Genomic DNA, 72,089 nt, shown 5'->3' with positions numbered 1-72,089 from the left:
AATAAAAATATGTTTATTTTCATATTTTTTAAAATAAGAAAAAAATTATAAAAAAATTCAAGATCGCAAAAAATTATTTTGGTTATTTTTATTTCAGACGTGCTGAAAAATTCTAAAATGTAGAAAATGCTATAAAAAAAATGTTTTTCAGCAATATCAAAATAGGCATTTAAAATATAAAATAAAAAATAAATTCAAAACTCAAAACTTAAAACTAAAATATAAAGAGAACAACTCTTTATATTTTGATCACAATCAACGTTACTATAAATCAAAAACCAAACTGCTCACTCCTATTAGGGGTGTTAAAAAAAATCAACAAATCGTAAAAATCAATCGCATCATATCACGCAATTTTTTTAAGGAAAGGTTTGAGATGGGGAATTCTGTTATAGCTAGAGTTGTCAAGCGATTTGAGAAAAATAGATTTAGCTCAAAATCGAATTGCTCGCATAATATTCTAATAATATAAAAATTAAAAAATAGATATTATAAAACATTAAAACAAGCCCTATTCCTTCATTGTTTTGTTCATTTCTCACACCCATTCCCAACCCCTGCCGCATTGAGAGTCATTTCTACCCATCCACACCTGGCAGTCCTCTTCACCTAGTACCCACCCAACCCCTGTTGCATTCTCGAGGCCAACAACATTCTTCCTTTTCTTGTTACAAGACTTGAGGTTGAGGCGCTCTCAGGAATAAGGATCTCACAAGATCACCAAGCGATCCAATCGCCAAGCTATCGACAACATCGTGTAGTTGGAGGCATCCAAACGCTGTTGGAGGAGATCCCCTTTCAGCCTTTCTCATTTCCCTCAGCCTCTGCACTATCGTCTCTTCTCAACGCTTCGTCGAAGACCGCACCAGGGCAATTAGTGGATTAATATTAGGCATGTTTTGGGCAAATTATAAAAATCATACCGAACCGCACCGCATTTTTTCGGTGTGGTTTTCACATACCAAACCAAATTGCGATGTTTGATTTGATAAAAAAATCTCTAAATGAAATTTGACATATTAAAAATATCAAAAACTAGCCAAATCGTACCGTGTATGTAATACTATATTTAATCTATTATTCATATTTAGGTTGTTTATGATATATTTAATATTTACTGTTAAATTTTTAAGATCTAGTCTAGAGTTAGTCAATGGGCAAACATAAGGTCGTCAAGTCACCTCTAAAATTAATATTTCTATATTTAAGTTTAATTTTACACGTTTATAATTTAAACTTAGCATGGGATTACTTAACTATGAAAAGAAAAACAAAGTAATGTAATAAAAGTTTAGCACTAAATAATACTGTAACACATTCTGTATCGAGCGACATGAAGAATCGAATCAACTTACCTTGATAGGCCTATACAAACTTCCCAGAGGTCATCAATCATTGAGCTACCCTAGTTCAAGCACGTTTAACCCGAAAGTTCTTTATTTACATTCAGCTCAAAAAGTATATAATTTGTATTGTTTTCTTTTTTACTATCCTCAATATATATACTAGTTTCTCTAAAGTCGTTTTTTAGACTTACCTTGGACTCTGGACTCTCGGAATATTACATTCTCCCTTCTTTGAGCACAAGACGTCCTCGTCATGTGATCTTACAATTAGTTCTAGATTTTTTCCCCTTTGGGGGTTGCCATCCTAGAAGTCTGCCAGGAGTCACTCCTTGTTCAGGCCCTTGCCCCTAGGCGCCACTCCCGGCCCTCATCGAACCATCTTTTTTAAGAGTCGGTTCTGATACCACATATAACATTCCGCATTAAGCGATAGAAATGACCGAATCAACTTACTCTGATAGGTTTACGCGAACTTTCCAAGAGTTACCCATCCTTGAACTACCATAGTTCAAGTATGCTTAACTCCAGAGTTCTTTATTCACATTCAACCCAAAAATTATCCAACTGGTATTGTTTCATTTTTTACTATAGTCGATAGATATACTAACTTGTCTAAAGTTCTTTCTTGGATCTGATCTTGGACTCTTGGGGTATTACAAATATAAATTTTTAATTTTTTAAAAATAAGTTAAATTGGATATTCAAAGTGAGTTAGTCATTAATTAATTTTAAAAAATAATTTAAATGCATTGGGCATTGTCTAAAGCATTATGCATAGGGTAGTGACGTGAGAAATGAAATGTCAAATGACGTAACATGCGAAGACTATCAAAGGACCAATCATAATTTATTCTCAATTAAAAATATTTTCGGTCAATTTTATTAAGTATTTATTTAAAAAATTAATAATAATTGTTTAATTATATATAAAAAGAGTTATACCTTATATAACCAATAAAAAACATATAGCATTGAAATACAAATTAATTAAAAAGAAATTAAGAATGTGAATTTTCTCTCTCTCAATATAAAAAGTCCTTTGTTGTGTACAAAACCGATGGCATTATTATTAAATAAAATGAATGGTGCATCAAAAGCCACGTCAGTACCAAAATGCTATTTTAACATCCAGCTATGCTATCTTTAATACTATTAATAATTAATAATTAATATATACATATTATTAATGATATAATGTTTAAATAATATTTTCGTTATTTAGAATATTACTTCAATAATTTAATTGGATATTTTTTAATACAAAAATATTGCTTAAATAATTAAATTTGACATTTTTACTAACATTTTATATTAATATTTAAAAAAATTATTTGTTTATTAAGCTTGGCATTGGCGATGACGTCAGCATCCCCGCACCAGAATTATATGGAAATTATTAGGCACGTGACACAACAAAAAAATTTGAAAAGCAAGCAACTTGCACCCACTTGCAAAACCTGGAAATTTCATCGAACCCACCCTACAGTATTTGTTTATTTCAACACTTACCCACACAGGGTGCATGAATCTCCCCCCCCAATATAAAACATGCTCCCCAAATCCTTCCCCCTCAAATTCTTCATTCTTTCTACACTTTACCTTCAAGACCCAGAAACACCGATCTCTTTGATTCCAAAATTACCTTGAAATGTATCGAAACGAGGGTATTCCGGCTTCTAGTTCCGGCGAGTTCCCAGTGTATGGCCGGAGCTCGAGTTTCAGTAGCCTCATCTCGTGCCTGACAGAGACGTGGGGCGACTTGCCGTTCAAAGTCGACGACTCTGAAGATATGGTTATCTATGGGCTGTTACACGACGCCGTGAGTGTGGGCTGGACGCCGTTTAATTTAGCGGCGATGGACGTTAAGGCCGAGGCGGGAGAGGGAATGGAGCCGGATGCGACTACGCCGATGACTGACCGATTGGCGGCCCCTCTGGTGGAGGCGGCGCCGGCGGTGGCGCAGCAGAGGTGGAGGCATTATAGGGGAGTGAGGCAGCGGCCGTGGGGAAGGTTTGCGGCTGAGATAAGGGACCCAGCAAAGAACGGCGCGAGGATTTGGCTGGGGACGTACGAGACGGCTGAGGAGGCGGCCCTGGCTTACGATAGAGCGGCCTTCCGGATTCGTGGTTCCCGGGCTTTGCTGAATTTCCCGCACCGGATTGGCGCCGACAATCCGGAGCCGGTTAGGATAACAGCTAAGAGGCGGTCGCCGGAGCCCTCTGCGTCGGCTTCGAAGAGGAGGAAAGGGTTGAGTGCGGCTGAGCCAGCCAAGACGGAAATGGAGAGCCAATCGAGTGGGTTCCAATCGGTTTGCAGATTGGACAACGATTGCCACTTGGCGAGCAGCTACTGGTCAGATAGTTCTGTGTTGCCATTGATTATAGAAGGGCGAATTAATTACACTGTTTGTGCCCATAACAAAGGATAACAATAATCAAGAAACTATCTTGTCCAACAATGGAAAATTCCATTTTAATATTAAATTTATTTAAAAAATAGTAAATACAATTTATGGTTAACAACAAAAACACAAAAGAAGAAGAGAATTAAAAGAGAAGATTGTGGGTTTAAAAATTTTACTCATACTTTTGCACTCTTCTTTTCATATATAGTTAAGGTTGCAAATTCAATTATAGTTAAAAAATGACAAAAAAGAAAGAAAAAGAGAGGAGATGAGATAATTGTTGGGCAAGAGCTTCTCTCTCTTGAAAGAGAAGTCATCTATCCATGAAACATAAATGGTGTTTTAGAATTATCGTTCTTGTGCGATCTTTCTTCGCTTGTATCTTTAATTTCGACAGATGAGATAAATCGCAAATGAAAGATTTATTTTACTACGTAGAATAATAAATCGAATCCATCATCTACAAATCCAATCTTATTGTGGCACCATTACTTAACTTGTATTGTGAGAGCAACATAAAAGGGTCTTTTGGAGAGAGAGAGAGAGAGAGAGAGATAGATCTTGCTAAATTCCTTTTATCAAATTAATTAATAGGTCAATGAGCAATGATCGCTGACCCGCTTCATTCAAATCAGGACGAATTTGGACTCGGTGAGTGATGGGCCTGTGAAGCAAGTGTCCCCAGTTTTTGTTTCGCAATCTAGCATATACCCACGCACTAAGGCCCAATACATACAAATCAGTCTGGTTTGATTTTGAGTTGGATTTGGACAGGGCCCAAGTAAGCCCACGTTTCAGCCTTTGGGTTAGTTGTATGAGAAGGCCCATTGGGTATTGAGCTTTAATTTACTTGGAGCACATTAGTTACCTGACAAGTTCATTTTTTTTTTTTTATAATAAATTACACTTGGCACAATTTTTTTATTTTTTATTTTTCCTAGTGTAATCGAGGAAACGAGCATCGGTATCATATAAGGGTGATCATTTCAAGTTTAATTTTTTTTATTTAAAATAAATTACACTTGGCACAATTTTAAAATTACGATGATCTCTCTTTTTATAAAATATAAAAATTTACAAGAAATATTCATGTCAAAGAGATTGAAAGGTTCATTCATACTCATGTGACTTCATATTTATCCCCTTAAAAGAAAATAGGCTATCCAAATTAAACAGTCATGTTTAACTTTCTCAGAGTCTAAATAGTATTTAATTATAGTGATTTCTCTTCTCATGCCCCCTTAATTAGATATAATTATTCCCATAAAGCATCACTTAATACTTATGGTAATCCTGATTAAACAAACAGCGTGCACGTGTGAAAGGCAGACCTTTGGGTTAGTTCTATTAGATGGCCCATTGGGTTGCTGCATATAGTTATTGGGCCTTCATTTATCTTGAGTTTTTAGGTAAATTATATTGAATGGTATTTTAATTTTTTTTTATTTCGTAATAGATTTGTTATTGTACTTTAATTTTTCTTATAATTTAGTCATTTTTTTTCATTTTTTTTTATCAAATTTTGATAACAAAAACTAATATAGTATACATTAGTATATAAACTTCAAAATCACTTAATTGTGGGGTTTGTATTAATAATAATATTAAATAATTTTAAATTTTATATTAACATATATCACCTCAATTTTTGTTACCAATAATTTGATGAAGGATCAAAAACTAGACTGAATTATAATAAAAATTAAAATTTAACTACTAGTAGCTCATTTTATTATAATATGATAATTATAAATGTTTCATTAATTTAGATTAATTAATTATAGTAGAAGTTGAGTCGTGTTAGATTCAAACTACTATATATATATAATTAATACATAAAAACCTAAAATTATAACATGCATTACTTGCCAATTGCTAAAATGCATCAGTAAGGAATTTTATTAAAATTTACTCCATCTCTTTTTCTTTTCACAATTTCTTTGAGACTAGTTTCTTTAAATTTATTTTTTTTTCTTATTTTATTTTTATAAATAGATAGTTTTATTAGTCTTACGTCAAAAAGTTGTTAGTTCAGACTAGTCGGTCGCAATTGAAGTTGAGTCGTGTTAGACTCAAATAACTAGACACGTAGCAGCCTAACTGTATAACATGCATTGGTTGTAATTTGCTATAAATCATTGACTCAAACAATACAAACTTCACAACATCTTTGCTCCATGGTCTTATCATAATTTTTTTTTATTTTTTGAGTAAATACCTTGATCTTATCATGCTATCAATTCTTTCTTTCCTACAGTCGTGCAATCACATTAAAAATGACGTGAAGGAGGAATCAAGAAGTAGAGATCTTCTTAAAGATCGAAATCATAAAGGTATATATATATTTCAATCTCAATTCCTTATTAAATTAGCTTTCCCTAATTTTTATCTAATATTGGTTGAATTTATTGAAGATACTTTAACTATGGATGCACAATTTATCTCACACGGAAGGAAAACTATATATTTGTACTAATAATAATATTAAGAAAATAAAGTTACTTTTTTGATCCTTATTTGTTTTTCTCTTATGTCTTCTATTTGATAGACTTCCTTCTCTAGTTTTCATTCATTGTATTTAATTAGTGGGAGAAAAATGTTTTTCTTAATTAGTTTTTAAATATTTTCAAAAAGGTTAATTTATTTATTAAAGTAAATTTAACATTTTTAGAAAAAATAATGATACACGAATAATTTTAATAGAAGTATTTGTTGTTCGTATTTATTGTTCCTTAATTTGAGTAAAAATTTACATGCATATTTATTTGTACATGCTATTATGTCATATATTAATATTCATTTGTTCAGTTTTTTTTTTTTTTTAAATGTGATTAACTTAAAAGACAGGGCCCATCAGGCCCAACAATTAAGAGCCCAAGCATATTACCCGATCCGATCCAGCCCACCAAGCACCTATACAGCACATTTCACAACGAAACCAAACCAGCAAAACCCAACACGCACCAGGCCCATTCATTAATTAGCTTAAAAATATGTCACACATTCTATTTATCTATTTTTGCAGGAAACATGGATGAATCCATCGTGGAAACAGTCTCATTGCAAAATAAGTACAGAAACACAATCTTTCTTGGACCCTCACAAAATGGGAAGTCTCGTGTAATTAAGAGATTTATGTAGCGAGAAATCTCGTTACAATGTGGGGGTAAGAGAGAAGGTAAATTGTTCTATCTATTCTATATTTGAGATCGTTATATCATATATATATATATATATATATATATTAATTACTCTATTTTTTTTTAAATTTTGGTCAGGTTTTATATCTTTAAATTATCAGTATTTCTTCAGTCTAGGATCGTTATATCAGATCCCTTCTTTTTTTTTTTTTATATACATATATATATTATATTCCAAAAGGTACGCTTCGTGATTCATATAATCGGTGCCTTCTTTTTTTAAATTTTGGGAAAAAAATAATAGTAAAATATAGCTTCCTTATCCCAGTCCCAGACGATTAGCCGACCGCCCGGCAGGGGTGCATGGCCATGCACACGTGTAAACTGGCCATCGCCATCTGTTTGTTGCTATATGATTGCTTCCCTCAGCAATTTCTTTTCTCCGTTCGGTCGCCGTTCAGGTTCTAGGTTTGAGGTCCGATGGTGGGTTAACTTTTAACCCCGGTCGAGTTACTTCTGCCGTTATAAATATGCTATAGCTTCTCCTCTTTGCTTCGATCTCTTCTTCTCCCAAAATTAATTTTGATCACTCTCTCCCAGCTTTTGCAATCCCATTTGAATACTCGATCCTTCTGAAATCTTTCCATTGCATTGAGATCATTTTAAGCACATTCCTCTCAGACTGTAGATTAACTTGCAGTATTTCATTCCAGAAGCTTAATTTAGTTCCTCTCTCTTTGTATCTGTATATATATATTGATATGATGTCACAGCAGATGTTGAACTCTGACAACCCAGCTTTCTATGAATTCTCTGAACAGGAGCTTGCCCGGATCGACCCTCGTCGGTACCCCTCTCTCTTTGACAGGACCATATACGAATCCGATGAATTTCGGATGTATGGTTTTAAGATTAAGCGGTGTCCGAGAACGAGGAGTCACGACTGGACACAGTGTCCCTATGCCCACTGCGGCGAGAGGGCTCGCCGCCGCGACCCTCGGAGGTACAATTACGCAGCCGTGGCCTGCCCAGATTACCGCGAGGACGGAGATTGCATAAGGGGCGACGCCTGCCCGTTTGCTCATGGGGTCTTCGAGTACTGGCTACACCCCGACAAGTACCGTACTCGCCCATGCAATGCCGGTGAGTCATGCGAGAGAAAGGTTTGTTTCTTCGCGCACTCACTAGCCGAGCTCAGGCACCGCCGCAATGGGCATCGCCGACTCTTAGCCATTGATGAACCAGAATTGGGAAGAAGTCGGCGCCAGAGAAGAGAAGCCTCGGCGTCATCAGTGGCAGAGCAGCGGCCAAGTGAGGGTACTTCTACGCGGGGAAACAACCCTGATTTTCTTGCGAGCTTAAGTGGCTTGACGATCAGGCGAGGCTATCATCAAAGGGCTAGGGGAGTTCAGTGCCAGTCCGAGCAACAAATGATTAATGCTCCTGATATAGGGTGGATAGCTGATCTCCTGAATGAATAACCATTAGAGATAGATATTTTCAGCCCTGATTATTTGGTTGTTGTAATTAAGAGTTAAACCATTCATTTTGCCCAAATTAATGATGCAAAATTTGATAGCATATATGCATCTGTACGTAGTACTGTGTATAACTTCAAACTTCTATAATCCATTAACTAATATTGCAAAATCAAATTGGATTTTAGTGACCGCTTTTCTTTTAAAATTAATCTCATAAAAGCACAGCAAATAAAATAAACCAAACGAAAAATAAGAATAAGAATAACAATAATAAATGAGATAACACAACAAGCAAGCCGTAAGTTTACGCCTTGCAAACTTCATTATCTCCTTAACCTTAAATCAATTTTTCTCTAATTAATGCAAGAAGCTTGTTCATCATAATGTATTTACTTTTCTCATTTTCTCTATATAATGTGTCACAGCATTTATGTACAAAATATGATTAATTATATATATTTACATTAAAGTAAATATAAAAAATAATTAACTCATGAATGTGTGGTTGCCACCTGACAAGGAAGAAATCATTTTCCATAAAACAATTAATAACAACTACCTTTTTCACCAAGCATAAAATAAAATAAAATAAAATAAAAATTTCATGTACCAGTAATGTTATATATATAAACTCTTTCATCTATAGCGAAAAATATATTTCTAATTCTATATATTTTAAAATTTATAATTTTTCAATGTAATTAAGTATATATTTTGATTATTTTCAAAACCCATGAAATATTAATATGAGTGGAACAAATTATTAAAACTTGTACATGAAAGCTTATCTTATTATTATTATTATTATTATTATTATTATTGTTTCTTTTTGTTAAATACGTAATATAACTATCTTAATTAAAATTTGGAGTCCATTCTTTGATTTCTAAAAATTTGGAACCTTTCGGTAATTTGAAAAAAAGTTTTTGGGGCTTCAGTTTCCAAAGCTTCGAGTCTTTTGATGATTTCTAAACTTTTTAAGGATATTTCTGCAATTCTCTAAACTCGGGTAATAATAAAAGTTACCCATAAAAGTTAACTAAACTCGGGTCTGGCCCATATATTTGGACCCTTATTGGGTCAGCCCAAAAAAGCATTGGGGTTGCCCCAGTTTGGCGGAAATCGATTTGTCCATGGCAATGGGCTCAGATTTTGAAGTTTATTTCCATGTAGTTCTGGTCTTTCCTTCTAATGCTTTTTGCATATTCCGGGTTCAGAGCACTCTGATTTTATTTGAAACATCAATTAAGACATACCTAATGTTTTGAACCAAATATGAGGTTATTTTTACTTCTCTATATATATTTGTTGATTTTATTTTATTTCTCTAAATTGAGTAGTTCATTTTATTACTCTTTCGTCATAATTTTTTTGCTATTTAGCACTATTCATCACGGTAGAAATAAAATCATGTAGGACTCAAATTACTCATTGCAGCTGGCATGTGAAAAGAAGCTTAAATACATTATATGCATTCATTATCGACTGCTGAAATATATTATTTGGAAATTTTATTAAAATATTCTCCATATTTTATTTTTTCACATTTTTTGAACCTGGGTTGCATACAATTAATTTTCATTCTTATTTTATTTTTCTAATTTGAGTAGCTTATTTTTTTACTCTTACGTCATAATTTTTTTTTATCAATTAGCATAATTTGTTACAATAAATATAAAATCATGCGAGATTCAAATTACATATTGTCATAAAAGCCTAAATGTATGACATGCATTCATTATCAATTGCTAAAATGTATCATTAGAAAATTTTATTAAAATAATCTCATCTCCTATTTTTCACACCTTTTTGAGCCTGAGTTGCGTATATTTAATTTTCATTTTTATTTTTATTTTTCTAAATGAGTAGCTTACTTTATTAGTGTCAATTTTTTTTTTTTGTTGGTTAACAGTATTAGCCACAATAAAAGCAAAATCGTGTAAGACTCAAACGCAGTGACACGTAAAAGGCCAAATGTATGACATGCATTCATTATCAATTGTTAAAATACATCATTAGGAAATTTTATTAATTAAATTCTTCTCCATTGCTTTTTTTTTTTCATGCCTTTTTGAGCCCGACTTGCATATAGCTAATATTTTTTTTGTATTTTTTTTTTCACATTGAGTAGCTTAGTTTATTAATCTTACATCATAATTTTTTTTTGTCAATTAACACTTATTTGCCATAGTAAAAGTAAAATCATGTGAGACTCAAATTATTTATTACAATTAACACGTAAATATCTAAATGTAGCTCCTATTTTATTAAAATGCATTATTTGGAAATTTTATTAAAATTAATATTCTTCATGTCGTATTTTTTCACACCTTTTTAAGCCTGAGTTGCAAATTTATATTCTTATTTTATTTTTCTAAATTAATTAGCTTATTTTATTACTGTTAAGTCATAATTTTTTTTTTTTTGCTGATTAGCACTATTTGAAAGTAAAATCATATAGAACACAAATTACTCATTATAGTTGACACGTAGAAGCATAAACATATGATATGTATTCAATTTCAACTGCTAAAATGGATTGTTGAGAAATTTTATTAAAATCTTCTCCACATCTTATTTTTCACTTCTTTTTGAGCCTGTATTGCATATAACTAATTTTTTATTCTTATTTTATTTTCATAAATTGAGTAACTCACTTTATAATTCTTATATCATAAAAACTTTTTTCTATTAGCAGTATTCGCCACACTCTAGAAGTAAAATTGTGCGAGACTCAAATTACTTATTATCGTATATGCCTAAATATATGACATGCAATCATTATCAATTGCTAAAATGCATTGTTAGAAAATTTTATTAAAATATTCTTCATCTCCTATTTTTTCATGACTTTTTGAGCACGAGTTTGCATGTAATTAATTTTCTTTCTTATTTTTAGTTTTCTAATTGATCGAGTAGCTCATTTTATTACTTTTATGTCAATTTTTTTTAGTTGATTAGCAATATTCACCATAGTAGAAGTAAAATAGAATGGGCTTCAAATTATTTATCAAAGTGACATGTAGAAGACTAAATGTATTATATGTGTTTATTATCAATTGTCAAAATGCATCATTAGGAAATTTTACTAAAATCTTCTCCATGTCCTAATTTTTCACACTTTTTCGAGCCCAAGTTACATATAACTAATTTTCACTCTTATTTAATTTTTCTAAATTGGGTACGTAACTCATTTTATTACTCTTATGTCCTAATTTGTTTTGTGTAGAACTCAAATTACTTATTGTAGTTAACACGTAAAAGCCTAAATGTAGCTCTTATTTTATTAAAATGCATTGTTTGAAAATTTTATTAAAATTAATCTTCTCCATCTTGTATTTTTCATGCCTTTTTGAGCTCGGGTTACATATAGCTAATTTTAATTATTATTTTATTTTTCTAAATTGAGTGGCTTATTATATTACTCTTAATTATATCATAATTTTTTTTTTTGCTAATTAGCACTATTCACTGCAGTAGAAATAAAATTGTATAGGACTCAAATTAGTCATTATGGTTGAGGTTGACATGTAGAAGCCTAAATATATGATTTGTACTTATTATCAATCGCTAAAATGCATTGGTAGTAAATTTTATTAAAATCCATTCGCTGTCTTATTTTTTCACTTTTTTTTGAGTCTGGTTTCATACAACTAATTTTCATTATTATTTTAATTTTTTAAATTGAGTAACTTTATCATTCTTATGTTATAATTTTTTTTGTCAGTTAGCAGTATTAGTCACAATAGAAGTAAAATCATGTGAGACTCAAATTACTTATTGCGATGAACACTAAAAGTCTGAATGAACAACATGTATTAATTATCAATTGCTAAAATGTATAGTTAGGGATTTTTATTAAAATTTTCTTCATCTTCACTTTTTTCGTACCTTTTTGAGCTGAGGTTTCATGCAACTAATTTTCATTCTTATTTTATTTTTTGAAATTGAGTAACTCATTTTATTTTAAAACTTTTGTCAGTTTCAACCGTTTTATTACAACTGGAGCTTAGTTGTGCAAAACTCGGACTAATCGACACATAAAAGTCTATATATATAACATGCATTGGTTGTCAGCGACTAAACTCGGACTACTTGACACGTAAAAGTTTAGATGTATAACATGCATTGGTTGCCAATAGCAAAACTCGGACTAATTGACATGTAAACGTCTAGATGTATGACATGCATTGGTTGGCAGTGAATATATATTTATTGTCTCAAGAGACAAACTTAACTTCACCGTTTCTTTGCTCTTATCGCTTTATCGATTATTTTCCCTACTTTTGGGCTGTTCAAAGAACATGCTCTTTCTAGGGTTGCATAGCTACATCAGAAGTGACATGATGGAGCAATCAGAAAGTAGAAATCTTCCTACAGATTGGAGCAACAGAAGGTACTTCTCATTTTTCTTTTTTGATAAATATAGAAGAAATAAGTTTTTAACATTTGACAATGTTAATTCATGACCATTGTATTGTGCATGATGTCTTTATGTGCTTTTCTTTATAGGGAATATAGATTGTCAAAAAATGAGGAGTCTTGTGCACAGGGGATTAGCAAATGGATTAAGAAGCATTGTGTTTTGTCCCTTGGCACACCTGCTCGTTTTTATATCTTGTTAAGATCTCACTTGCAATGTCATTATCCTCACCAATTCAATTCATTGATCAACTGGTGTAGGGTCACCCATGCATTTGCATGGTTGGGATCGAATCAACGGCTGAGAAGAAAAAGCAAGTAATTAACATTTTCAAACTCTTATGCTACTAATTAAGCCTTATTAGTTTTTTTCCCCCTTTTGTTTGGTCAATTAATTAGTTTATGGGATTGCAAAAGAGAGAGACTCCACGTTTCAGCAGAATGCGCAAAATTCAGTCAACAAAATTTCAATTTCACAACATCTTTTATGTTCTTTCTTTAACCCAAATTAATTAGTTTTGATATGTGTATGTGTATATATCATGTAGGCACATCCGAGAAGGAGAAGCTTGTCGCTTCATTCTACTTATCTCGCCGCCACAGCCTTCAACTTCCCGTAACGTTCGCTTTTATTCACTAATAATTATAGTTTCTGTTGTCCAGCGATGAATGGGCTGATGGATTTGGTTTTTGAACGCAGCTAGGAGCAAGGCGGAGTACTTGGCGTGATTGCGGCAAAGAAGAAACGGCTTCGCCAGGTAAATTATCCAATTCACGCCGGCCACCTAGAACCACCACCGGCGGTGGAATAAGGTGCTCGTTCAACCAAGACCCACAATCTTGGCTGTGTCTGGTTTTAGTAGAAAAAATCTTGAATTATGAATTAGTAGACAAACTTTTGTTCATATACTGTTATGGTGTTTTACAGGTGCCAAATGAGTGGAAGAAAACAATTTATGCCTGGGACTTGCGGTAATAATTGTTATGGATGCTGTATATTGCTTAATTTTTGTTGATTTAGATAAACTTAGTTCTATACTCTTAAAATTTGATGTAAATACAAATAGTATTCCTTACTTCTCGTAATCCTTTATATACCGTTCAAGAATATTATGTCACGACATTTTATTCTAATTGCCTTCTTCGTTATTCATTTCAGTCGTTGCTATAAAGATTGGACGAGTTGCTGGTCTTGCAGTTTAATTAACCAACAAATATTTATGCAATAAATATATGTGGGTGTGATCATTAATGTAAAGATTATTGTCCGGTGAGTATTGGGTTAATGCAAGTAAGATGGTTTAATGGGTTAAACCATTCATTCCGATAAAATGCTGAAAAATAAGAAATTCAGTATATGTGGTAATTTAAAGATTTTTCTGTAATTAATTATTTTATCCATGAAAATGCAAATAGAATGTGTATACTTTTACCCTTTTTCTCTTTTACTATACAAGTGGTGGTTTGTCTTGATTGTTTGATTAAAGACAAGTTAATTGATGCTATCCCTCAATGCGTGGCATGGGTCAGAGGTGTTGAATAACCTTTGATTTGGGAAATAAAATTATAAGAATTAAAGACTTGTAAAATTATTTAAAATTATTGGTAAGAGATCCTCAATCCATCCATATTAATCTGAGTATTTTTTTAACACAACCTTATTATAATCCTTAACTACATAAGAAATGCTTTTGAATTTCTTTTTTACAAAAATGATTAATCCCTTTGCCATATATGATTGTTTGATTCTTTTCTATATTTTTATAACTGTTGGGTTTATGTTTCCTAACGCGGCCCAAGACTGTGACGATTTTTCGAGTGAGTTTCATCTTTATAAGCTTCGGCCCGGTATTAAAGAACTCAGGTCTGTCACTACTTTTAGGCAGTCCATTTTAGAAGTTGGGCCACAAGCCCTAATCCCACTTTGGAGGAGAAATGAGCCTCAATCTATTTGCTCAAGTGGGAGAAGCCCACTATTCTAAACCCTAAAGCCCACATATATAAAGGCCATTGTGTGGCCTCTCTCTTGGTGTTTCCCTCTCGTGGCCAAACCCTAGTCTTTCTCTTGTTTCCTTGCTTGGCCAATTGTTTCCTTCGTGATTTTGCTTTTGTGGCTGATTTTCCATGGCTCCGTTTCCATCTCGGTCCAATGCCTCTTTCCATGTTGAGAGGCCTCATCTTTCCTTGGTGATCTTGGCTGATTTGTTGATGATGGGTGTGCCTTATTGAGGGGGTTTTTTGATCATCATTTCTCGATAAGTTTTCTTTCTTGGCTTTGTGCTTTTGAACCACTATCTTTGTGATCGATCTACCTTTTGTGATGACCTATTTTGTGTGGCTTTGATCGTTTTGAGGAGAGAGAGCTTCATTTGTGTTCGATCGAGAGGTGTTGGGGTTTTCTGGGCTTTCAATTTGGGGGCTTCTTTTTGGCTTTGTGGTCCCTATTCGTTGGTGTTACCAAAGTGATGAATGAACACTAGATCTAAGCCTTGAACGATTTAACAAGGAGCTAGAAAAATAATTCTAGATACTAGAAGCTACAACATAATTTCAAGGACCAAGAACCATTTATATGTATATATATATTTCCGAAGATACTATAGATTAATATGTTTGATTATAATAACCTTGAGCAATGTGCAAACAGAAGGGGGAAGTGTGAAGAAATTACTTGCACCGATAGAATTCCCAATGATAGAAGTGACATATTACTTTTTCACTCCCAGTGACTTCACTTAAGAAATCCCCTTCAGTAATCTCTCTGTACTCTCCATGTCCTCAGTTCTCCAATGTTTGTCTCTTTTCAGCTTCTTTCTAGAGTCAACTAAATCAAACAATCAAAATTTTCCAACTCAGCGATGTTTCCAAACTTAAATAACAAACCGAATGAAGGTGATATTAGTAAGACTAATAATATCTAACTTTTCATATGGAAAAAGAATGAAAAATCCTAACCTTAAGAGTGGCAATCCTTTCAGCGTGCAATTTTTCCAGCTCAGGATCCTAATATGACCCAAACCTAGTAAAGCAATTTGGATACACATTGATAAGTGAAAATGTTTGAAGATGCAAAATTCAACTTACATCCATCAATTCATCAAGATCAACCTCCTGATTAATTGATGCGGAAGCCTGTGCCTTTTCTTGAGCTAACAATTCCTATAGGATCAGTAAATGGAACCATAAGAAGCAATAACGATTTGCCAAACTAGTAGCCACATAACAATTTATTAGTATATTGTTTCATTTTTTAGATTCTTTTTTTGGCTTTATATAAAGAACAAAACTGTATCACTACATCGACCATGCAATCCTTTTAACTTCTAAGAAATATCCAATAATATTAGGTAAGCCTGTAAGGTAGCTACTTTAAAAGAAATCAGTGCACTCCAAAAGTCCTCTCGTATCAGACTATCATTAGTTTTTTTTTTTTTCTTTTTCTTTTTCCATGTTCCTTTGAGATGGCTATAGGTTAAAGTGATTAGATCCAAGATGAAATAGATTTAAAGAACTCCAACCTAGATGATTACATCTCTCATCATCCCAAGTTTGAAGGTTTAGAGACAGACTGAACTCAATAAACAAACTAACAACAAATGAATGAAAATGGACAAACTAAAAATATCAAATATAGATTGATTCGAATTAAATTGAATAAGCAATATAATTAAAAACAAAAAAGAACAAAGACGATAACATAACCAATGAGAGAGATAACCAAAAACCCACTTTTTGGTAGTCACGAGTTGCTACTGCCATAACATTTCAACACAGAATACATATACACACACATAGAATATATATATACATATACCTTTGAGGCGGTGGAGGCGAATCTCACAGCGACGGAGGCGGCGGCGACGAACAGATGCGGAAGAAAAGGCGATGACAGGAGGCGGAGGCAGCAACGACATGAGGCGGAAGCAGGGGAAATGATAGGAGGTGGAGGTAACGGCGGATGAGTCGACTGGGAGAGTAGTTTAGAAAGAGAGAGAGAGAAGGGGTCAGTTAGGGTAAAAAAATTGGGGATTTGGGGAAGGAGGTGGGGGCATCTCTCGCCCACAATTTTTGTTTTTTTTTTTGAAATATTTGTTTGTTAAATAAATATAAAATAATTTATGAAATAATATTATTAATTATTTAATTAATAAAAATAAAATAATGTATGATTATGATAACTAATAAAATAATAATATAAAATATGGTAATAAAATAATTTAAATTATTGCATCAAATTAATATTTATTTAAAAATATAATTATGTTATAAATCTAATAATTATAATAAATAAGTTAGATATATTATAAATCTAAAATTAATTTTTTATTTTTTTATTTTTTGGTATTTAAACGAATATTAAATAAAAATGTCACAAAAATAATTTAATGCATTAAAAAAAAATATAAGAAAAATAAGATTAGGGACAAAAATGTTTAATGAAAAATAATTTGTATGTGTTTAATATCGATTCAAAATATATGAAAAAAAATTAACTTTAATTTTTAAATCTTGAACAAGCTAATTACACCATAAGTCCAAAACTTAAAGACATATGTGAAACAATATTCTTCTTAAGAAATTAAAATACAAATTGTACAAATGCAAAAGTACAAAATCGTTAGTCTTACTTACAATTTATTGAATGAATAGTAATCCAAATTATAGAAAATGCATTTATTGAATGAATAGTTTTATGTGAGAGAATGTCTCGATGAAGATTCAAGAGAGTGTCTCTTGGCATTTTCAAGAGGCTTGTAAAGAAAAAAACAAGTTTAGGGCGCGAATGAGATCACCTGTAAACATTTTGATACATAAGTCAATTTTGTGTTTGAAGTGAAATTATAGTTTCACTAAAATTGTAAGCATATCTTAGTTTAACAAAAAAAAAAATTATTTATAAAAAAAAAAGAAACTGACAAGATAGCCCCTAGACTTATTTTTATATAATATAATCTCTTAATATTGTTTTATTTTTGTGATTTTTAAAATTTAAAATAATAAAATTTTTAACAATATTATGATTTTTAAACTTTTTATTTATTTTTCAAATGTAGTGTTTGTTTAAATTTTGTACACATTTAATAAATATTACCAATAGTTAATTATCATACATTTAATATATTTTATATTTTATGCACATAAAATATATTAATTAATATATTTAGAATTTAAAAATATTATTATGTTTTTTAAACTTAATATATTTATTTAAATTAAAATTTTAAATTTTAAAAATTAATTTTTTTATATTTCATGTTTAAATGTATATTTAATTTTAAATTTATTTTAATTTTTTTATATTTATATATTAATATATTTATTTTTTTTATAAATTTTAAATATTCATCCAAGTTTAAATATTTATAAATTAATTGATTAAAAAATCAAAAAATAAAAGGAAAATTAAAATTTGCGATAGTTTGAATATTCTGTTGCTAAATCAGTGACGGATTTGGGCTAAAATTATTTATTTATTTTTTCAATGTAGCTATGGACACTAATTAGAAAATTTATTTTGAATTTTTTAAAAAATAACTACAAAAATTTATTCTGTAGCAAAATTTAGCGATGGAAATAATAATCCGTTTTGTAAAATTTAAAATAAATAAATTAATTTTAATATTTATTTAAATAACAAAAAAATAAAAAATAAATTTTAGTGACTGATTTGGAGAATCTGTCGCTAAAAATAACAATGGAAACCATATTCAGTCGCCAAATACGTAAAAAAATTATTTTTTTAAAACTTTTAGCGACGAACAATTTTCCATTGCTAAAATTAGCGACGGATTTAATATTCCATAGCCAAATTAGCGACAAAATGAAATTTTCGTAGCTAGATTTTTAAAACATTTTGGTTTTTAATTTTTTTATTACTTTAGCTACGAAATAATATTCCGTCACTAATTTGCGTCGCTAATCCATCGTTGATCCGTCGCTAATTTTACAAAAAAATTTTCCCTTACTCTGTCACCGATGAAAACTTTTGTTACTAAAACTTGAATTTCTTGTAGTGTATAAGAAGTGAGTCCTGAGACTCAGTAAAAATAATATGTAAAATAACAAATTATAATTCATAACAAATATAGAATATAGAATAAAACATGCATGTAAGCCTGCCCATCTCATCCATCATAAACTCTTGTAACCCCATATAATTTTTCTTGGGACCCTAACACGAGCTTTGTTCGGTCAAAAATTCATAGCCTCATGCCTAAGCGTTCCCCTGTCATCACATACAAGTCATGACACTATAATTTGCATAAAAAACATATTAACTCCTGCAGAATTTGTTTACGATAGCTTGGTAGCCCTCTTTTGAAATATTTCTTTACAACATTGAAATTACTAATTATTATTCCTCAAAATTCTTCTAACAAAAATTAAACATAATAAGATGAGAAAAAATTACTAAAATTGAGTTTCATCTAATTTCAGATGTTTTGCACTTATCTTGCTACTAAAGCTCACATTACCTCTTACTTCTTCCCCTCACGCTGCCAATCTTCTTATTTATAGGGAATTTGATTCAGGTGGTATAAATATAATAATCTCCACTCAAGTTTCATCATTGCCCACCTATTCTTCTTTATTTACTTAATTTGCCCATTTATTCTTCTTTTGATGAATTATTCTGCCCACGTAGTCCTTCTTTCTGCAACGCAAGCTCTGGCAGCCAACCTAACTCCGCACGCTGGGCCCGTGCCACACATGGCCCCGCATGTCGCGCCCGTTTCCGCATGGCCACGCACGGCCGCTTTCATGGCCTCACGCGTGTATGCCTCCAAAAATAATTCTAGCGCGCCTCTCCTGGACTCGAACCCAAGACCCGACCGCCTGAGCTGCCAACACCTTTACTATTATATTTGCACCAACTAATTATATACTAATCTTAGTTCCCATTTTTCGAAATTATACTTAAACCCCCAAAATTTTACAAACTTACAATCACAAGAACACTATAATTATAATTTCTCCTATTAAAATTCTCAAATCCATAAATAACTAGTAAATTATAAACAATCATTTTAAATATAAAAATTAATTATTTTTCAAGATACCAGGATGTTACACTTTATCACTTTTACATTATAATTTTTTTTTGTCAGTTTGCAGTATTAGTCACAATAAAAGTAAAACAGCGTGGGACACAAATTACTTGAGGTTGAGATGCAAAAGCCTAAATGAATGACATGTATTCATTATCAATTGCTAAAATGCATGGTTAGGGAATTTTATTATAATTTTCTGCATCTTTTTTTTTTTTACACCTTTTTGAGCCGAGGTTAGTTACAGCTAATTTTGATTCTTATTTTTTTTTTCAAATTGAGTAACTCATTTTTTTATTCTTACGTTTTAAAGCTTTTGTCAGTTTCGACTATTTTATTACAATTGAAACTTAATTATGCAAAATTCGGACTACTTGACACGTAAAAGTCTAGATGTATAACATGCATTGGTTGTTAGAGACTAAACTCGGACTACTTGACACATAAAAGTCTACATGTATAACATGCATTGGTTTTCAGCAGCAAAACTCGGACTAATTGACACATAAATGTCTAAATGTATGACATGCATTGGTTGACATTGGTTATATATCTATTGCCTCACGAGACAAACTTCACTGTTTCTTTACTTTTATTGCCTTATCGATTGGTTTTCCTTCTTTTGGGTGTTCGAAGAACATGCTCTCTTGGAGTTGCACATCTACATCAGAAGTGACATGATGGAGCAATCAGAAAGTAGAAATCTTCATACAAATCGAAGCAAAAAAATGTACTTCTCAATTTTCTTTTTTATTAACACTTGATAATATTAATTCATGATCACTGTATTGTGCATGATATCTTTATGTACTTCTCTTTGTAGAGAATATAGACTATTAGAGAATGAGGAGTCTCGTGCACAGGGGATTAGAAAACGGATTAAGAAGCATCGCGTTTTATCCCTTGGCACACCTGCCTGCTTTTACATCTTGTTAAGATCTCACTCGCAATGTCACTGGCCTCACCAACACAATTGGATGCATTTGCATGGTTGGGGGATAAAATTAACGACCCCATATGAAGAATCAGGTAATATTTTCGAACAGTTCTGCTACTAATTAAGCCTTATTAGTTTTCCCCCTTTTTTTTTTCAATTATTTAGCTTATGGGATTGCAAAAGAGAAAGACTTCATGTTTCTGCAGATTCGAATGCACAAAATTCAGTTAACAAAATTTTAGCTCTGCCTGGTTTTAGTAGAAAAAATCTTGAATTCTGAATTAGTCCACAAACTCTTGTTCATATACTGTTATGGTGTCTTACAGGTGCCTTGCCGACTATAGTTGGGAGGCTAGAATCGGCCAAACAAATGGAGGAGAACAATTTATATACCTGGGGACTCGTGGTAATAATTGTTCTGCATGCTACATCTTGCTTAATTTTTGTTTATTTAGATAAACTTTATTCTGCACTCTTAAAATTTGATGTAAATACAAATAGTATTCCTTACTTCTTCTCGTAATCTTTTATATAATGTTCAAGAACATTATGTGACGATAGTTTATTCTAATTTTCTTATTTATTATTCATTTCAGCCAATGCTATAAAGATTGGGCGGGTTGCAGATCTTGCAGTTTAATTAACCACCAAATATTTATGCAATAAATATATGTAAATGTGATCATTAATGTAAAGATTATTACCCGGCGAGTATTGGGTTAATGCAATTAAGATTGTTTAATGGGTTAAATCATTCATTCTAATAAAGTATTGTAAATTGGGAAATTCAGTATCTGTTGTAGTTTGCAGATTCTTTTATAATTAATCCTTTCATCCATGAAAATGTAAATAGAATGTGTATACTTTTACCCTTTTTCTCTTTTACTATACAAATGGTGGTTTATACACTTGATTGTTTGATTTACGACAAGTTAATTGATGCTATCCCTCATTGTGTGGCATGGGTCGGAAGTGTTGAATCACCTTTGATTTGGGAAATAAAGTATCTAATTTTAAGAATTAAACACTTGTAAAATTGTTTAGAATCTGACAACATAATCTCTTTTTTCTTTTAGGAAGTAAAATTTATTGATAACTTATCGTTACAACTTTGTTAATTGCCATATTGGTTAGAGATCCTCAATCCATCCTCGTTAATTTGAGTATCGTTTGACGCAAACTTATTATAACCCTGAACTGTATAATTAAGAAACACTTTTGAAATTCTTTTTTAAGAGAAAAATTAATCTCTTTGGCATATATGATTGTTTGATTCTCCTCTATGTGTTTATAATCTTTAATTTACTATTTTACGTTGATTCAACAAATTTGTGTTGAGTTTAGTTCCTTTCTATTTTTCTATTTTCTTCTTTTTTTTCTACAAGGATTTTACTTTTATTAATAACCAATAATGGGAATTAATGACAAAAATAATAATATTTTATCAATAACAAAGGAGATACATGAGCTCGGGCACCACCGCAATGGATGTCGCAAACTCTTAGCCATTGATGAACCAGAATTGGAGAGAAGATGACGCCAGAGGAGAGAAGCCTCAACTTCATCAGGTGCAGAGCAGCAAGCAAGTGAGGGTGCATCTATATTCAGAGCCGGTCTTGGGTTTTCGAGGGCCCGGGACAAATTTTTTCAAGTGTGCCACTTTATACAAATTAAATAAAAAAATAAAAAATATTAATTAATTAATTTTATTAAAATTATAAGAATTTATAAAAGATAAGAAAAAATAATTTGGAGCCTCATTAAAACCTTATTTGGGAAAAATCTAATGGGACAAAACCCCAAATGAAGAAAAAAGAGTACCTTGCATTATAAATATTGCATTAAAAAAACGAAAACAACAAATTTGAGTCTACATACTTCCTCCCGAATCTCCGTAAGCATTTCTTGATTTGATCAATCTTCCTTTCACCGAGGGTTGTTAAAAAATATCCAAAAATCGGTGAACTGGAACAAACCGGATCGAACCAATGAACCATGCCTTTTGGATTAGTTCTATGGTTCAATGGTTAGGTTCTAATTCTAAAAAATTAAGAACCAATATATTTAGTTTGGTTACTGATTTTTTTTTTCAAACCATGGTTCGAACCGGATCGGAACTGACATTATACTTATATATATTATAATTTTTTGAGTATATATATATATATGCATAAATAGTATCACTTCTTAGGAAACTAACGAGATTCATGAACTCTTTTATTTCTAACTTTTTATGCGCTATTGCTATACTAAATGGTCGATGTAATCTCATTTGATGAGATAGTCTATGAATTATTTTGTTCTACTTTTACTTTAAGACTTGAAGCATTAATGAAGTTATGGGTTTATTTTAATTAACAAATTTGTTTGTAATTTTATATTTTATGAAAATGTTTAGAAGTTAAATGTTAATTGGATAAAATCGAAATCGAACTAAAATCGGTCCAGTGTGACGGATTGGTCATGGCTTGGTTTTATATATGTAATGGTTCGGTTACGGTTCTTATTTTTTCGGAACCTTTAAAAATAGTTCGGTTACTGAATTCTTATAGAACTGGACCAATCCAAACCATTGATACCCCTACTTAATTTTATCCTCCACAATTAATTGAAGTAAAAACAATCATCACATGTACTAACAAAATAAAAATAGCAATAAAATCTTCTTTTGACAAGGTACAAGTGATAACTTTTTTTTGTTAATTTTTTATACACATATAGATAAATTTAAAAAAAAAAATTGTACCCCCCTTAATTGTGGGCCCTGGGTTGTGGCCCTAGTAGCCCTGACCCAGGGTCGGCTCTATCTATATTGGGAAACAACCTTGATTTTCTTGCCAGCTTAAATGGCTTGACGATCAGGGTAGGTTATCAAAATGCTAGGGGAGTTCATCACCAATCCAAGTAGCAAATGGATGCTTCTGATATAGAGTGGAAAGATAATCTATTGAGATGGTGTTTGTTAATTAAAACATAAAGTAAAAAAGTAAAATATGAAAAGTATTTTAGACTTTTATCTTTTCTAATATATTTGTTAAACTTATCTGACAAGTTTAGGAAAAGAAGTCACGTGATTTCTTATATAGATTTTTTCATATATGCTTATCTCTCCCCCATCTCAAGATATCCTTAGAGATAAAAAAAATATGACACTTGTGTATTCTAAAAAATTTAACAAATAATTTAATAAAAATCTTGTAATGCTTTTCAAGCTTATCTTGACCATTTCATATATTGGTCTGAAAAACATTTGAACCTTATCTTAAAACAATCTTATTTTACTCATTTAACAAACACTACCTAAATGAATAACAATTAAATATTTTCCTTCCAGATTATTTGGCTGTGTTAAGATTTAAACCATTCATTTTGGTAAAATTAATGTTGCAAAATCTGATAGCATCTGTAGTGTGCATGGCTTCAAACTACTATAACTATTAACTAAATTTTTAGAAATCAAAAGAAAGGTCTCCAGATTTTAATTAAAATAGTTATATTACGTAGTTAACAAAAGGAGACAATAATAATAATAAAAGAATATATAGAAATATATATTTCCCTAATTTTTTTATATAGATGAAATATATATTTTATTTTTTTCTTGGTGAAAAAGTTAGTTGTTACTGATTGTTTTATGGAAAATGATTTCTTCCTTGTCAGGTGACAACCACACATTCATGAGTTAATTATTTTTTATATTTACTTTAACTATAATTATGTATAACTAATCATATTTTTGTACATAAAATGTTGTGACACATTATATAGAGAAAGTTAGAAAAGTAAATACATTATGAACATTCTATACGAGAAAATGAAAATTTTCTTCTTCCTCATTGTTTGAGCTCATCTTAAAAATACATCATAAACAATGTTCTTACATTAGAGAAAAATTCAGAAAGATTAAAGAGTTAATGAAGTTTGCAAAGCGCAAACTTACGGTTTAATTGGTGTGTTATATCTTTTATTATTGTTATTATTATTATCATTATTATTATTATTTGTCATGCTTTTATGAGATTCTAAAAGAAAAGCGATCACTAAAATCTAATTTGAGTTTCCAAACTTCGAGTGTTGATAATTTCTAAACTTTTAAGGATCTTTCGACAATTCTCTAAAGCTAGAAATTAAGGATCTGAAGAATAATAATAAAAGTTAACTAAACTCGGGTCTGGTCCATTTATTTGGACCCTTATTGGGTCAGCCCATATAAGCATTGGGGTTGCCCCAGTTTGGCGCAAATCGATTTGGGTCAATCCATGCCAACATTGCCAAGAGGTCTAATCCATGGCAATGGGCTCAGATTTTGAAGTTTATTTCCTTCTAGTTTCTGCTCTTCCTTCTAATTCTTTTTGCATATTCCATGTGTTCAGACCACTACTGTGATTTTGTTTGCAACATCAGCTAAGGCATACTAAATGTTTTTGATGATGCAGAGTCGATCACCTTCTTCTGTCTCGGACCAAGTACCTGCAAAAAGAGTGGGGACTTGCTCCCCGTGATCCCTCCGACGCTCAAGTCAGTTCATAGGGTTTTTGAGGAGTATAATAGTAATAGAAAAATAATATATGAGTCCCTTAAGAGTCAGCTCCCCATACCTGTAGAGGTTGCCCTCTATTTATAGATGTCCCGTGGCCTTTCCCTTAGGAGATAAGATATATTTCAAAAGGAGAGGTTGATCCCCTTTCCATGAGGAGAAAAGATAATCTTCCCTAATAGAGATAATTCTTGGGATATTTAAAGATATCATTGGTTGACTTAATCTTCTTCTTTATCTCTTTCCAGTTCAAAATCATAATAAAGATTATAAAGATAAGCGAAGCTCCTAAGTCTTGACACGTGGCGATCGCATATTAGTCTTTACTGGCACACATGGCTCCAAGTTAATGGTAACCTCCTAGGGGTAGTACAGTAAAATTGCCCCCTGTAAATATTCCCTCATCAGTTTTGAACCAAATATGAGATTTTTTTTACTTCTTCAGATGTGTTAATTTTATATTATTTTTCTAAATTGAGTAGCTCATTTTATTTTACCCTTACGCCATAATTTTTTTTTCTGCTTAATACTATTCACAATGGTAAGAAGTAAAATAGCGTGAGACTAAAATTACTCATTGTAGTCGGCAAGTAAAAAGAACCCTAAATACATTATATGTATTCATTATCGACCGCTGAAATACATTTTTAGAAAATTTTATTAAAACATTCTCTATATCCTATTTTTTCACATATTTTTGAACCCGGGTTGCATACAACTAATTTTAAATCCTATTTTATTATTTTTATTGTTTCTTTTTATTAAATATGTAATATAACTATGTAACGACCCATTAGTGGGTCTAGGCGTTATTGGTAATTTGTTTCTGGTATTTGAGTTTTTGCCTTAATTAATTGTGGAAAATAATTTATGTGTTTATAAAAGAAACTTAATAAAAATAAAAATTTTATAAGATAATAAATGTAAGGAAAATTAAAATTTATAAGCCCATATAAATAGAGTTTATATGTGTGGAAGAGTCTAAGTTATGGGCTAAATGGGCTTGGAGCCTAATATGAGTGGACTCTTGATTTAGGCTTAGGCCCATATGGGTATTAATGTGGGTTGGTTAAAGAAATAGGAAAAGAAAGAAAATAGGTAAAAAACTCTATAATGGGCTTGATCTTTATTGTGTGTATGGGTTGTGATGGGAGGCATAATTGGAAATTTGGCAAGAATGAGGTGGTTGGAGTGGGACGGCAGCCGATCTCCCCCCCTTTCTTCTTGCTTCTCAAACAATCATTCTTCTTCTCTCTCTCCATTCTCTCTTGCTCTCCCTCTCGTTCATCTATTCTTCTTCCTCTTCATTTCCTTCTTCTATTCTTTTCATTTATTGCTCTTGGTTAGAGTTTTAAGTAGAGATTTGCAGATTTTGGAGTGTTTTTCATCTCTTTGGAATTGCACCATTTAAGGCAAGTTCTCTTGCACTTTCTTTTAATGTGTTTACAAGTATTTCCTTCATTGCTTCTCCATTTCATTTCAAAAAACTTCAATTATAAATATTGTAATATTTTTCATGAAAAATGTCTGGTTGTTTCCATTATTGTATCTTAGTGGATCTTTTTTGTAGGTATGAAATGGGTCTTGTTGGTGTTTTGTTGGGGTTTGTTTACCTCATTTTTACTTCAAGGAATGACTTTGGTGGATTAGGAAATTAGTGGTGGTTGTTTTGGGTTCATTTCAGGCTTTCTGTGTGCGTCTAGTCGACTTAGCAGATGTCTGTTTTCTCATATTTTAGTGCCAGCCCTCGGCCCAGTCGACTAATCAATTTTCTTAATCGGCTAAGAATTAGTTGGCTAAGAATTTTTTTAGTCGACTATTTCCTTTTTTTCAGCGCATGTATGTTACACCATTTTGAGCATAACTCTTGATGTAGAAGTTAAAATTGAGATCCATTTGGAGCGTCATAAAATAGACTTTAAGGGCTTCGATTTTATATAAATATCATATACTTTGGTTATGATTTGAGTTGGTTAAGGCTTTTCTCAATCCAAATTAAACATGATTGTTGATCTAAATTGCTATTAATTACTTCCACTAGCATCACTCAATCCTCTAAAATACTAGGATGTGATTGAAGATATATATATATGTATATACATGGGCTCATGAATGAATATGTTACTGAAATGTTTAAATGTGCATGATGTGTACATTTTTATAATGGAGCATGTATGTTATACTTATGTGAGACCCTATGAGCATTGCATGGCATTATTATTTGCGCCTCTATCACTATTATTTTGGCGCGATGATTATGTTTCACAGATAAGAAAAGAATATCCTATGGAGAGCCTGATGTGGGTAAGGTAGCCATATAGCCCGGTAGGCGATTCTCAAGCCAATGAGTGACAAATTGATTTATATATATATATATATGTATGCAGGGTCGGCTTAAGGCATAGGCCAGTGAGGCCTATGCCTAGGGCGCCCTAAAAAGGGGCCCCAATAAATTTTTTTTTGCCAAGTTCAATAGTAAAAATATTTAAATATTTTAGCATTAAAAATATTTTTTACCCAAAAGGGGCTCAATAAATTTCTAATGATAAATATTTTAATATTAAAAAAGGGTCCCAATAAAATTTTCATATTTTTTATTATTTTTTAAAGAGACTCCATATTTTAAATGGCCTAGGGCCCCCAACTCCCATGAGGTGACTCCTGTATGTATGCATTCATACATGTGAATAAATGGCTTTGAGAGCCTAGGTGATCCATGTATATAGAAGGCCGTGTGAGCCAAGGTGATGTATGGAGATCTATGTAATTATGGGAAATGAAATGCTACATAAATATAAAATGATGATGGTATTAATAATGAGAATTGAATGATGGGTTGAAATTGTCTTTGGGGAGTCGGGGGTGTACTCTATTTTAGTTATTCATCCCTTCATTCTTGATTACGTTATTAATATATACTTGTTGAGTCTTATAACTCACCTTGTTTAATCTTTGTTATTACAGGTAAGGGTAAGGAGATCGTTGGGGGCGAGTCTAGTAGGGTTTGAGCCCAAGTTTAGAAGTGTATAGAGACATTCCCAACAAAAAGGTCCGTGTTGGTAGTTTTGCTAAGAGCACGTAGTGAAGAGATTTTTATTTTGTTAATTCCATTAGTGCCCTTGCATTCATTTTGTATAGGCCCTAATGTCATGTAAACTTATATCATGGCTTTCGCTGATAATATCAACAGTTGAAAGTTGTGATATTAAGTTATATTGTTCTATATTATTTTTGTGACAACCTTTTTTTGAATGTCTTATGCTAACGGGATTATCTAAGAGAGGGTCACTACAAACTATCTTAATGTGTTCTGACTACTATGATTTTATTTAGAACGTCAACTAAGATACATTGAATGTTTTAAACCAAATTTGAGGTCATTTTTACTTCTTTAGAGTTGTCGATTTTATTTTATTTTTCTAAATTGTGTACCTAATTTTATTACTCTTACGCCATAAAATTTTTGTTGAAATACATTTTTTTTGCTAATTAGCACTATTTGCTATAGTAGAAATAAAATCGTGTAGGACTCAAATGATTCATTATAGTGGACATGTAGAAGTGTAAATATATGATAAGTACTTATTATCAATTCCTAAAATTTTTTCACATCTTTTTGAGACTGGTTTCATACACTTAATTTTCATTATTATTTTATTTTTCTAAATTGAGTAGCTCTTTCTATTACTCTTAAATCATAATTTTTTTTGTCAATTAGTGAAATTCGATACAATAAAAGTAAAATCATGTGAGTCATCACATGTTGTCGAAAAAGCCTAAATGTATTACTTGCGCTCATTATCAATTCCTAAAATGAATCATTATAAAATTTTATTAAAATCTTTTTCATCTACCTATTTTTTCATGCCTTTTTGAGAATGAGTTACATATAGTTAATTTTCATCTTATTTTTATTTTTCTAATTGAGTAGCTCATTTTTTTATTATGTCAATTTTTTTTTATTGGTTAGCAATATTAGAAGTAAAATTATGTGGGACTCAAATTACTTATCACAATGACACATAAAAAGGCAAATGTATGACATGTGTTCATTATCAATTGCTAAAATAAATGGTTAAGAAATTTTATTAAATTTTTCTCCATATCCAATTTTTCCTTCCTTTTTGAGCTAGACTAGCATATAGCTAATATTTATTTATATATTTTTTTAAGAATGAGTAGCTTAGTTTATTACTCTTACATCATAATTTTTTTTTTATGTCAATTAGCACTTATTTGCCACAATTAAAGATGGGAAATGGGCCGGCCCAGTCGGCCTGTCTCATAGCTCGGCCCGCTACTGTAACAGATGGGCTGGGCTAGCCCGCCCAGCAGAATGCGGGCCGGGCCGGGCCAGGGATATTTGACCCGTAGCCCGGCCCACCAAAATGGCCCATGGGTCGGCCCGTCGAAATGGCAGGGCCCGGCCCACCAAAAAATAAAAAATATTTAAAAAATTATGTTTATTAAATATTTAAACATATGTTTAAAAAATATGTTTAAACATATTTTAAATATGTGTTTAAATATAATAATTAAAATTATACAAACATAAAAATTATACATATTTTAAAAAATTATAAAAATTTTACAAACATAAAAATTATGTTTAAAAATTTTAAATAAATGGCCCATGGGCCGGCCCAGACAACCAAGCCCATGGGCTAGCCCTTCCTAGCAGGCTCGCGGCCTGGCCCAGTAGGCCCATGGCCCGGCCCACTTGGCCCATTTATTAAGGGTCATAGGACTATGCCGGGCCTCAATATTCATTGCCTCGGCTCGACCTGTCTTCCTCACAGGCTAAATTCGGCCCGGCCCACCAAATGGGGGGCCTGGCCGGGCCGGCCCGCCCATTGCCCATCTCTAACCACAATAAAAGTAAAATTATATGGGACTCAAATTACTTATCAAAGTTGATAAGTAAATGTCTAAATGTAGCTCCTATTTTATTAAAATGCATCGCTTGGAAATTTTTTTAAAATTAATCTTCTCCATATCACATTTTTTAACGACTTTTTGAGATGGGGTTACATACAGCTAATTTATATTCTTATTATATTTTTCTAAATTGAGTAGCTTATTTTATTACTCTTACGTCACAATTTTGTTTTTGTTGATTAGCATTATTTGCAAGTAAAATCATGTAGGAGTCAAATTACTCATTTTATTTGACACATAGAAAAGTAAATATATGATATGTATTCAATTTCAACTGCTAAAATGCAATGTTAAATTTTTTTATTAAAATCTTCTCCACATCTTATATTTTACATCCTTTTGAGCTTGAAATGCATATAGCTAATTTTTATTCTTATTTTATTTTTATAAGTTGAGCATCTCATTTTATAACTCTTATATCATAAAAAGAAATTTCTATTAGCAGTATTCGACACACTAGAAGTAAAATTGTGCAAGACTCAAATTACTTATTACTGTAAATGCCTAAATGATGACATGTAATCATTATCAATTGGGAAAATTTATTGTTAGGAAATTTTATTAAAATATTCTCCATCTCCTATTTTTTCACAACTTTTTTTAGCCTGGAATGCATGTAGTTAATTTTCTTTCTTATTTTTATTTTTCCAATTGAGTAGCTCATTTTATTAGCTTTTATGCCAAAAAATTGTCGTTGATTAGCAATATTCACATAGTTGAAGTAAAATCGTATAGGATTCAAATTACTTATCACAGTAACATGTAGAAAGCTAAATGTATATCATGCATTCATTATCACTTTTTAAAAATGCATCGTTAAGGAATTTTATTAAAATCTTCTCCTTATCCTATTTTTTCACACTTTTTCGAGCCCCAGAAGCATACAATTAATTTTCATTCTTATTTTGTTTTTCTAAATTGAGTAGCTTATTTTACTATTCCTACGTCATAATTTTTTTTGTCAATTAACACCTATTTGCCACACGTGCAAAACTCAAATTACTTATCGGAGTTGACACATAAAAGCCTAAATAGAGCTCTTTTTTTTTATAAAAATGGATTGTTTGCAAATTGTACTAAAATTAATTAATGCCTTTTTGTGCCCAAGTTTCATACAACTTATTTTTATTATTATTTTATTTTCTAAATTGAGTAGCTTATTTTATTAATTACTCTTATGTCATAATTTTTTTTGCTAATTAGCACTATTTCCTACGGTAGAAATAAAATCATGTAGGACTCAAATGACTCATTATAGTTGACATGTAGAAGCATAAATATATGATAAGTACTTATTATCAATTTCTAAAATGTATCAATAGGAAATTTTATTAAAATCCATTCAATGTCTTATTTTTTCACATCTTTTTAAGCCTGGTTACATACACCTAATTTTCATTATTATTTTATTTTTCTAAATTGAGTAACTCACTTTGTCACTCTTACCTTAAAAAATTTATTGTCAGTTGACAGTATTAGTCACAGTAGAAGTATAACAGTATGAGACTTAAATTACTTATTGCAGTTAACACGCAAAAGCCTAAATGAATGACATGTATTCATTATCATTTGTTAAAATGCATGGTTAGGGAATTTTATTAAAATTTTCTGCATCTTCTATTTTTTCACACCTTTTTTAGCCGAGGTTGAATACAACTAATTTTCATTCTTATTTTATTTTTTCAAATTGAGTAACTCATTTTTTATTCTTACGTTTTAAAGCTTTTGTCAGTTTCGACCATTTTATTACAGGTGGAGCTTAATTATGCAAAACTCGGACTAATTGACACGTAAAACTCTAGATGTATAACATGCATTGGTTGCCAGCGGCTAAACTCGGACTACTTGACACGTAAAAGTCTACATGTATAACATGCATTGGTTGCCAGCGGCTAAACTCGGACTACTTGACACGTAAAAGTCTACATGTATAACATGCATTGGTTTTCAGCACTAAAACTCGGACTAATTGACACGTAAAAGTCTAAATGTATGACATGCATTGGTTGACAGTGGCTATATATCTATTGTCTCACGAGACAAACTTCATCGCTTCTTTGCTCTTATCGCCTTATCGATTGCTTTTCCTACTTTTGGGTATTCGAAGAACATGCTCTCCAGGAGTTGCACATTTACATCAGAAGTGACATAATGGAGCGATCAAAAAGTAGAAATCTTCCTACAGATCAAAGCAACAAAAGGTACGTCTCATTTTTCTTTTTTATTAAATATAGATGAAATAAGTTTTTAACACTTGACAAGGTTAATTCATAATCACTGTATTGATATCTTTATGTACTTTTCTTTTAGAGAATATCAACTGTCAGAAAATGAGGAGTCTCGTGCACAGGAGATTAAGAAGCATCATGTTTTATACCTTGGCACACTTGCTTGCTTTTACATCTTGTTAAGATCTCACTCGCAAAGGATCACCCATGCATTTGCATGGTTGGGGATCGAATTAACGACCCCAGATGAAAAAATAGGTAATATTTCCAAACTCTTATGCTACTAATTAAGCCTTATTAGTTTTTTCCCTTTTTTTTTTTCAATTATTTAGTTTATGGTATTGCAAAAGAGAAGGACTCCACGTTTCTGCAGAATGCACAAAATTCAGTCAACAAATTTTGGCTCTATCTGGTTTTAGTAGAAAAAATCTTGAATTCTGAATTAGTAGACAAACTCTTGTTCATATACTGTTATGGTGTTTTACAGGTGCCTTGAGTATAGTTGGGAGGCTAGAATCGGGCAGATAAATAGAAGAAACCAATTTATACCTGGGGACTTGCGGTAATAATTGTTATGGATGCTATATATTGCTTAATTTTTGTTGATTTTGATAAACTTCGTTTTGCATTCTTAAAATTTGATGTAAATACAAATAGTATTCCTTACTTCTGGTAATCCTTTATGCACTGTTCAAGAATATTATATATGTCACGACAATTTATTCTAATTACCTTTTTCGTTATTCATTTCAGCCGTTGCTATAAAGATTGGGTGGTTTGCTGATCTTGCAGTTTAATTAACCAACAAATATTTATGCAATAAATATATGTGGGTGTGATCATTAATGTAAAGATATTATTGCCCCGTGAGTATTGGGTTAATGCAAGTAAGATGGTTTAATGGGTTAAACCATTCATTCCGATAAAATGTTGTAAAATGGGGAATTCAGTATTTGTGATAATTTGAAGATTCTTTTGTAATTAATCATTTTATCCACAAAAATGTAAATAGAATGTGTATACTTTTACCCTTTTTCTCTTTTACTATACAAGTGGTGGTTAATTTGTACACTTGATTGTTTGATATTAAAAATTGTAGGTTTTATAACGTAACCTATTACTCGGCCAAACAACAGAACAAGCGTAAAAAACTGAAAAACCAAACACGAAAGATTACAAACACAACTCACACACAAAATAACGACACAACAAGATACGTGGTCGGATCAAAATAGATTTTACTCACGGCAAAAGCTTCGCCTCTAGTCAATCCATTAATATCTCAAAGTTACAATCGATTACAAGATCTCAAACGGAAGTAAAACAGTATTGCAAAACAACAACTGAAAACAAAATCCAAAACAAGAACAAGTATAAATCTGTTTAGACTGATCTCACGATCAAGGTCAAGGATCTGCTCTATCAGTATACCAATCTCTCACACCTCAGGGGCTTAAACACAATAGGTGTAACGCTCCGTTTTCCCAGGCGCGTTATGACTTGAGACAATTCTGGGACAATAATTTTTTTCTTTCAAACTAATGCTAAATCACATCATTCCTCGAATCCGTCCTAGAATTCCCATACATAAATCTCGAGAGAGAATCATCAAATGCGAAAGCAATGATAGAAACCTGATATTTTAACATTAATCATAAATAAATTCTTACATCTTCAACATTCCTCAAAACGTTCAGAATTCAAAGTAGCAGAACTTAAATACATGGGCTACATACATTTCACATTCCTCATGCACTCTGCTATGTGCCATTTCATGCCTCATTTACCCTCGTATCTGTTACAATCTCCACCTGGAACGTTTGAATATTCCAGGGGCAAAGCCCAAGTTAGATGATGAATCATCTAAGTAAGGATATATAATGCTATATCATGTGTGTATGCAATGTCTTTCCTCGTAGGTGTCAACTGCATCCCTTATGCTACCTACCATTTTTGCGGCCACCTCTTTCGAAATCGGGGTGTATGGGTGCACCCTTGGTAAAGCAATGGTGCTAGTTCGTACTCCCTACGGCCACAAGTGCGCGTGATCAATGATATCAACGTATACATATGCATTTCATAGTCATGTCATGTATGCAGTCTACGTGATGTGTACATATTAGAGTATGTTAATATGATGAAAACATTTTCGAGGAACATAAATCACTTACAAACCAAGCATTTTCCATAAAACTAACTTTAATTGGGAAGTACCACTTACGTTGATATTCGTGCATTGCCTCTATTTGCGTGCCAACCTCAAAATTCGCACAAATCATTTCAACTTAACCCTCAAACCATCCTAATCACCATAATTATTTAAATAAACATTAAAACCTATTTTTTCATAATTTTTGGCATTTTCTTTAATTTTCTTTCTATTTCTTCCTAATTTTCCTCAATAAATCCAAATTTAAATATTTTTCAAATATTTTACTACGAAAATTCATAAAATAATATTCTTGAATTTCTAAAATTTTCTAGAGAATTTTGCTTACCTTGACTTTGCCTCTCCAGCTTGCTCGGTATGCGTGCTCTATCCTTGAAACACGTGTCTGGGCTGTTTTTCTCGCCAAAATCTCCGGGATATTACCGAAATATAATTTCCTATTTTCTAAGATTTTTCAGGATTTTTTTTCCATTTTTCCTTTTCTTCTCTTTTTTCTTCTCCTTCTTCCTCCCACCTCCCTTGCTCCTGCAACTCCTTTTTTTCTTTTTTCTTTTTTTTCATTCTTTCTTCATCTTCTTCTTTCCCTCATTCTTCCTCTTCCTTCTTGCGCGAACAGCCCTTGCCATGCGCACACAGCGCTAGTCGCCGCCGCCCGGTTCTCCCGTCGCTTGCTGCCACCTTCTTTGCTGCCCATGGGCGTCTCCTCCGGCCTCCCCGGACACCACCGCGACCCTATATGGGCCACCTCCGCTCGCTGGAAGCTAGCCACGACCGCTGTTGACCGTGGCTGGTTACTTCATCGCCGCAACAGTTTGCGGCCATGGCTGCCGCTTGTTGTTGCGGCTTGCTTCGACCTTCCTCAAGGCTGCCTTCGACCACCAACAGCTCCCTCTCGATCTCATAAGCTCTCTCTCTCACATCTCTCGGCCGAATCTCTCATGGCTCACTCCCATTTCTTACTTCATTTGCTTCCCTCAATCTCTCCATTCTTAGTCTATTTATAGGCTCACACCATAACCCTCACGCCTGCCTCGGCCATTCTCTATTGCGTGTAAAATCTTCCTTGCGTGCAAAATCTTCCAAATCATGTATGGCTTGGGGATTTGAAGTTGCAGGATATGGGAGAACATTGCAAAGGGTATGGGGTTTGAGTGGCATGGCTATTGCTTGCCTGAGCACGCATATATATATAATTATATAATTATATATTGTATTCTTAAAATTAAAAAATTATATATTTAAATTATATTTTTAACCCTAAATTTATTGAAATAATTTTCTAATTGCAATAATATCCTCAAACAATGAATTAATTGGCATTACGATACCAAAAACACAAAATTAATAACTTGAAACTTAGTTAAAAAGGACGATTTCACCCCAATGTCCTTACTGGGCTGTTGATTCATCTCGAAACCACTGAAGGGTTGATCCTAACGCAAAATCGGAGCCCCCCTAAGGTTCCGTTGATTTTTCGAAAGCCTCCTACAATGATTCGATTTTGCAGTCTAAATGGCAACTGCATTTTAGCTGTACCGAAAACTGTTCTCAATCCAATTTCTTTCGATACCATAAATCCTATCTTAGAACGCTTATCGAAACCATATTATTTTCTTTAGACAATTTCACTCTGAGACATTCCTTGTAGCCGATTCGGTACTTATAACTACTATCAAGCCAATTTTTTGGTATTCTAAACTTATTAAAATTATGTGGCAACCTTATACAAACATAAGGTATTACAATAGGAATTAAAGCAACACCTTACTTACTGAACGATCTTACAATAGTAACAAACAATCGATTGAACGAGAGAAGGATTCACAGGAAGTGTCTTGCTTCAAAAGCGCCGATTTAGGGTTTCAAAAAGTGAGAAAATGAGATCTGTAGAGATTAGGGCATCGAACAACCCTTTTATAGCAGCATCGAATGGGATTGAAATTGGGCTGAGCCAACAGCTGATTGCAACACAAAAAGGCATATGGTTTTAGGCTTGGCCCAAAACTAATCTCAACCCACATAATCAAAAACTCATATGATATATATATCAACAGAATATACACAACATTTAATATTCAAACAAAAATGAATATAAATGAATCTCAATTTCATATAACAACATGCAATCATATTGAAAATCAAAATATAAATGACAAATCATTTAATCAATTTTGAATCACACAAAATCAACAAAAACAAGTGAATTGATGCTATCCCTCAATGTGTGGCATGGGCCAAAGGTGGTGAATTAAAAACTTGTAAAATTGTTTAGGATTGACAACTTAATTTTTTTTTCTTTTATTGACAACTTAATGTTAAAACCTTGTTAATTAGTTCCTATATTGGTAAGAGATCCTCAATCCGTCCATATTAATCTCAGTATTGTTCAACAAAAGCTTATTATAACCCTTAACTACATAAGAAACACTTTTGAATTTCTTTTTTACGAAAAAAGATTATTCACTTTGGCATTTTGATTCTTCTCTACATTTTTATAACCTTTTGCTAGTTTATGTTGATTCAACAAATTTGTGTTGAGTTTAGTTCCTCCCCATTTCTTCTATTTTCTTTTGTTATTTCAATTCTAATATTCTTTTTCTCTTTTTTGTCATAGAATATGAGCATTTTAATTTATTAATAACCAATAATAGGAATTAAGAGCAATAATAATAATATTTTATCAATAACAAAGGAGAGATATATGTCGAAATGAGAGTATTCATCTAGAGGTGTCAAATGTAATTTTTAAATTGCACGTGTTTAGGACAAACCACTTAAAATTGATCGTGTGAACAAAATCTAAACTCGTAACCTCTCACATTTAATTTAAAACCAATTATATCACTACATTCAAACTCATCTTTATATAAATATTACTTAAAAAAGATTAAAAATTAAATTTTAACTATTAAATATATATTATAATTTACACAAACATAGTAGGTGACTCCTAACTCATTTTTCAAGCTTCACTTCATAGAGTTTAGGTCTATTTAGATAGTTAATTCATAGCCATAGTTAGTGGAACAATGAACTTTGGAGATCAAAACTATTTCATTCCTCCGATCCAAGCTTTTACTGTGCACGTGTACGGATCCAATTCGTGACTGCTGGATTCAGTAGTTTGTTATAGTGGGAGATGCTCTAAATTAAAGGCTAAAGCCCCTTTCTTGCTCTTTGTGCTCTTTGCTATCTTGCTTTGGAGTAGGCCCAACTCAAGGGCCTAGGTCCCTAGAAAAGAGGGGCCCTAATTTCCCAGAGGCTCCTTGTAAATTTTATATAGGATACAATTGAGTATTAGAATTAGAAGTTAGAAATGAGGAGGAGGCGGGTGGGGCGCTGTATTAATCGGGTGCTTTCATGTCATGTCATATTCATATTCCCTTCCATTTTTGCCCTTTTGATATTAATATTTCTACCATCTTTCAAATGAATGAATTTCACAAATTTTTATAATAAATTTGATATTATAAATTTTTATAATAAAAATTTGTGAAATTCATTCATTTGAAAGATGATGGAAATATCAATATGAAAAGAGAAAAAATGAAAGAAAATATGGATGAGAAAGCGCCCAATTAACACAGCCCTCCCTTCCCCTACTTTCTAAGTTCTAACACTCAATTGTATCCTATATTTGGTGAATTCTTTATCAACTCACAATAAAGGAAAGATATTTTTATTTCAATTTCATAAAATATTATTAATCAGAAACTTCACTGCTTCAAAGGTAAAAATTACAGCAGCCTTAACCACATGTTAGGACTAAATTTTATAAAAAATATAAATTCTTTTCAAATGCATGTAGAGTCTATAAAATATTATTAATCATTCGTGTTTTTAGTTTTTAGTTTTTTTTTTTTTGTTTAGCTTTTGTTGTGCTTCGGGTATGCCCTGGTTTCTTTTTGTAGGCATTATTGGTGCTGATTTTTTCTTAATTCAATTTTTATTTACAAGAAAAAAAAACTCAACAAACAAACTTTACGACAACTTTGCTATTAAAGCCTTATTGATTGTGTTTTCTAATTTGGACTCTTCAAAGAATTAGATTATACATAAATAAAAAGGGAAAACGAATACAATACTAAATAGAAATGAGAAAATGACATTTTACAAAAAGTAAGAAACGAAAATGTGGAAAAATTGAGTAAATAAAAAAATATAAGGGGCTTTTTAAATATAAAAAAATACTTATTTAATCTAAAAATAAATATAAATTTCATAATGCATTCAAATAAATTTTAGAAAAAAATTAAGAATTTTGAGTTAGAGACAAAAAAATCCATCTCCTGACTTCTTCACAAACTAAAATGAATTTTCAAATTAAGAACATGTTTCTGATATTTTTTTAATACTACGAAATAATCCCATAACATTTTTGAAATTGAAAAAGCTATCCAAAAATGTTTTTTTTTTTTTTTTTTGAGTTTTTTGGCATTTTGAAAGTAGAAACATTTTGAAAACGGCTCATTTGAGATATTTTTATGCATCATAATCAAAGAACATGTGGTCTAGAATTGCTCAATTACATTGGAATCAGTGTGAAACAGAAATTTTAAAAAAAAAAGATATGGAAACAGTAAAGGGTATATCTCAATTTCCTTTCTTATTTACATTCAATTGATTATTTTTTCATACAAAATTCTACTTATTCGTCGTGGTACCAGGTCAAAATATTTGATCTATACTAATGCACTCGATATAAATCGTATATATAACTTCAAACTCGAGTCTATATTGATACGTGGTAATTATGAAAATTAGTTGTAATTAACTTTTTTATTGAAATTGTATTTTGTTAAATATAGAATAATTATTATTATTTGTATGTATTGCATGTGTGGTTATTTGAAAAATCAAAGGTATGACAAATTTATAAGGTAAATGCTTTAAATGTGCAATATATTAATTTATTTGCTTAAAAACGTCACATGAATGCATTGTGAAAAGGCCTATTAGCACGAAAAATTTAAATCTTTTTGCGTTTTTATGATTTTATTCAAAAGTTTTAATTTTCACAATAAGATCTTGATTTGATCAATTAGTTGCAATTTTATCCACAAGTCTGATCCGATTTGAGAGGCGTCTGCAACTCGTTGACATGGTATGCCACCTGGCATTTTAAAATATTTTGAGTGAGTCCCACAAACACGTGCAAAAAAATAAAAAATAAAAAATAAAATGATGTTAAATATATATATATGTTATGTATAAATATGTGCACAGAGAGAATGAAGTAGGTGAGTGAAGGACAGTGACGGTGACGAAGGAGAACAGTGATGGCGATGACTACAACGGTAAATGGCGATGGTGACGACGGATCTGGAAGTTGGAGGCCACAATTGATTTGGCCTTCCTCCTGCTCATGACGATGACAACCGACATGGAAGTTGGACCAACCATCGATCTGGGTTTTCTCTTGCTCAAGCCACCTCACAGAAAGCGGCCAACGACCCTCTGTCCTTATCGGTAGATGACGTCCTTAGTGAACTACCTCACTGTCGATCGCTTAAGCAGGCGCCATCGACGTCAATGATCGACCATCAAGTTTCTAGGATCGGCCTCCATCACCACCTCCAACTTCTAGGTCAGTCGCCGCCTCCAGCCCAACATTGTCGCCTGTCGTCATTGTCGTCCTCTATTATCGCCGTCCCCATCCTCCGCCTATCCTTCTTTGTAAATATATCTATAACACACACACACACACATATATATAACATATATATTTAACATTATTTTATTTTTTTACACATGTACTTCTGGGGCCCACTCAAAATATTTTAAAATGACAGGTGGCATGCCACATCAGCAGGTCTTGGACGCATCTCAAATCGGATTTAGGTCATGAATAAAATTATAAAAAATTAATTAAATCGAGATCTTATTACCAAAATTGAAATTTTTGGATAAAATCGCAAAAACACAAAAAAAAAATTGAATTTTTTGTGCTAATAGCCCTGTGAAAATGGTTTCTTTAAAAGAAAATGTAAAGAGAAATTGTATATAAATACATCTCTTCTTAAACGCTGGCAAAATGAGAAGCCTCTATCCGATGACAAAACCATATATATACAAATTAATTCGGCAAACCAACACTAGGAAAAAGATGGTGCCGCCACAGAGAAGCCTTGGCGTGGTTTGCGTCGGTGAAGCCGAGTGAGGCTACTTCTGCTAGGTTAACAATAACCCAGACTTAGCGGCTTGACCATCAGGGGAATTAGTGATCAAACGACAAGGGGCGTACAGCATTGGTCCCAGCAACAATCAAATATATATTTAACTAGCGGCACCCAACTGAACATTGAACCTCCATTGTGTGTTGGGGTCAGTTCAAAATAATATTCAAAAATTGCCTCACCTGCTTAAAAGATTAAACGGCTTATTGTGCAACGAAACAGATGTAAATTTGTTGCTCACTCATCTATTCACTCAGTTCAGCACAAAATCATCCATGTTATCATCGATCAATTGGTATGATTTTCCAGCACCCATTCAAAGGTTCGATCGAGAGCAAATGTCTATATCTTCATGAGTATGGGACGATCTTAAGAGTTAATTATAATGTGAGGGTGAAAGAATAATAATATGATAAAACTAGCAAATAAACAGTTTAATTTGGAACCATATATTTGCAAGTTATGGACATTTAACTTGGTTGTGTTTTTTAAGTGTTCCATAAGTAAATTAATTTCCTCATTACCATTTGTTTCATTTGTTATAAGGTTGTATATCAGTGCAGTAATCAAGAAAATCTAAAAAATTATAAATAAACGAAAAAGACAGCAAAAATAACTGATAATAAAGCAAGGTCAGTTTTACTTCTTCAGATTTGTTGATTTTATTTTATTTTTCTAAATTGTGTACCTGATTTTATTACTCTTGCACCATAATTTTTTTTACATTTTTTTTGCTAATTAGCTCTATTTGCTATAGCAGAAATAAAATCATGTAGGACTCAAATGACTCATTATAGTTGACATGTAGAAGTGTAAAATATGATAAGTACTTATTGTTAATTTCTAAAATGTATTGGTAGGAAATTTTATTAAAATCCATTCAATGTCTTATTTAATTTTCACATCTTTTTGAGACTGGTTTCATACACCTAATTTTCATTATTATTTTATTTTTCTAAATTTAGTAGCTCTTTCTATTACTCTTAAATCATAATTTTTTTTTTGTCAATTAGCGAAGTTCGATACAATAAAAGTAAAATCATGTGAGAGTCAGATCACATGTTGCTAAAAAAGCCTAACTGTATTACTTGCATTCATTATCAATTCCTAAAATGCATCATTATAAATTTGTATTAAAATCTTTTTCATCTCCTATTTTTTCGTGCCTTTTTGAGAATGAGTTACATATAGTTAATTTTCATCTTATTTTTATTTTTCCAGTTGAGTAGCTCATTTTTTTATTATGTCAATTTTGTTTTATTGGTTAGCAATATTAGAAGTAAAATTATGTGGGACTCAAATTACTTATCCCAATGACACCTAAAAGTTCAAATGTATGACATGTGTTCATTATCAATTGTTAAAATACATCGGTTAGAGATTTTATTAAAATTTTCTCCATATCCAATTTTTCCTACCTTTTTGAGCTAGACTTGCATATAGCTAATATTTATTTTTATTTTTTATAAGAATGAGTAGCTTAGTTTATTACTCTTACATCATAATTTTTTTTTTTTTTTGTCAATTAGCACTTATTTGCCACAATAAAAATAAAATTATGTGGGACTCAAATTATGTAATGACCCAAATTTATTTATTAATTTATTTATTTATCTGTTATTATTATTATTATTATTATTATTATTAATTGAAAGCATTCCAGCAACTTTTGTTACCCACCTCCATTTGTTGCAAGTTCCCAAGCCACTTTGTGAAGCCGATTGAGGCGGTGGGTTAGTAGAGGTTGAGTGGGAAGAGCGAGAGAGATTAGAGCTCGACCATTGTGTAGAAGAAAGAGCCAGTGAAGAATAGAGGAAGCTGAGGAAGTTGCAGCAGCGAAGAAGAAGAAGGAAAATCAAGGGAATCGTGGCTGCTTATTGATTCCAACAAGCATTCTCAGGCAAGCCTTCTTCTCTTTTCCTCCTCCTTGACCCACTGTTGTCTTCCGGTGAGAGTGTGAGCTGGACTTTGAATGGTTGTTTGTTGATATATATATATACATTTACATGCGCAAATGCAGAGCTTCCGTTTTGGCCTAGGGTGTAGCTGTGGGCTTCGGGGGTTTTATATATGTTTGCATATACGGTTTCGATGGTTTAGTGCAGTGAACAAAATATATATATATTTCAAGCGGTGGATTATACATAAACAGTTACAGCAAGGGGAGGGGGTCCCGGTGAATTCTATAAGCGGTATAGTGGCATCCAGCAATGATATATATATATATATATAACACTACAAGAATTTCAAGATTTAGTGACGGAATATTTCCATCGTAAATCCAAAAATCCATCGCTAAATCGATTTAGCAATGGATCAGCGACGGAAAAAGTCTGTCGTTAAAGGCTTCATCGCTAAAGTTCTTCTGCGACAGATCCGTCGCTAAATTGGTGATAGATTTGCGACGGAAATATTTTCGTCGCTATATATAATTCTTTTAAAATTTCACGACGAAAGTTTCCGTTGCAAAATAAAGATGGTTTAGCGACGGAATATTCCGGCGCCATTTTTTAAAAAAAATTATTTAAAAAATAAGAATTTTATAGTAGCGACGGAATATTCCGTGGCTATATTTTAAAATTTTTAATAAAAAATATTCTGTCGTTAAAAATTTTATTTATTAAAAAGTAAGAATTAATTTTAGCGACGAAAATTTTCGTAGCTAAAATTAATTCAAAAAATTTAAAAATATAGCAACAGACATTTCCATCGCTAAATCCAAAAAAAATTTAAATTTTTTTTAATAAATTAATATATATCTTTATTTTTAATCATAAATAATTATTAAACTAATATAAAATAAATTAAAAAAATAATTATATAAAAATTCTAAAATTCATATTTATAATATGAAAATTAATATTCAAACAAAATACTAATAATCGTTTGTTACATAGTAATCATTACACAAAAATAACTACAAAAACTAATCATCTAAGTCGTCACTAGCATTAGATGAGTCAGGCTGGTGAGAAGAAGAAAGAAACATGCCACGAGTAGATGCAGTAAGTTGTTCAACCAAAACTCGCATCTGTCACATTTGTTGTCGAACATCGTTAAGCTTCTAAGCCTACAAATTTATCTGCTTTGTCTGCAATTTTATTTTTTCTGTCATTTCTTTTATAACCGGATTTTCATTAAGACCAGATGAGATAGTGGATGAGCTGCCAACATCAGAAAATTTCAATTGGGATAAGGATCCCATGCCATAAATCCTCTTCTTCTTATTTTTCCCACCAGTAGCATGAATGAATATCTAATCACAATCTAGCTACTAAGGCTCCTCAGATCCTTCATCTGGTTGAGTGGCTTGCTCCAGCAACTGTTCGTACGTTTCTTGCGACAATTTAATGAAAAAAATAGAATAAATCAATTACAAATATTAAATCTTATGTTAATTATAAAAATAATATTATTTATAATTAAAAAAAACTTACAGCGACGTTTGCAGAACGTCTGTCGATGTACGTCCTCTATCCTTCCTCAGTTTTTTTAGAATGAGTTCGTTCAAAAAGTTCAATCAATGTGGGCTCCCTCCCAAACTCCCGTGTCTAAAAAATAATAATAATATTCAATTAACAATTTTAATAATAAAAAAATATAAATATTAACAAATTAAATAAAATAAATTTCTCACCATTCGTCTTTTATGCTCCACTGAGGATATGGAGCCCCCTGTATGGCGAGAAGAACCAGTGCCAGGACCACCTGTCTCAGTCAAACGATTCAACGATACTTGTGCAGACCGTTTCTTGAAAGCTTCATCTTGTTGCCATTTCTGCATCCAACGATTCTGTAATATCCCATGTTCGTATGAAGTTGCCAAGTAATTTCAATGAGTTTAGGATACCGAAAAATTGACTTAATAGCAGTTATTAGTATCGAATCGACTGTAGGGAATGCCTCGGAGTGAAATTGTCTAAGGAAAATTACATGGTCTCAATATACGTTTCGAGTTAGGATTTATGGTATCAAAAGAAATCGAATCAGGAACAGTTTTCGGTACAGCTAAAATACAGCTACTAATTAGGCTGTAAAACCGAATCGTTGTAGGAGACTCCCGAAAAATCAACGGAACCCTAGGGGAGCTCCGGTTTTGCGTAATAAGCAATCCTTTAGTGGTTTCAGGATGAAACAATAGTCCGGTGAGAACACTGGGGCGAACTGTCCTTTTTGACTAAGTTTTGAGTTATTAATTTTAGATTTTCGGTATTGTAATGCAAATTAATTTGAAATTTAAGGCCGTAGTTGCAATTAGGGAATTGCACTAGTGTAATAAGGATAAAATTTGGAGTTTAATGTATAATTTTTAAATTAATTATGCAATTTTTAAATTAATTATGCATGTGCGTAGTAGGCGCTGTAAATCCACCCATGCCCTGTAAATCGGCCATGCTTTTTGCACCCGCGATTTGCGCAAATCCCATGCCTCTGCAAATCCATGGCAGCCAGTTGAGTGTGTCAGACGCAATGAGCTATGGCCTTAGTGAGGTGAAGGAGCAGCCGAACGCCTATAAATAGAGATAAGAGTTGAGAAGCAAAGGCAGCCATGGCCCGAGTTGAAGAGAGCATTCGGCCGAGAGAGATTGAGAGAAAGCTGAGGGCGAGCTCGAGAGAGAAGGACCGAGAGCTCGAGGGAGAGAAAGCAAGGCCGAAGATGGCCGCATAGCCGCGGCATCCATGGACGAGCAAGGCGAAGTAGAGCTTCCAGCAAGCTCGAATGGCCGACAAGGCGCAGCGACGAAGGCTCGGCAGCAGCGGCCGAGGCGCATGAGAGGCCAGAGGTGGTCTCAATGGGCAGCAACCGAGGGGGCTTGGAGAACCAGCAATGGAGGTCGGTCGAGGCAGGGCTCGGCAATGGCCGACGCGAGGTAGCGCGCTGCAAGCTTGAGCGTGAGGCAGTGGTGGTTGCAGCTAGCGAAAAGTCGGTGGCGGAGGCCCAAGCGGCGGTTGGGCATGGTGGATGGGCCGAGTTGTAGGGGAGGCGCGGGTCTCTGCAAGGAAGAAGATGAATAGTGAAGAAAAAAAAAAAGAAGAAAGAAAAAAGAAAAGAAAAGAAAAGAAAAGAAAAGAAGAAAAAATAAGAAAAAATATCAAAAAATGTCAAAAAATTAGGAAATAGTGGTTTATTGATATTTTGGAGTTTTTGACGAGAAAAGCAGCTTGGGCATGCATTTCGAGAATGTGGCACACATATCGAGCAAATCGGAGGTGCTAAGTTAAGGTAAGTAAAATTCCTTAGAAAATTCTAGAAATTCAAGAATATTATTTTATGAATTATCGTACTGAAATATTTCAGAAAATATTTTAGAAATATTTAGTTTGTATTTATTGAGGAAAGTTAGGAAGAAATAGAAAGAAAATTAAAGAAAATGCCAAAAATTATGGAAAAATAGGTTTTAATGTTTATTTAAATAATTATGGTGATTAGGATACTTTGAGGCTGAAGTTAGAGAGACTCATGCAAATTTTGAGGTTGGCACGCAAATCGAGGCACGGCACGGATATCGAGGTAGCCCGATAAACTTGAGAAGGTAAGTGGTACTCCCCAATTAAAGTTAGTTTTATGGAAAATGATTGGGTTGTAAGTGATTTATGTTCCTCGAAAATGTTTTCATCATATTGACATGCCTTGATATGTATCCATCACGTAGACTGCATACATGACATGACTATGAAATGTATAAATACACGTTGATATCATTGATCACTCGCATTTGAGGCCGTAGGGAGTAGTAACTGGCACCGCTACTTTACCAAGGGTGCACCCATACACCTCGGCTTCGAAAGAAGGGGGCCGCAAAAATGGTAGGTAGCATGAGGGGTGCAGTTGACACCTACGAGGTAAGACATTGCATACACACATGATATAGCATTATGTACCCTTACTTAGATGATTCATCATCTAACTTGGGTTTCGCCCCTGAAATATTCAAATGTTCTAGGTGGAGATTGTAGTAGATTTCGAGGATAAATGAGGCATGAAATGGCACTTAGCAAGGTGCATGAAGATTGAAATGTATGTTATGTAACCCATGTATTTAAGTTCTGCTACTTTGAATTCTGAACGTTTTGAGGAATGTTGAGTTTATTTATGATTAATGTTAAGATATCAGGTTTCGATCTTTGCTTCCGCATTTGAAGTGTATAGTGATTCTCTTTCGAGAAAAATGATTGGGAATTCTGGGACGAATTCGAGGTATGATGTGATTTAGAATTAAGTTTGAAAAGAAAAATTTTATTGTCCTGGAATTGTCCCAAGTTATAAAACGCGCCCGAAAAAGCGGGGCGTTACAGATTCCAAACATCATCTGGCACAAAGACCGATTTTCCATTGGCATGCCACTTACCGATGTTGTCAATGTATCGCTTAATTCCTTTTTGTGTCCACTCTCTTTTCACTAATGCATCAATTGCAGGATCCCACTGAAAAATTTTCTGTAAAAAAAAATAACATTAAATAACTTAAACATTTCTAAATTAATAATTATCAAAAAATATATATTATTAATTTAAATTTAGTACTGCAAATTCATTCCAATACAAGTCTTTAGTCTCCGAAGGCACTTCTTTCCAAACGTGACCCTCTTTATGAAGACGTTTCTTGAAAATCGTCGATATAATATAAGAGATGTTAACTTTACAACAAAAAATGCTCATGTATACAAAAAATAATAATTAATATAAAAATAACATATGTCATAATGTAAAAAAAAATAGAGATGATGTAAAAAAAAAAGAAAACAAAATTACCTATCGTTATCTATCTCTATAACATGTTGTGATTCAGACGTAGAAGGACCGGCAACTGAGTGAGATGATGGAGATGCTGCGGGAGAGATAGAGACTGGTGAAACGTGCCCTGAAATATCCACTGGTAGAGATGCTGCTGGAGATGATACAATATGCGGTGCTACAGTAGATGAGGTAGAAGCAGCAGTGGACTCAGAAGAGTTAAGTGTAGAACCATTGCGTCATGCACGAGGACGATAACGTCCTCTAAGACCTGTCATACCTTTGATAAAATAAATCAATTATAAAATTAATATCATTAATAATTAAACATAATATAAAACACATACCTCACCTGGATCATATAGCTCAAAATGGTGACGTCACTATTAGAAAAACAGTTACCTTTTCAAAGGGCACAGTAAATGAAAAGGTTGGTTTTTCTGTATGATACTTTGGTTATATTTCTTTTCCTTTTTCCTGCAGAACTTTGCGGGTTTATCTGTTGCGGATGGGTACATAGCTTGTGGTTCAGAGCAGGGTCGGCTTAAGTCATACGCCAATGAGGCCTATGCCTAGGGCCCCCTAAAAAAGAGGGGCCCCAAGAAGCAAAAATTAGAAAGCAGAGAATGGGAGAAGAGTAGAGCGCGGAAACAATAAATGCAATAATTAATGTGAAGATGCAGAGCAATAAATGCAATAAATGTGTGTTGACATTTTGACTTCTAAGTGACATGTGATATGAGTGAAAGAGAGAAATGTGTGGGCTGCGCTCTTCTCATGGCTGTTAGCTGACATAGCTAGCTTTTCTAAATTTACAGAATATATATAGCCATCACTTATCACTTATGAGATTGGGATTTGAAGGCAACGACAAGGAATTAAGCCGTTGAAATTTCAACAACCTGAGAGTATAAAAGGTTTCACCGTTTCAGCGTGAGCGAGCTTCATTTAACCTCTTGCCCACCTCTCTCTATATGAATTCTACAGCTTACAAAATACAGCTTACAGAATATAGAATATTAACAATTTAGCAATGTGGTAATTGATTTTATTTTTGTATTTCTCTTTCTGTTATTTTTATTTTAATATTATGATTAGTTTTTAATGGTGAATATTTTGATTATTTTTTTGGCAGGTAACAATATCAAGTTTTATTGCTATTTCATCATAAAGTACATTTAAAAGAGCATAGTCAGGTGCTACCCTTCCTACTTTCTTGTATTTTTTAAAATTACACTACAAGAATTTGAGGGTTTTACCCACACACGTAAATGTGAGTAAAAATTACCTTATGTGTCAACTATAATTTTTCCTTACACATAATGCAAATGTCAAGATGTGTAGGTAACAGGTGGTAGAAAAAAACTTTTACCCACACATATATTTATGTGTGGGCAAAACTTAAGATATTACCCACACATATATGTGTAGATAAATATTTTTGTATATGTAGGTATTTTTATGTTGGGAAGTTGTAATTGTGACGTGGCTGATGATGTGGCTGATGACGTGTCTGATGACATGGCTGATGATGTGGCTTTAATTGAATAATGATGTGGCATGACACGTGTATTTGTTTATGTGTAGGTAAAGTTAAGATTATGTGTGGGTAATAATATAAAAAATAATTTTCATATGTGTGGGTAAAAAACATTATGTGTAGGTAAAAAAAATATTATGTGTTGATAATAATTTAAAAAAATTTAGAATATGTGTGGGTAAAAAAAAATTATAATGTGGGTAATAAATATATTATGTGTGGGCAATAATATAAAAAATAATTTCTATATGAAAGGATAATTTTTATATGTGTGGCTAAAAAACATATTATGTGTGGATAAAACTAAAATTGTATATTTAAAATTTCAATTGTTAAAACATCTATTACAATATAGTTCAAATATATATGCATAAAAAAAGTCATAAAGTCACAAAACAAGCATAAAATCATGAAGTCACCTAAAAAGTTCAAACATATATGAAAAAAAAGCATAAAACAAATTATTAAATCTCGTCCCCAAACTCTTGTTCAGTAGAATGGAGGGAGTGGCTGGAGCTGGATGGGTCGAGACGGGAATGGCTGAGGCGAGATCGCCCTGAACTATGATCCGATGGTACATGTGGAGTGGATGGAGGAGGCATAATATTTTTCTCAATTAACACTTGTCGCAGCATGTTTACATCTCCCTGGAGCTCTCGAAAAAGAGACTTGTATTGGTTCAAATCTTCTACCAATTCATTGTAGGTTGGACGATTAGACTCCTCACTAGTGCATGTTGTCCCGGAAGTACTAGGAGATCGCCCCCAACCAAACAATCGAACAGATTGTCGTCCAAGGACCTTTTCTAAAATATCTTTATCAGTCATTTTATCTGGAGGATTATCTCGCCTTAGCTGCATCATTTGTTCCTGTAAAAAAATGCAACATATTCTTAATCAACTATTTTTAAATTAAAAATATAGTCTCAATTATGCCAATGTAAAGCAATTAAATTTATAGGGTATATACTCAATTATGCCAATGTTTTTAATTAGTAATTAAAAACATCTTCATGTGTCAACTGAAGGGATGATGAAGGTATCAAATGTAAGATATATGTCAATTTCCAATCTACTCTAGATGATTCCAAGAGTGTAGTTCTCATTTAGCTAAATTTGATAACATTCTATGTATTCTAACTCTTTTAACTTAGGAAAAAAATAATATACTCACATATTTAGCCTCTAACTCTGGAGATGACCAACCGTGTTCAGAATGCCAATGTCGAAGATGCCAAGTCTCAATATGTCCTGTCGGGGCATCTAAGTTAGCTCGCGAATAACGTGATGACGCGCTGTACTCCTTGAACCATTTCTAGATTCCCACTTTCGTTTTGCACGAGAGTCGGCATTCTTCTGTGCTCGTTCCTTTTAAAATCAACAATTCACTAATAAATATATATTTTCATTAATAAGAAAGAGAAATCCTAAAAAACAATTATGAGCATTACCATAAAAATAGGATTTGTCCAAAGATCACAAAGGTAATCCCAATCCTCTTGGCTCACTTCCTCATTGCACTTACTCTTGGCCTTAATTAGATCTTCCTCTCCTCCAATTTCTTTGAAGTAAGCATGTAGTTTATATTTGTGGCCTCTCCAAGCTCGTTGCATTTGTTTATCGATGACCTTTTGTACATTCTTATCCTCAATGTTGATATCAAAAATAGTCTAAAAAAGAAAAGAAGTCATATAATATTAGGAATAAGAAAATATATAAATATACAAAGTAAAAGTAATAAAATGATGATTTACTTACAAGAAGTTTGTGACGAAGCGGTGCCCTAACTGTCGAAGGTACACATCTCCACTCCTTATATTGAAAGCTGCAATTTTTACGTACAATGTACCCAATTTCATTATTAAACATTTCTGCGTTGTCACAAATAGCTTGCATAAGAGTAAAATTGAACTCCACAGTCAATTTTCCCTTAACATGTTTCTTCAGCTTCCGAGCACGTTGTCCATAAGTACTCCCACGTCCATTTGAACCTTCAGGTGCATCCACATCCACATATGCGGCTGTTGATTGAGATGAGGTGTGCACATCCACATCTGTAGCTAAAGATGTCAGACACAGAAACTGATTGAATTCTGACTTTGTTATAATTTAATCTAATCATGACTCGAATCTTAATTTCTTAGAAACAAAAATTGACTTTGTTATACTTGGCAATTTATTACATTAAGCAAATAAACTCATAATAGAATCAACAATAAATCTAAATGCTGCAAACCAGATTGTGATAGTTGGCAAACCAGAGTGTGCGACAACTGATGGAGATGGGACTGTAATAGGCTCCACTGATGGAGATGTAGTGGGGGCAACAATAGGCTCTATATGTCCTCCAACTTGCCCTCCTATATAAAAATGAATATGCATATAAGCACCAAAGATAAATGTTGGCAAAATAATGAAATCAACAATAAATCTAGGTTGGTAGAAACCAGAATGTGATGTAATGGGGGCAGCAATAGGCTCTGTCTGTCCTCCAATATGTTCTCCTATATAAAAATGAACATGCATATAAGCACCAAATATAAGTGTTGGAAAAATCCTGAAATTAACAATAAATTTAAATGCAACAAACCAGAATCTGATGTAGTGGGGGCAACAATAGGATTTGTTTGTCCTTCAACCCGTCCTCTTCGTCCACCCCTACCCCTTCGCCCACCAGGAGCCATGTAAGAACTATAATAAAAAATCATGCATCATCATCATCATTGTCATCAAGATCTGGGTCATCAGAGTCGTCATCAGTCTCAGATTCTAAAGTTACTTCATCGGTAATAAAAAATCTACCGTCGTCATCATAATCCTCAATATCTTCCAAGTTATGTTCTCGATCATTAAGAAATGTTTGTTCACTACGTAATTTAACCACTAACTCATGAGGAAAACTTATTGGTTCTTCATTTTGTCGAACCAATAAAGACGTGTCGACTACCTCTTCCGTTGGCTGAAAATGCGGTAACTCACTAGATTCTTCCTCTTGAAAGATATCATCGTTCACCCTCTCTTCATCATCGTCATGCTCAATTATATCATATATGTTCCTATGATTTACCTTTTGTACAATCATCCAATTCTTTCCCCGACTTCGATCATTTAGGTAAAAAACTTGTTGAGCTTGTGTGGCCAAAATAAATGGATCTTCAGCATACCAATTAGATGTAATGTCAAGTGATGTCAAATTATTATTAACCACTATTCTTTTTCCTTTCGGATCAGTATTGTACCACTTGCAACGAAACATGAATACCGTACGTTGATAGATGAAATCCAATTCTAAAATTTCAAGTAGAACACCATAATATGTGAAATCACTACTCTCATAATCACCCTCTGTACAAACTCCACTACATTGTGTCTTGAACTTATCATCACGTTCTTTGCAGCGAAATCTAACGCCATTAACAATGCAACTATGCCAAATTGTGTAACGATCATCCGCATATTGTGACAATGAGTACAAATCATCAGTTGCTTTAGGATCGCCATTGACTCTAAGATTAGCCATCTGTAGACAGCTAATATTAGAGATAATAATTTAAGACGAATTACAAAAAATAAATATATATATATATAGAAGATTTTAACCTTGTTCTTGAACCAAGAAGGAAATTCATGTTTTTGTACGACTTCGAAATCTTCTTCCCGCACATTTCTCAAACGCAATACTTCTTTATGCTCACTGTAATGAAACAACTGGTCAATACTTATTTTAGAATGACCCATTAATTACATTTTAAAAATATTTTATATGTACCCAACTCACTTTATGTAACCATCAAGTTCATCTCCGCAGTTATTCAAAAGGTACCATTGCACCACATGGTCAAAAACCCCTAGCTTACCAAATTTAGAGGCCCCCATCGTACGAATCTTATTGTTAAATAACTCCATCTTATGTTGTGTACAAGGTACATCCCAATTACGTTCTAGACGTGTGAATCTTGTCTCAATATTATGCAAATATCGAGATAAAAATGTCACAGCCTCATCAACAACATATGCTTCAGTAATGGAACCATCAGGGCGTGAAAAGTTACGAACGTATCCCTTATATGTACCCATGCGACGTTCAATGCCAAACATCCACCTTGAACTGACTGGTCCACCCCACAATGCTTGTTCAGGTAAATGCACACATAAGTGAACCATGATTGTAAAGAATGACAAAGGAAATATCTTTTCAAGTTTACATAGTATGATAACAATCCCTGTCTTCATATTCTCAAGTTTGTTGACATATAGAGTCTTGGCACTTAATTTTTGAAAGAATTGACAAAACTCAATTAGTGTGGCTCGTATTTTCTTGTCTAAGTATGGGAGAATGGCCACTGGTAGTATTTTTTGGAGCAATACATGACAATCATGTGTTTTCATCCCACCAAGTGTATGAGAGTCTGTCACACAACGACTGATGTTTGAAGCATACCCATCCGGTAAGCGAATTGACTTGATAAAGTCACAAAATCCCTCACAATCTGATTTACTCAACGTGTAATTTGCATGAGGTTTCTCAAATTTTCCATTCCGCTCCTTCAACCATAATTCTTTACGAATGTTAAGATCCTCCAAGTCTAAACGTGCCTTCACAGTATCCTTCGACTTCATGGGATCATTTAACAAGGTTCCAACAATATTATCACAAACATTTTTTTCAATATGCATGACATCAAGATTATGACGCATCAATAGCTTTGACCAATATGGTAGTTCAAACAATATACTCTTTTTTGACCAATTCAACTCATCAACACCACGTTTACGTTTTCTATCATCATTATTAGGTGCTTTACCAGGGGTGCATATAGGTACCTCTTCTAACTGCAACAAAATATCATCACTGGAAAATTGACGAGGTGGTCCCCTTTTTTTCTGGTTTTCCGTCATACTCTGTACTCCTTCGCCACGGGTGTGTTTTACTTAAGAAGCATCTGTGCCCTGTATAACATTGTTTTCCCCGAATTCGTCTGGAACGAGTATCCTCAAGGCATATCGGACATGCCAATTTACCCATAGTGCTCCACCCAGATAAGTAAGCATAAGCAGGGAAGTCGCTAATTGTCCACATAACTGTTGCACGAAGAGTGAAACTTGATCGGGAGTATTCATCGTATGCTTGAACTCCGTTACACCATAAAACTTTAAGCTCATCCACAAGGGGTCTTAAAAATACATCAAAGTCCTTACCAGGGGACTTTGGTCCTGGAATCAACAACGTTAAGAGGTAGTTGCTCTTATGCATTGAACGCCAAGGCGGCATGTTATAAGGCATCAAAATGACTGGCCATATACTATGTGTTGTCGACATATTGCTAAATGGATTGAACCCATCTGAAGCTAACCCCAATCGTACATTCCTTGAATCAGCAGCAAAGTCAGGGTACAACTCATCAAAGTGCTTCCAAGCCTTCCCATCAGCAGGATGACGCAACACTCCAGGCTCTTCCGCACGAATTTCTTTATGCCAACGCATGTCTCTAGCTGTGTGTCGTGAGCTATATAACCGCTTCAGACGAGGCGTGACAGGGAAGTATCGCAACCTCTTATGCGGAATCTTGTTACGAACATAGCGACTATATTTACAAACAGGACATATTGTAGCATTACTATGTTCACCATAGAAGATAGCACAATCATATAGACAAACATCAATATGCTCATAACCCAAACCGAGATCACAAAGCAATCTTCTAGTGTCATAATAGTTCTCTGGACAATTATTACCCTTTGGGAGCACCTCATGGATTAGCTTCAATAGCATCTCAAAAGAATTATCACTCCACTTGTTCATCACTTTTATATTCATCAGCTTCACAACAAAGGTTAAAGCAGAGAAGTTTTCACATCCATTATATACAGGATTATTTAAAGCTTCATATAGCTTCTCATAACGGGCTTCTTCAATAGCTGGTCGTTCATTTCCAACAAAGTCACTCGTAGGCCCAATATTAAAAAGGTCAACACCAGCCGCATCGTGCAATCCTTCTCCCAATCCATCAAATTGCTCATTAAAGAATTCCTCGTTGCCCACACCTTCTTCCTCCTCAGATTCTTCCTCACCATGGTACACCCATCGTGTGTATGAGTTATCAATTCCCTTTTTAATCAAATGAGCTCTAATGACATCTATACTTTGCAACCTCCTATTAGCACAGTTTAAGCATGGGCATAGAGTTAACCCCGCAGAATTCAAACTCTCTTTTGCAATAGTTATAAATTCTTCTATCCCTGCCACATACTGAGGAGATACCCTATTCGGGTTCTTTACCCATTCACGATCCATACTCTATATCTTTTCACACTCTACACAAAAGTAACACATTAAGACATATTAAGTAAATAAATATATGACCGTTAACACAAAGGAATGTTAGTTAAACCTATATTGCTTTTATGAAACTAGTACACAATAGTTGTAACGTGAAATATTAGCCTGTAACGTGGTAACCTCCTCCTAGATTTTCCAGGAAATATGATGGGATTAAGTGTTTGATTAATACTAAGCATTTCCCATAGATTCATCACAGCATTTTTTTAATGCATGCACAATAAAAAATAAGCCATTAAAAGGGATCACTTAACCATTCCAAAAAAAGAAGAGAACTCCTTAGCCTCCTCTTATGCCCTGAAATAACATATCATCTCATATATTGAAATATCATGTATAAGGACCCAAAGAGAGGGTTCAGGAAGTTGGATTAAGTAACTTGGCAATTTAGATTATTATCACATAAAGCCTAGACAAAATAGTCATGCCTACATTATTCACTAATGAAGCACAACAAATGTTTGCGTCAGATGCTTAAATTATACATTTCACTTTAACGATAGCAGAAGTTTCAAATTTCTGTTTTCATGATAACGGAACTCAACATAGCCCTAAAGAAGACATAAGTTAAGCATTTTATTTTCTTGTTATGAAGCTAACATGCGAAACAGATAGAAACAGAGAAGTTCAAATAGACTTAATCTAATCTAATCTAATCTAATCTAATCCATGTTCAATTTCTTTCTTAATCAAACAAACTACTATGTGAAATGCATTAGAACAAAAAGGAAAAAAAAAAAAGTAAACATTTGGCTTCTCATTTAATTACACGGCCAATCTACTTGTGCATATGGAGTGTTGGTTCTGTAATTCGATTTGATTTGATGTAGAAAAGTAATAAAAAAAACCAAAGAGATCAGTTTCAAATTATAATAAGCAGCTAGCAAGAAAAAGAATAAAAATGAGAGAATTAATTAATAAGGTGGAAGATGATATATATATATATATATCTATTTATACATGCAAATGCAATCATGCAAATGAAGGAGAAAAATAACCCAAATTAGTAGTGGGTGGATGCCAGGCTACCGACTTTTTTTTATTAGGTTATGTCTTGATCTCTTTGGTAAAGTCCCACCTACAGTGGTTGTGGTTAATCTTTAGATTTAGAAACAAACAAAATGAAATAATAAAAAATATAAGAAAACACCCAAAACGTGTACCCAAATGATCAACCATTGATCAATTGCTATTAAGTCTCTCTCTCTTACAATCAATTAATAGCAACCCACTAAATGTAAAATTCTACCATTTTACCTTAATCACAAGATAATAAAAAGGTCCGTAATTATTTTTAATAAATTGACTATCAAATTATGGCACTTGTGGCATTTTTTTACATCATATGAATAAGCATATAAAACAAATTGTTTAACTAAAACTTAAAAAAAAAATTGTTTAACTAAAACTTAAAAAACAAAACAGTGGATTAAAGTTACTTAGTTTATGATCAGGATGATATAATTTATTGTATTCAAAAATCCATTTTTGATTTATTTATCACTTAATTAATTTGCATGCTTAGGAATTTACATTCAATTGGGAATTGGCAGAAGAATGGAAGCAAATTGGTTGAGCCGTGATTGAAACATTTGCTTTTTAAGTTTTATTTTAAATTAAGCCTAATCATTTCAATCCATAACATTAGATGAGGATAAAATTTTATTTTAATTCTTTAATTTATCATATATAACCCACTTCATCTATTTACAATTCCAATATATGATAATACATGATTTCTTTTATTGAAATACACATAGTATTACAATTATAAATATTTTTCCCATGTTTTTCAGCAAAAATAAAAAACAAAAAACATTTCTAGGTAAAGTGCCAAGGGCCAAGCACAAGTTGGGTCCCCAGTCAAATTTGAGTGTACGTTGACTAAATTCACTAAATATTTACAATAATCTCTAAATTACACCCATCAAATAAACACATAAAATATTAATTATAAAAACAAACTATTATAATTTCTAACCAACAGTAAACTTTCAAGATGAATTATTCGTTTTCAGTGGAAAATAAAATGATGGTACAGGGAATGTCAAAGAGGGTTGGCTACTTGTCCTTGAAATCGACAAGGAGCAGGAGATCTTCTAAGAAGGGAGGTAGGCCATTAACTAATAATCTTATTTGGGCTACTGTTTGGAAAGTAGGAAAATGAAAAGGAAAGTGAAAGAGGGAGGGGTTTTGGGGAAACAGTTACAGAGCTTCTCCGTGTAACTCTGTAATACATATACACATATATATACACATATATATATACTCACACAGAATATATATTACTCACACAAGATTCTCACACACACATATATACATATACATATACTCACACAGATATATACACATATATATACGTATACATATACTCACATGTATAACAGGGTGTTCTAAGAGGCGAATGTGGCACGGCGGATGCAGAGGCAAAGCCTGAACAAGCTAGAGGCAGCGACAACTGGAGGCGGAGGTAGCGACGAACAGGTCGACGGCGGGAGTATTTCACAGATAGAGAGAAAGAGAGAAAGAGGAGGGGTGAGTTAGGGTTAGATTTAGGGATTTACTGATTTGGGGGAGGAAGAGGGGAGAGAGAGAGAGAGAGAAAGATACAAGGTGTAGTTACTGCCCATGGTTTTTGTTTTTTTAAAATATTTATTTGTTAAATAAAAATAAAATAATTTATGTAAATAATATTATTAATTATTTAATTGATAAAAATAAAATAATTTATGATTATGATAACTAATAAAATAATAATCTAAAATATGGTAATGAAATAATTTAAATTATTATATCAAATTAATATTTATTTAAAAATTTAATTATATAATAAATTTAATAATTATAATAAATTTAATAAAAAAATAGTTTCCTAAAATAATAAAAAAATAACGCTATGATTGATTAACTTCCAAGTTTACATATTAGTTTAGATAATGGATGTATAGATATTTTAGAAGTTGAATGGGCAGATTTATCACTGTCCAATTTTATTGTTAGACTTTTTTTTACAGTCTCAATTTTAACGTTCATTTTTATTTGCTTTATTTATGTTTTTATAGTAATGATAAGTTTTTTTTAATTAATTAAAACATCATACAACTTTGAATTATAAAAACAGTCCGGAAAATAAAAAGTGAAAAAACAAACACCCCCAAACAAAAAGCAATTATTGAAAAAATCCCTTTTATTCAGTTTGCACTTCCGTGTTACGGTCTGGCGTTGCCCATTCGTTGCTCAAAACACCACCAATAAAACAAGACAAAAGTAGAAAGTAATGCCATGTGGCCATAGTATCTCAACAGACTCCTATCCTTACAGTCAAGCAAGCTACGTGTGTTGAACTAATATGATTTGTTAATGATCTTGAAAATTAAGATTCAATTATATAAAAAAATACGACACCCTAATGGGTTACAGACTCTAAATAGATTAGGCTTTACAGAATAGACATAAAACAAAGACATAATTCAGACGTAAAATAAAGGAATCATAAATAATCATAAAAGGCAATTTAAAATGGCTAAAACACGATAACAATAGTGGCAAAGCAGCTAGTTCAATCATGTTCGTCGAGCTACCCTAAAAGCATATATTATAGGCTAAAAACGGACACTGCATGTAAACTCTACGCCCATAAAATCGAACACCGACACTATAATCATATATTCGAATTCTAGTGCTTGTCCAGACACTCTAATGCAGCATAATCCACATCATATATTGTATTAATTTTAATATGTTCATAATTTTTACTATTTTGTATTATCAACAAATAATTAATGCTTAATTATAATAAATTAATAATTATATTCGAGCATTTACAGAATTATATTAGGAATTGCTTATAATAGTGTTAATTAGATCTTAATAATTATTTTTTGATTAGAATTAATGAAAATAGATTCAATAAGGAAAAATTGTAAATATAACCCTTAAACGCAAAAAAAATCAAAGAAAAGAGAAAGAAAATAACCGATATGAAAAACGTTGGAAATGATGGGAAAAGGTCCAGAGCTTCACAACTTTGTCTCTATTCCTATAGAAAAATTTTATGAGGTTAATGGTACTGTGTATTTGTTAAAGTTTTAGAAATTTTAGAAATGAGCAGATGACACTACAAAAAAAAAGGGTTTTAACGAGGGGAAAAGTGGTCGTTAAAAGTCAATTTCCCTTCGTTAAAGAGTTTTAACGACGGGAAAAATCCCGTCGTCGCCCTTCGTTAAAGCTTCCGTAGTTAAAAGTATTAACGATGGAAAAAAAAATACCATCGTTAATATAAATAATGAGGGGCATAAGTCCCGTCGTTAAAACTCATAATAACGACGAATATTCCCGTCGCTATAACAATGTGTGTGGTGGTTGATAATAATATATAACAATAAATATTCCCGTCGTTATTACAATATTTACCAGTCACTAAATATAATATCAACAATGGATATTCCCGTCGTTATTGCAATGTTTACCGGTCACTAAATATAATATCAACGATAAACATTCAATATAAATATGATCACATGAATTTAGTAGAAAACAAGATATATACAAAAAATGATCATTTACATTCAAAATGTATTGATTACAATCATCATAAGAGCTTTTATACCCTCTACAATCATAAAAAATGAGAAAAAAAAAAAAACTATGAGTTTCATATTATTCTAATCTCTCCCTATAATGAAAATCAAAAAATTATTACAAGTATGGCTAGAATTTACGTATTATTCACAACTAATATCAACAGTTCCTGCTCGACTTGTATCTTCAAATACCTGCAAATTGCAAAGAAAAAAAAAATATATTACTCGCCATTCTCCAGCATTGTATGATGATCTAAATTACATAAATCTCATAAGTCATAATGTAATCAAATATAAAAGTAAAAACAAAATAAACTTCAATTCAAAAGCTAATATTTAACAACTTATAATGCATCAGCTCTAAGAATAGAGATGTCTGTCTATTCGTTGCTATATGGTTTCACTACCAATAACATGGTCTAACCAGACATAAAATAAAAAAATAAGAACATTTCTATTTCTATTAACTTCAAACTATGTGAACATGATGCTTGAACAAATGAAAACCTAGCAATTGATACCAATTTATTAATTTAATCTGGTGAATGGGGAGGGAATTCACTTGTGCTGATGTAGGCATATAGATTAATTGTTGAAAATATTGAAATCTTCAGTATGAGGACCTAGCAATTGATACTAACGATTATGAAAATTTGGTTTGAATAGTTTGTTGACAATGAAAAGGGTATCAATGGTTGCAGGAAAAGGTAGAGTGGGAGCACAAGAGTAAAATCTCAGGAAAGATGCATGGTTGTGGCCATGATGCCCATGTCGCGATGCTTCTTAGCGCAACAAAATTGCTTCAAGAGCATCGTCATGATTTGAAGGTGCAATTTTTGTTTTTTTTCTTAAGCATTTTTCAGTAAGTTGATTATAAAATTTATATCCCCTCTTACCTATTACAGCATAATTGTCAAGCACTCCATGTCTTCAAGAATTTTATCGTTGTTCCCCTTGCTCATCTATGACTTATGTCCGTTCTCTGGAAACAGATGTAATGAAATAAAATGAGCACTGCAATTGTTGCTATAGACAACATCGAGCAAGTGAACCCCTCCAAGGACTGTCTTTAACTGCAAATGAAAACACCATGTAAACATCTCAAATGTTTCATAAAAATTGTGGACTTCTTTTAGTAAGGTTCCAACTTACATGCAAATGAAAACACCGCTTAAGCATCTCAAATGTTCTGTAAAAAATGTGGATCTCTCTGTGCACTGCATCCCCTGCTTATTTATGTCACTTTGTTCAAGTAGCAGTGTCACTATGTGAACATGATGCTTGGACTCAAAAGTGAAAGTGTTCTATGTAAACTCAATCAACCAAACTATTTCAGCATATATCAACACATATATACCATCATCATCAAACTGTTCAACTCATTCAAAATTCCAACATACTTTCAATCACCCAAACTCTCAGTAATCATCAAATAAGCTCAATCAACCAAACTCTCAACTATATATATACCATCATAAGCATTCTCCCCTTTTTTTTCATTATCAAAACAAATAGGCAGCAAACCAAACTTATTTCGCCCAACAAATAGGCAGCAAACCAAACTTATTTCGCCCAACAAATAGGCAGGAATTTCACCCAACTAATTCAAATTTCAGCCACAATAAACAACAAAAGCAATATTAGCAGTCAAAGCAATATTTTCAGTTGCATATATAATTAGACTCAATAAATTATGAATGATAAGTGACCAAGACTATGATGACACTTTATTTTAATAAAAGTATTAGAAGCAAATACACAAAAGCCAGATATTAGGAGGTTTAAGAATGTAATAAAAGTTATAGAAAAAGTTGTCATATGGTTTAGCTTTGAACATTTTCCTGCAATATATATGCCATAGTATAGTATCATGAATGTAATATTCAGAATATTAACAAACAGTAGATATTAATGTTAACACTATAATGTTCATTATGATAGTCTATCTAATAAAAGGTTAAAATTAAAAACATCAAAAGGAAATTAAAGAGCTAAAACATAATGTTACAATATTGGCATTAGACTAACATTTTGAGCCTTACACCTAACAACAAAATCCTTCGGATTGTCCGCCATCTCCAGCTTTTTTTTTTACCAATATTATATATATATATATATATATTATTGTGTATGAGTACATTACTGGGCTCCACATGGAACGGCAAGAAAGAAGAATGGAGAAAGAGGCTCTATCATTACAATATATTATATATATTCTAGACACATCTCACAGCCTCTATTTTCCCTTTACTTACATTCACATACAAATATCTTATTCCATCTATGTATTTACTAAAGCAATAAAATTCAATATTATATATATATATATATATATCTTGCATTCGGTAATCCTCACTCACCCACTTTTCCATTCCAATTGCAATCCTTTTTTTTTTGTAGTAAGCATCTCATCATATTTGTCAAAAGTCATATGTGTTATACCCAGTTTTGAGACAAGAATTATGGTTTAAGTTTTTTTTTTTTTTTTAATCACCAATGTTTTCGTTAGAACTTTGGTATACTTGCACTAATTGAAGGTTACATCAAAAGATACCTTCTTGTATGTATATACTTGGAATTTAATAGTGTAAATTAAATGGGGATTTTTGGAATAATTTACACTATGAAATAAGAGAAGGAAAAGAAATGTGTTATATAATTAGTTGTGTTTCTAAGAGAGATAACATTTTGTAGATAGATATAACTATTCCATAAAGTTATAACTATTTACAAAGAGATATGTCTTTTGGTTTTAGTCAAGAAACACGTCTTTTGACATTCTAGGAACATGATTATTTACAAAAGGACATGACTGTTACACTAGGCCAATCCATGTTAATAGAATAACAACTCTTCATTTGTGTTATCTCCTTCTCACAAAATACAAAATACACTAAGTTGCTCTAAAGGGAAATCTTTAGAAATTGTTGGTTGCAGATTTCTGTGACCTTGATAACTCTTGGGGGGTGATCTGCCATTAACACTGTAGCAATTCTAACACCTTAAAGACAATGATCCGTTATAGTCAAAGCCACGTTATACAAAATTCCCCATAATTTTCCCCAACATTATGCATTATGTGACACTTATGCAGGGATAAGAATATACAAACTTTTGATGGTTCTCAATTGTCAGTGCAAAGTTATTTTTCCTAACTTGGAGTCAGTGTAAAGGTTAAAAATGAGTGTTTTGCATGGTTTCAGTTTTGTGTAGAGTTCAGTGAATCTGCTTTATAACTTCAAGTGAATGTAATAGCAGTCTTGCATGGTTTTAATTTTTTTGATTGCAGTTTCTAATTTTCACTTGCTTTATTTAGTGATTTTTGGAAGAGAGCTAATATTGTGTATGCAACAATCTATCTTGATCAGATAATTTCCAGTTCAAGTATCTTATATTGCTTTTGTAGGCAAGCTTCACATTGACAGCAACATTATCCTCAAAACTTGAAGCATTATATGTGATGAAGCTCTCTTACTATATCTGTGTTAACTTGGTTACAATATAATGTCACTAGGAGGAAATAAACTCATTTATCTTATTACTCATTCTTGTTATTTATTTGAATTTTTTTTCTCATTTTCAGTGATTATTATTTTCTCAACATTAGCATTTCTAACAGGTAAATCCAACTACAGTCGTCAAGGATGACTGGCTAATGGATATCTTAGACAATGTGGAAGTAACAATGATTTTCTGTGGAGATTTGTGAAAACGAAGCCAACAAAATTCCAAACATTGCTCATTTCATTTACTAGGGTCTCAAGTGCTTCCTAGTAAGGCCTCACTTCAGCATGTTATGTCACAGTCCTTATCAATGCGGTGTTTTATTAATGGTTTGTAATAATTTTCCAGTTGGTAATTAACACCATTACAACCATTCACAGCCAACTAACAAGTACCATGGTAAACTCAAGGTTTATTCCCTAGTGCAATATAACTAGAAAAGAACAGAGGGCAATAAAATCACTATTATTGACTTGGTTGATGCCTTTGATCAGAGGGCAAAGCTATGAAAATTACAATTAGGAGTGAAATTGTAAAGAATGGGAACGGCCCATCTCATCCCATCACCCACCCACACCCATGCAAACATACAACTCACTTATATATAAATAAAATTATTAATGGTGTTTTATTAATGCTACAGATCCATTGATTATCTTTCTTTATGTTCTTTTCTAGTTATATATGGCAAGTGAGGACATTATAGCAAGTGAGAGCAATTTCTCCATGTGTTTTCTTTGAGGCCTTTATTCGAACATGTTTAAGACAATTCTTTTTTGGCTAGAGTTTTAACTTGCAGAGATTTAACCACAATTATAGAAACATAAATAGATTGATTTCAGAGATTTAACCACAATTACAGAAGCTTAAATAGATTGATTTTAGAGATTTAACCACAATATAGAAACATAAATAAGAATTGTAGTTGCAGAAACATAAATCTAGTACTTGCAGAGATTTAACCACAATTACAGAAACATAAATAGAGATTTAACCACTGTAAAATCGAGATCAACACTTACAGAATACAGAAACTTAAAGATTTCAGAAACTTACAGCAATTGATTTCAGATTTTAATCGACACTTACAGAAACTCATAGAAATCGAGATCAATAGATGATAGAAACTTATAGAAAATACGTAGATATAAACTTACAGAAACTTATAGAAACAGAGAAACTTACAGAAATCGATAGAGTTTTAGACAGTGATAGAGAAACTTACAGAAACTGAGGTCGAGGACTTCAACACCGGTAACAACGATATGCAAGTCTTTGATCACCAATGGTATAAAGGAAGAGTTCACAACAACGACGAGAAGAAGAGGCGAATTTGGATTGATGGGAGAGGCGATTTTAGATTGACGGGAAAGGCGACTTCGGATTTGGATTTGGTAGTAGGGATTTGGAATTGATCACAGGAAGAGGCAGGGATTGGGATATAGGAAGAGGCGGGAAGGAAGATTATATATGTTGTTTTCTCAAAACCTAATAAAGATTATGAAAAAATAATATTATGTGTAAAAAGAAAAATTAATAAAAAAATATTACCTAATTAAAATTATAGATATATATTTGGAGGGAAATATTTTTATTGATTTTTTAAACTCAATAACGACGAGAATTTTAATTAATAGTGAGAAATTAAGAAACCCGTCGTTAAAAAATTAATTTTACACCACATTTAGCGAGAGTATAAATAATTTCTCGTTATAATTATGAAAATTATGCTTTTAACGACGGGGTATTTATCCTCTCGCTAAATTTCCCTCGTTAAAAGCCTTTTTTTTTGTAGTGTGAATAAAAGAGCTTGATGAGCAAAAAAATGGATTTAATTTTAGGGAAAGGCAAATTTTAGTGTAGAGATTTAGTTTTAGGTTTATTATTTGTATTTGTAAATAAAATAAAATAATAAATTATTTTAAATTATAAAAATTAAAACAACGTAGTTTTGTAATTTAAGTATGAAATCATAGATACATGAATACCCACACATATATAACATTTGTAATTATGTGTGGGTACGTTTATAAATAATAACCTACACATTTGTAACATTTATTAATATATATTGGTAATATAATTCAAAAAACAGCCACATCAGCTAATACATGGATACCCACACATATCACATTTGTAATTATGTGTGGGTAAGTTTATAAACAATTATCCACACATGCGTAACATTTATTAAACTGTGTGGGTAATATAATCCAAAATAAATGCCCCATCTCATTAAATTTTATAAAAAAATATCCCACCAACCTCTAAATGTGGAGGGAATTTTTTTTTCCAAAATAAATGTGGATATATCAATTTACCCACGCATAATAAATGTGGATAATGTAACGAGTTTGTCTCAATTAATCACCCACACATATTACCCTTATGTGTGGGTAAATACCCACGTATAATATATGTGGGTAATTTATGTGTGGGTAACTTTATAAATAATTACCCACATATACGTAATAGTTATTAATATGTGTAGGTAATATAATCTAAAAAACTGCCACATCAGCTAATACTTAAATACCCACACATACGTAACAGTTATTAATATGTGTAGGCAATATAATTCAAAAAACTGCCACATCAGCTAATACTTGAATACCCACACATATATAACATTTGTACTTATGTGTGGATAACTTTTTAAACACTTGCCCACACATGCGTAACATTTATTAATATGTGTGGGTAATATAATCCAAAATAAATGCCACATCACATAAAATTTTATCAAAAAATATCTCACCAATCTCTAAAAGTAGAGGGAATTTTTTCTGCAAAAATAAGTGTGGGTATATCAATTTACCCACACATAATAAATGTGGATAATGTAATAAGTTTGTCTCATTTAATCTCCCACACATATTACCATTATGTGTGGGTAAATACGCACATATAATATGTGTGGGTAATTTAAGTGTGGGTAAGTTTATAAAACATTTCCCACGTATACGGAACATTTATTAATATATGTGGGCAATATAATCCAAAAAACTGACACATCATCTAATGTGTGGATACCCACACATATATAACATTTATAATTATGTGTGGGTAAGTTTATAAACAATTACCCACATATGCCTAACATTTATTAATATGTGTGGGAAATATAATCCAAAATAAATGACACATCAGCTAAAATTTTATCGAAAAATATCCCAGCAACCATTGAAAGTGGAGGGAATTTTTTCCGCCAAAATAAGTATGGGTATATCAATTTACCCACACATAATAAATGTGGATAATATAACGAGCTTATCTAATTTAATTACCCACACATATTACTATTATGTGTGGGTAAATACCTACGTATAATATGTGTGGATAATTTATGTGTGGGTAAAACCCTCAAATTCTTGTATTGTTATTTTTATTTTAAAAAATAATATTAAAAGGTTTAAATTAATATTGTTTGAATAAAAATGTCTGGTAGAAAATATGATTATGGATTTGAAAAACGTAAGAAAAAAAGAAAAGTAGAAGAATTAATTCAATCCCAATCCCAAAAAGGTGCACTTGATAGATTTGTTATTAATACTAAACAATAAATATTAGAAAAATCAAATGAAGATTTAAATGAAAAATTAGATGAAAATTGTGAAGAAATTTTTGAGGATAATAATTTAAATTCACCAAAAAATAGTGAAGAATATGAAGAAAATTTAGAAGAAGATGTTTTAATAAATGAGAATAAAAATGAAACAACTATTAAAAATATTTATGATCCAGCACAATGGAAAAATTTAGACTCAAGATTAATTGATTTATTAGTTGAGAAAGGTCCAATTAGACATGCTTTAAATTTTTCAAGAGATAAAAATTCTAGACACTTTTCTACAATTCATTATATTCGAAATTTACCAAATGGAGAAAAACATGATAGCAAATGGTTAGTATATTCAAAAGAATTAGATAAAGTATTTTGTTATTGTTGTAGATTATTTAGTTTGAAATCAAATATAGGTCAATTAGCAAATGAAGGATGTGGAGATTGGAAAAATCTTAGTACTAAACTTAAAAGTCATGAAACAAGTAATGAGCATGTTATAAATATGAATACTTGGGTTGATGCTGAAATGAGATTAGTTAAAAATAAAACAATTGATAAACATTTACAAGAGAAAATAAATAAAGAGAAAGAGCATTAGAATAATGTACTAATAAGACTTATTACTATTGTAAAAAATCTTTCAAAAAATAATTTGGCATTTCGTGGTACAAATGAGAAGATTTATCAAGATAATAATGGAAATTTTTTGAGTTTAATTGAAACGGTTACTGAATTTGATCCAATAATGCAAGAACACCTTAGACGCATACAAAATGGAGAAATTCATAGTCATTACCTTGGTCATAATATACAAAATGAGTTGATAAATATTTTAGCATTAGAAATAAGAAATATCATTATTAAAAAAAATCAAAGAATCAAAATATTTTTCAATTATACTTGATTATACCCCAGATGCAAGTCATCAAGAACAAATGTCTTTTATATTAAGATGTGTAGATATTTCAACAAATCCAATAAAAATAGAAGAGTATTTTGTAGATTTTTTAAAAGTGGATGATACATCTGGTCAAGGTATTTTTAATGTACTCACAAATAAAATACAAAATCTTGAACTTGATATAAATAATTTAAGAGGACAAAGATATGATAATTGATCTAATATGAAAGGTAAACAACAAGGTGTGCAAAAAAGATTATTAGATATAAATTCTAGAGCATTTTATACACCATGTGGTTGTCACAGTCTTAATTTAGTGCTTTGTGATATGGCTAATTCATGTGCTGATGCTATGACATTTTTTGGAGTCACACAACGCATATACACATTATTTTCTTCTTCTACAAAAAGATGAAAAATTTTACAAGATCATGTTTTATATTTGACACTTAAACCATTATCACAAACAGGTTGGGAAAGTCGTATTAAAAGCGTTAAAGCAAGAAAATTTCAAGCGTTAATGTATTGAGTACATGATTGAGATACTTTTTTCTTCGTTATTAAAGTAGTCAAATGTGATTGATGCATAGATTAACTGCATTCTAAGCCCTTTGGCTCATCTGTTCACTGATATTGCAATACATTCTGCCATTTTTGAAGTAAAATATCATTGTCGTCTGCTCAATCAGTCTAGATCTATCCATTCACCTCACGCACACACACACACACACACACACATATATACATGCATTCATCTTGACTTCACTTTTTCATCCACAAAATTCCAAAACACTGTATGCACTGTCACATACACCAAAACAGAAACAAATAGCATTCAAGTTTCAATAGCATTCAAGTTTCAAGAAACAGCTAAACCTCGAGCATTCAAATAACATTCAAGTTTCAATAGCATTAAAATACCACAAAACAAAAACAAATAGCTTTTAATAGCATTCAAGTTTCAAGAAAAAGAAACAGCTAAACCTTGATCGAGCGAGCGAGAGCAAGAAAGCTAGAGGCAAGGGCGAGGGCGAGGGCGAGGGTGAGGCAGCGAGCGAGAGCGAGAGGCTAGGGCGAGGCAGTGAGTGAGCCGCGAGCAAGAATAAGAGGCTAGGGCGATGTAGCGAGCGAGGGCGAGGGTGAGCCGTGAGGGCGATGCGGCGAGCAAAGGTGAGAGAGCCAGAGAGAGCTAGGGCGGCGGAGAAGGGTTTGTAGGGAGAAGAAGGGGAAGAAGAGAGAATAAGGGTTTGTAGAAGGGGAGAAGGGGTTCTGATTTGGGGGATTTTTAAAGGGGGGGATTTGGCCAAGAGAAAGAGGCAAGGAGATTCCCACCTCTTTCTTATTTTTTGTTTAATATTTAATAATTAAATATATGTTGAATTTACTTTTAAATATATTCCAAATAAGTATACCAAAAACAAGTTTCAAATAAATTAAGGGGTTAACATCACATCTACATTATGTTATAAAACAAGGGTTGTTCAATTGTCAAAAACAAGTCTTGTATGTTATAAAATTGTCTTTGACTGGTTTGTTTTTTTTAATCAGAAGGGGCATTTTTTTTACGATAATAAACAACATGATTTTTCATTCTATGTGTATAATTAATATTAATTATTTATTTTCTTCAAACAAAAATTCTGAAAAATAACTATTGAACCGATTAGTCGTTTAGATTAATTTGTATGAATTAAGCTGCCAAGAACAGAACAGCTAAATTGATGGCATCCAAATGAACACACGAGTTAAAAACATACCATTCGATAATTAATTTCTTTGAGGCAACACAATTCTCAAACTGGAACATAATTAGTAAACCAACATTCGATAATTAATATTTATTTATATTATAAATTTAATAAATTAATTTAATATATTAAATTATTTATTTAAACATTTCCTAAAAATTGGCACGTTTGAGAAATTAGCCAATGTACTCGAAAAGGCCAAAGATAATGACCACAAGTTATTTGTCAAATAAAAATAATATATATCATATAAGTATTTAATATATACCCAATCAAGATAAAGTTGATGTGTATAGAGATAAAAATAAATGATATTTAACGAAAAAATCATCAAACGAAACGTATGATCTTTTTTTGTCTGCATTATCCACTTGCATGTGTATTGATAATGATTTTATATGTCATATGCTTTGTATTTGACTTTTAGCATATTGAATGACAGTATATTAAATTAAAAGTGTTCTCTATTAGCATATTAAATAGCGAATAATTAATTAAACTTAAATTTTGATAAATGATTCAAGATTAAAATAAATTATAATTATCAATTTTGTTAAAATTATTTAAAATAACAAGTTTATTTTCTTATTTTTAAATTAAACTTTCCCATGTATTACACATGTTCATCACTAGTTTTTATAATGATCACAATATATTTACAAAAAGAAAAAAAACTAAAAGGAAAATTATATTTAGCGACGGATTAACTATTCCGTCGGCACAATTAATTTTCCATTTTTTTATTTCAGCGACAAAAGAATAAATCCGTCGCTAATTTTAGCGATGGATTAATAATTCCATCGTTGAAATATAAAAATAAAAGGAAAACAAAATTAATTTTTTATCTAGCGATGGAAATATTAATCCATTGTAAATTAACGACGGGCTATTAGTGATAGAAAATTTATTCCGTCGCTGAAATTAGCGATAGAAAATTTATTCCGTCTCTACATAAAAAATTAATTTTATTTTCCTTTTATTTTTAAATTTCAGCGACGAAATTATTAATCCGTCACTAAAATTAGCAACGGATTTATTCTTCCATCGCTGAAATTCTAATTTAGCGACGGAATATTTTTCCGTCGCTAATTTCCCTCGCCAATCCGTCTCTAATCCGTCGCTAGTTTTATGGTGTAAATTCGTCGCTGTTCCCTCTCAATATAACGATAGAAATGTCCGTCGCTAAAATACCGTCGCTAAATCCCGAATTTCTTGTAGTGTAAGTCGTAGGGGTGTTTGAGTTGTATGTGTTGATGAGTTTTAGAAAGAAGTGTTTTCATATATATGTAGTAGCATGTTACAGAGGCTCTATATGGCCGAGAGGGAGCTGACTGTTTTTCTGTTCGGTTGCTCCTCTTATGTTGTAATGTATGTTGAAAGTTGGAAGTGGCAGGCAGCACGTCCTTGAGCATTGGGAGCATAAAGTGTTTATATATATATATGTATATATACATTTGTGTAAATGTTGCTTAAAGTCTATAAGTACAATTTGAGGTAACTAAATAAATAATAATAGTTTTAGACAATATTAGTAAGAGCATGTAATGTTATTTTTATTATTATCTTTCTTCCTTAATAATAATAATAGTAATAATCGTACACTCAAGTCGGGTTTATGTAATTTGTGTGATTCATTTACACTCGAGTGCTTGTTACACGATCATGTTATATTTATCTGTAGTTGGTAGACTCGAGCATTTGCATTTGGCGTGTGTTTTACTAGTTGGGCGAGGCTTAGCGAGATGCTTGGCTTGTGGGGGCTTTGTATCCTGTTCGGTCTACTACGCCACCCTTATATGTTGCACTTGCATTGTCATGGCGCCAGTTTTGAAATACAGTTGTACGGTGTCGGGCTTTCTCGAACCGAGTAACTTAAGGATGCCTTGGAGTGCCTAACTTTTTATTTTGGTCACTTATGTGGGCCAGAGGGTGTGATTGCTCCTACCCAGGCGAGCTTCGGCTCATAGTACAAGTACAGTCTGCCTTCAAGGTAGTAGCAGGTTTGTGATAAGAACTTGGGTGGTAGTGCATTCCTTATTTGGGCCCCAAGATCCTGTATATGTGCATTGTTACTTATGCAGTTGATACCTGTGTCAGTTTATGAGATTGCATGGCATGTTATGCATGAGTTTCAGTTTGTTATGCACTTGAGATGCAGGTTTTGTAACAACCCGTTATGGGGTCTAGACGTTTTCGGGTATTTTATTTTGGATTCAAAAATTTTTGCTTTAATTAATTGAGAGTTGAAAATATTTTTCTTTGCTTATGGAATGAAGAGTAAATGAAAATGAGAATTTGGTAGCCCATCTAAATGGAATCCAAAAATGTGGGGAAAGTCCAAGTAGA

General features: G+C 32.3%; 3 protein-coding genes, 1 long non-coding RNA gene and 1 pseudogene across 5 annotated transcripts; 2 read left to right on the top strand and 3 right to left on the bottom strand.

The window, feature by feature from the left end:
* The first annotated feature begins 2,867 nt into the window (after positions 1 to 2,867).
* On the top strand, positions 2,868 to 3,829 carry LOC127789608 (ethylene-responsive transcription factor 2-like; annotated as a pseudogene).
* Positions 3,830 to 7,666: 3,837 nt separating this feature from the next.
* LOC127794305 (zinc finger CCCH domain-containing protein 54-like) lies at positions 7,667 to 8,371 on the top strand. The gene has a single exon (XM_052325294.1). It carries the CDS (start codon positions 7,667 to 7,669, stop codon positions 8,369 to 8,371), a length of 705 nt encoding a protein of 234 aa, XP_052181254.1.
* Positions 8,372 to 15,353: 6,982 nt separating this feature from the next.
* On the bottom strand, positions 15,354 to 44,612 carry LOC127794301 (uncharacterized). Its single transcript, XM_052325285.1, has 5 exons — positions 44,466 to 44,612; positions 16,608 to 16,847; positions 15,878 to 15,952; positions 15,749 to 15,796; positions 15,354 to 15,617 (listed from the first exon to the last, which is right to left on the bottom strand). The coding sequence occupies exons 1-5, from the start codon at positions 44,610 to 44,612 to the stop codon at positions 15,597 to 15,599; spliced, it is 531 nt and encodes a 176-aa protein (XP_052181245.1). The 3' UTR covers positions 15,354 to 15,596.
* A 9,339-nt stretch (positions 44,613 to 53,951) lies between these two features.
* LOC127794292 (uncharacterized) lies at positions 53,952 to 55,397 on the bottom strand. The gene has a single exon (XM_052325275.1). It carries the CDS (start codon positions 55,395 to 55,397, stop codon positions 53,952 to 53,954), a length of 1,446 nt encoding a protein of 481 aa, XP_052181235.1.
* A 4,535-nt stretch (positions 55,398 to 59,932) lies between these two features.
* On the bottom strand, positions 59,933 to 64,969 carry LOC127789714 (uncharacterized). Of its 2 annotated transcripts, XR_008020633.1 has the most exons (4): positions 64,755 to 64,969; positions 61,178 to 61,267; positions 60,922 to 61,098; positions 59,933 to 60,217 (listed from the first exon to the last, which is right to left on the bottom strand). It is a non-coding gene; the product is annotated as an uncharacterized LOC127789714 (long non-coding RNA). The 2 variants fall into 2 exon arrangements; XR_008020632.1 differs by lacking the exon at positions 64,755 to 64,969 and having other exon boundaries at positions 59,956 to 60,217; positions 61,178 to 61,553.
* Positions 64,970 to 72,089: the final 7,120 nt, after the last annotated feature.

This window comes from Diospyros lotus, chromosome 1, assembly GCF_014633365.1.
Source record: "Diospyros lotus cultivar Yz01 chromosome 1, ASM1463336v1, whole genome shotgun sequence".
Classification (NCBI taxonomy): Eukaryota; Viridiplantae; Streptophyta; class Magnoliopsida; order Ericales; family Ebenaceae; genus Diospyros; species Diospyros lotus.
Note: the sequence above shows the minus strand (reverse complement) of the source record. Positions and strands in the feature narration are given on the sequence as shown.

What these genes read in the sequence shown, in the direction of transcription:
- LOC127794305 (XM_052325294.1), top strand. Translation starts at nt 7,667, where the DNA reads ATGTTGAACTCTGACAACCCAGCTTTCTATGAATTCTCTGAACAGGAG.
- LOC127794301 (XM_052325285.1), bottom strand. Translation starts at nt 44,612, where the DNA reads ATGCAGAAATGGCAACAAGATGAAGCTTTCAAGAAACGGTCTGCACAA. An exon ending in TGGAGCATAAAAGACGAATG is followed by an intron (nt 16,848 to 44,465) that starts GTGAGAAATTTA and finishes ATTGTGGGCGAG; the next exon opens with AGATGCCCCCACCTCCTTCC. An exon ending in AAAGGATTGCCACTCTTAAG is followed by an intron (nt 15,618 to 15,748) that starts GTTAGGATTTTT and finishes TGTTTGATTTAG; the next exon opens with TTGACTCTAGAAAGAAGCTG.
- LOC127794292 (XM_052325275.1), bottom strand. Translation starts at nt 55,397, where the DNA reads ATGGATCGTGAATGGGTAAAGAACCCGAATAGGGTATCTCCTCAGTAT.